The 72,089-nt window shown below is 35.8% G+C and overlaps 1 protein-coding gene and 1 pseudogene across 1 annotated transcript; both read left to right on the forward strand.

Moving 5' to 3' along the window:
* Window positions 1-16,005: 16,005 nt before the first annotated feature.
* LOC145682810 (uncharacterized) lies at window positions 16,006-17,136 on the forward strand. The gene has a single exon (XM_081754180.1). The coding sequence runs from the start codon at window positions 16,006-16,008 to the stop codon at window positions 17,134-17,136; it is 1,131 nt and encodes a 376-aa protein (XP_081610306.1).
* Window positions 17,137-27,413: 10,277 nt separating this feature from the next.
* LOC145683333 (cytochrome c oxidase subunit 1 pseudogene) lies at window positions 27,414-28,250 on the forward strand (annotated as a pseudogene).
* Window positions 28,251-72,089: the final 43,839 nt, after the last annotated feature.

Raw genomic sequence — 72,089 nt, forward strand, 5'->3', positions numbered from 1 at the left:
CTTGATTAAGATAAAAATGACTCAAACTGTGATATGTTGAAGATATTGTGATTCTGAGGGAAGGTCTTTATGAGCATAGCCACTAATCAATGACCGTTTGGGAACTACCTGGTCACCTGCTTGAAAATAACCGAAAATGTTGATATTCTGGATTTCTGTAAAGATGTCTGAAAATAACATATGTTGTAGACATTGTGATTCTAAGAAAAGGTCTTATGGGAACAGGCAATAACAACTGGCTGTTTGGACACTACGAGGAAACTTTTTTGGAAGGAAGCGAAAATGATGATGATCTTGATTGAGGTAAAAATCACTCAAACTGTGATATGTTGCAGATATTGCGATTCCGATTAAAAGTCTTGAACGGCAGAACACCTAATCACTGACCGTTTGGTCACTACCTGGCCATTTGCTTGAAAGAAACCGAAAATATTGATGGCCTGGATTTTGGTAAAAATGGCCGAAAACATTATATATAGTTCATCTTGTGAATCTGAGAGGTCGTTATGGGCCCAAGCACTAAACACTGGCCGTCTGACCACTACCTGGTCTCTTGCTTGAAAGTAACCGAAAATGTTGATGGCCTGGATTTCGACAAAAATGACTGAAAATTTTATATGTTGTAGATTTTGTGATTTGGAGTCAAGGACCTTATGGTCACAACCACTAATCACTGACCGCTTTTCCACTGCCTGATCACTTGCTTGAAAGTAACCGAAAATGTAGAAATTTTGGTAGAAATCACTGAAGTTCTGATATGTTGTAGATTTTGTGATTCTGACAAAATGTCCTAATGGTAACAAGAAATAATTACTGACCGTTTGGGTACTACGGTGCCACTTTTTCAAAGTAAGATGCTGATGTTCTGCATTTCTATAAAATTGACTAAAACCATGAGATGTTGTAGATCTGGTGATTCGGAGAAAAGGTGTTTAGGGCACAACCACTACTCACCGACCATTTGGCCACTTTCTGGCCACTTTCGTGAAAGTAACCTTAAATATTGATGACCAGGATTTCGGCAAAAATGACTGAAAATGTGATATGTTTTAGATCTTGTGATTTTGTTTTAGAACTTGTGTTTTAGATGTGTGACTAATCGCTTACCGTTTGGCCACTACGATGCCATTTTTTAAGGAACCCAGAATGGTCATATTCTGGATTTAGGTAAAATCAATGAAACTGTGATATTGTCTAGAATAATTGATTCTGATAAAATACCTTAATGCGCATAGCCAATAATTACTGTCCGTCTGGCCACTACAGGGCCATTTTTAAATCAACAGAAGATGTTGGTCTTTTGGATTTCGGTAAAAGTGACTGAGACTCTGAGGTGTTTTAGATCTTACGATTTCAAGAAAAGTCTTAATATGCTTAACCACATTTCGCTGACGGTTCGGCCAAAACGAGGCCATTTAATTGAAAGTAACCGAAAAAGTTTGGTGGTCGGATGTCGGTAAAAATGACAGAAATTGTGATATGTTGAAGATAATATGATTCTGAGAAAAGGTCGTAATAGGCCCTACCTCTAATCATGTTCATTTGGACACTATGAAACCACATTTTTGAAATTAACCGTAGATGGTGATGTTCTTGATTTCGGTTAAAGTGACTGAAACTGTGATATGTTGTAGATATTGTTATTTTGAGACAAAGACTTTATGGTCACACACACAATCATTGACTGTTTCGCCACTATCTGGCCACTTGCTTGAAAGTAACTGTAAATATAGTTGGCCGGAATTTCGGTATAAATGGCTGAAACTGTGATATGTTGTAAAAATTGTGTTTCTAAAAAAATGTCCTAATGGACAGAACTGACTGTTTGGCCACTGCAGAGGCACATTTTTGAAAGTAACGAAAGACGGTCCCTGTAAAGACGATGTTCTGCATTTAGGTAAAAAAAGGACCTAAACCGTGATATGTTGTAGATTTTGTGATCCCGAGAAAAGTCCGTTATGGGTACAAACACTAATCACTGACCGTTTGGCTACTATCTGGCCACTTTCTTGAAATCAACTGAAAACGTTGATTTATGAATTTCGGTAAAAATGTCTAAAAATATGATATGTTGTAGACATTGTGATTCTTTGAAAAGGTCTTAATGGAGACAGGCAATAATCGTTGGCCGTTATAACACTAGGAGGCCACTTTTTTGAAAGTAAGCGGTAAATGATGATGTTTTTGATTGAGGTAAAAGTGATTCATACTATGATATGTTGTAGATATTGTGATTCTGAAGAAAAATCTTCATAGCACAACCCGTAACCCCTGATCGTTTGGCAACAACGATTCCACTTCTTTGAAAATAACCGTAGCTGTTGATGTTCTTGATCTTTGTAATAATGACTCAAACTGTGATATGTTGTAGACATAGTGGTTCAAAAAAAGGTATGAATTGGCACAGCCATTAATCACTGGCATTTTGCAAACTACAAGGTCACTTTTTTGAAAGTGATCGAAAATGGTGATGTTCTTGATTTAGGCAAAAATGACTCATACTCTGATATGTTGTAGATATTGTCATTCCGTGGAAAAGTCATAATAGGCACAAACCTTAATCACTGACCGTTTGGCCGCAACGAGGTCACTTCCTGAAAGTAACCGTAGATGGTTATGTTCTGGATTTCGGTCAAAATGACTGAAACTGTGATATGTTGTAGATCGTGCGATTCTGAGAAAAGGTATAGGTATCGCTCAGATCCTATATATTGTTCATGGTAATAGATTACTATTCTAGAAATATAAAGCACAAATCTTAAAAAATATAAATGATATTCAATCAAAAAGAAGAGTTATAATAATTTTATTTCTATTAAAAAAAATAACTTCTCATTCAATAACTACACTATATCTATTGATTAAAAAACTCAAACCTATTATAAATAAAAAAAACACTCATTCTATTTAAAAAAGCAAATCTAGTTATACAAATTGAAAAAGGTCAAACCATGGCCTAAGGGCAATTAAACCTTCTTTAGTTCCACAAACTAAAATTTTATTCTAAACTACTCAAGCAACTACAATCATAAGAATCTCGGCCCTGCAAAAAAGAGTAATAAATTTAAAGGTAATCAATGTAATATCAATAATAAATATTCTCGCACACTTCCCTCTCAACAAGAATATAAATTAGAGTAAGGTATTCCATGTTGAGTATACGAATACAAATATAATCTATACGCAGCTCTAAAAAGAGATAGTAAAGCTAAGCCTAATATACTCAATCAAGATCAACCAACAATTCTATTCAATAGACTAATTTCTCCTAATAAATTTAATGTCGGCGGCGCAGGTATATTAGCAATTCTTAATAAAAACCATCACAGTCCTAAACTCGGTATAAAAGATAATATTCCTCGATTAATTAACAGTCTTCGACTTCCTAAACGTTCATAAGAAATATTTGCAAGGCAAAATAATCCCAAAGAGCAGAGACCATGAGCAATTATTAATGTAAGAGCACCTCTAAATCCTCATAATCCCATCGTTAGTAGGCCCATCAACACTAAGCCCATGTGAGCAACAGAGGAATAAGCGATTAAAGACTTTACATCAACTTGTCGTAAACATACTAATCTAACCGATTAAATGCCCACAACTCTAATTCCAAATCAAATTAAATTTATATTTACAGCTACGTTTTCTATAAAGTATATAATACGTAATAGTCCATACCCTCCTAGCTTCAATAAAACTCCAGCCAAAATGTGCCTTAGGTAATCAAAGATGAACCAGAAATATAGGCATTTTAATTAAAAAAGCAACAACTAAAGCAAAATATCATACATAATATGTAATTCCTAAATCTATTACACTTCTCATATTAATCATCAATAAGCTGCCCTTAATATATTCCAAATAAAAAATACCAATCAAAAGCGGAAGTGAAGCAAACAAGGTATAAAACAACAAGTATATCCCTGCCTGCACTCGTTCGGGCTGATAGCCTCAACCCAAAATTATAAATAATGTAGGAATTAAAGAACCCTCAAAAAAAATAAAACATAAACAATCTAGAAGAAGAAAATCTCAAGTAAAGTAAAATAAGTAATAATAAAACTAAACTAATAAAACTCGCTCTATAAAATGAACTTCTCAACACACCTTCTCTAGCCATAATTATAAGAATAACAATTCAAATACTTAATAAAATCAATGAATATCTCAAACTATCACTCCACAAATAATAGCCCACTTCCCAAGGAACCAGTCCTATACTATTTCTCATTATAAATAAAAAACAAACTCTAATAAGACAAAACTGAACAACTCACCATAATTTAAAATTAAAGCCTAAAGGCATGAAAAACAACATCAACATTAAATACTTTAACATCGTAATACAACTAAAGAGTTTAAATACTCACCCCTATGAGTTCGAACAATAGACACTAAAATCGACAACCCTAAACTACCCTCACAAACGCTAAAAGTCAGAAATAATAAACAAAAATAATTTTCAACATACAAACTACCTAAAGAATAAGATAGAAGTAAAAAACTTAGCAACACAATGAATTCAAGTCTTAATAAAACCACTAATAAATGCTTACGCTGAATAACAAAACAAGCTATTCCTAGAATAATTAGAAAACAAGAAAACAAAACAAATAATATTTTCATAAGCTTTTATAGTTTAATTAAAACGTTGGTCTTGTAAACCATTAATGAATAAGATTCTAAAAGCATCAAGAGAAAGTATAAACTTATCTTTAGTCCCCAAAACTAATATTTTTAATAAACTACCTCTTGAAATTAAAATAACCTGAATATTACTTATAATTTTAGTAGTTATAAGATTCATCCTAATTCAAATGTCTCACCCTTTATCAATAGGACTAATGCTCATTGTCAACACCATTACTACCTGCTTAACTATTTCAACTATAAGAGAATCTCCTTGATTTTCTTATATTCTCTTCTTAGTTTTTCTAGGCGGCATATTAGTTTTATTCATTTATGTTACAAGACTAGCATCAAATGAAATATTTACTCTAACGCCTAGCCTTTTCTTATTAATTTTCCTAGTTCCACTCCTCTTAATTCTTATAATAATTATTGATCCCCTTATACTTCCAAATATAACTTCACTACCAGACCTACATCTCTATACAACTAATTATCATGAAATCCCCGGTATAAAATTTTATATAACATCAATCTTAATAAATACTATTATATTAGCAACATATTTATTTATTACATTAATTGCAGTAGTAAGGATCACTTCATTATATCAAGGCCCTCTCCGGCCCTCTAAGTCATATGTCAACACCAATTTGCTTACATCACCCCCTTTTTAAAATTGCTAATAACGCATTAGTAGATCTCCCAGCTCCTATTAACATCTCATATTGATGAAACTTTGGCTCTCTTCTCGGCTTATGTTTAATTATTCAAATTGCTATGGGCCTATTTCTGGCAATACACTATGTATCAAGTATTGAATTAGCCTTCAACAGAGTAATTCACATCTGTCGAGATGTAAATTTTGGGTGGCTTTTACGTACTTTGCACGCTAATGGGGCATCTTTTTTTTCATTTGTCTTTACTTACACGTCGGTCGAGGAATATATTATGGTTCTTATCTCTATCTCCACACTTGAAGAGTAGGAGTAGCTATTCTACTACTAGTGATAGCGACTGCTTTTGTGGGTTACGTCCTACCCTGAGGTCAAATATCTTTCTGAGGCGCAACAGTTATTACAAACCTACTATCAGCTATTCCCTACCTAGGAACAATATTAGTACAATGAATTTGGGGTGGGTTTGCCGTAGATAATGCTACTTTAAACCGATTCTTTGCCTTTCATTTCCTCTTACCTTTCATTGTAGCTGCCATGTCAATAGTACACTTCCTATTCCTCCACTAAACAGGATCTAACAACCCCCTAGGTCTTAACAGAAATCAAGATAAAATTCCCTTTCACCCCTATTTCTCAACTAAGGACACTATCGGATTTCTAACAATAATAACAGCCCTAATATTACTTACCCTTTGAAATCCTTATATACTAGGAGACCCTGAAAATTTCACCCCAGCAAACCCGTTAGTTACACCAGTACATATTCAACCAGAATGATACTTCCTATTTGCCTATGGCATTCTTCGTTCCATTTCTAATAAACTTGGGGGAGTTGTTGCCTTAGTAATGTCAATCCTCATTTTAATAATTATACCATTTTTTCATACTAGAAAAATACGAGGTTTACAATTCTACCCTATTAATCAAATGATATTCTGAATTATAGTTAGCACAGTAATCCTTTTAACTTGGATCGGAGCTCGACCGGTCAAAGACCCCTATATTCTAACAGGCCAAATTCTCACAGTTATCTACTTCGCTTACTTCTTATTTGTGCCATATATCTCCTCCCTATGAGATCTCCTTTTAAATAAAACTTAGTTCTTTGGCTGAGAATCAGCATATGTTTTGAAAACATACAACAGAGCGAAGCTCTAAGAACTTATTCTCAATTTAATACACTTAAATTAAAAGAGAAATAAAAATAAGCTTTATGCCCCCTAAAAATAAAAGATAATTAATAGATAAGGGCAAAAAACTCTTTCAAGCAAGATATATTAATTTATCATACCGAAATCGTGGTAATGTTCCTCGTACTCAAATAAACCAAAAGAAATAAATACTACCTTACAAAAAAACAAAACAGAAAAAAATATCATGCCCTAAAAACAAAATACTGAATAAAGCTCTCATAAACAAAATACTTGCATATTCAGCCATAAAAATAAGAGCAAACCCCCCTGCTCTATACTCAATATTAAATCCAGAAACAAGCTCTGATTCACCTTCTGCGAAATCAAAAGGAGTCCGATTAGTTTCAGCTAAACAAGAAGCAAATCAAACTAATGCTAAAGGAAACGTGATTAATAAAAACCACAGCTCTTCCTGATAATAACCAAAATTCAACAATCTATATCTCTCAGCTAAAAATACAAAAGACAATAAAATCAAAGCCAAGCTAACTTCATAAGAAATTGTTTGTGCCACTACTTGAAGACCTCCTAACAAAGAATATGAAGAATTAGAAGATCAGCCAGCAATTATTACAGTATATACACCCATACTTGTACAACATAAAAAAATAATAAACCTAAAGAAAAAGTCAGTAAAACACTTAAATAAGGAATTCTTAATCATACTAACAAAGATAAAAATAAACTAATAACATGAGCTAAATAATAAGGATAATAATTATATATAGTAGGAAAAACTTGGTCCTTAGTAAATAACTTAATTGCATCTGCAAAAGGCTGAGGTAAACCACAAACGCCTACCTTATTCGGCCCCCGACGAATCTGAATATAACCTAAAACCTTCCGTTCTAATAAAGTTAAAAATGCAACCCCAATTAAAACACAAATAATCAAAATCAAATAAGAAACCACACCTATAATATAGTCATAATACATTATTACCTGGACTTAATCATCCATTATTAGATCCTAAATCTAATGCACTTATCTGCCAAAGTAATTGCTCATTTATTTTTATTCCCTAATAATAAATATTACTAGTACTTGGTCCTTTCGTACTAAAGTATTATTGGCAATAAAGGATAGAAACCGATCTGGCTCACGCCGATCTGAACTCAGATCATGTAAGATTTCAAAGGTCGAACAGACCTATACACTAAGCTTCTGCACCTAGATAAAATCTTAATCCAACATCGAGGTCGCAATCTCTCTTGTCGATATGAACTCTCAAAAAAATTACGCTGTTATCCCTGAGGTAACTGAGTCTAACAATCATCAATAAAGGATCATAAAAATATCTATAAGTAATTATACAAAAAAGAGTTTATTTTATCTTCTCGTCGCCCCAACGAAACAATTAAATAATAAATTTATTCATTACCAACTACAAAAATTACTACTTAAATATAAAGATCTACAGGGTGTTATCGTCCTCTTAAATCATTTAAGCCTTTTCACTCCAAAGTAAAATTCAACGTTACGAATAAAGACAGTCTCCCACTCGTCCAACCTTTCATACAAGCCCACAATTAAAGGACTAATGATTATGCTACCTTCGCACGGTCAAGATACCGCGGCCGTTTAAAAACTCACTGGGCAGGTCAGACCTTCTATTTTAACAAAAGGACATGTTTTTGATAAACAGGCGGAGGAAATCTTTGCCGAATTCCTTTAATCATTCTTACCAGTATACTAATAACACCATTATAAATTACCTCAACTAATTTAAAGCAAAAGTACAGTAATAAATTAAATGCAATAAAATATGATAAACAACTCAAATAAGTTATAACAAAATAACAAATGGTGGCTACTTCTAAGCCCACATCTTTAATTTAATATAAAACCACATTATAAATAATAAAAGCAAAGAGCAAATCCCCCTTACTATTACTCGCGACAGAATACAAAAACCAAATCCATAACAAGCCTAGTCGCGGCTGAATTAAATTCAATTCCTGCACAACTAGATATAATGGAAACCGAAAGGCATTTCACCACTAAAATAAAATTCATAAATAATATACTACCTATAATATCATAATATTTTAGCTCTTTCCATTTCGGGAAATAATTATATAATAATATTATTTAGTGTCCCCTGATACAAAAGGTACAACATTTCATGTTTTCTTCCCCTCAAACAAAATTTCACTTATTTAAACATTCCCTTACGGTACTAATTAACTATTAACTAACTAAACTAACTCTATGGCCAATGGAACCCGGAGGTTCAGTACCGCGTTCACAAAAGCTCTCCAATGACTTCTACCCTTAGCTAATTGCATCCAGTTTCTACTTTGTATTCCTATCTCTGCAAGATCCATCTTGATATTATCCTCCCATCTGCGCCTAGGTCTTCCTAATGGTCGTTTTCCTATGGGTCTACCAGACAAGACTTTGAAAGCGTTTCTATTTTCTTCCATTCTAGCTACATGACCTGCCCACCTAAGCCTCCTAGATTTGACGACCCTAACAATGTTGGGTAAACCGTATAAACTATGTAGTTCCTCGTTATGAAGCTTCCGCCATTCCCCATTCTCGTTCCTCTTGGGTCCGAATATTCTTCTCAGGATCCTGTTCTCAAATACTTGCAGTCTATGTTCTTCCCTCAGAGTAAGCGACCATGTTTCGCAACCATACAGAACAACAGGCATGATTATCGTTTTAAATATTTTAAGCTTCAAATTCCTCGACAGAATTCGCGACGACAAGATATTTTGAACCGAATAGTAACACGAATTCCCTGCTTTTAGTCGACATTTAATTTCTTCGTGAATATGATTTTCGTCTGTTAATATTGATCCTAAATATTTGAAAGTATCCACTTTATCAAAAGTATTATTTAATATTTTAAAGCCTCCACAATTTGCAGTATTACGGTCCCGACGCACTTCCATGTATTTAGTTTTCTCTGCATTTACTTCTAAACCCATGTCCCTGCAAGCGTTTAATAAGATCTCTGCATTTATTTCTACTGTTCTCCTATCATCCCCTATTAAATTTACATCATCAGCATATGCCATAACCTGGTGAATACCGTTCAACTCTAGGCCCTGCTTGCTATCTTTGATTTTCCTTATGGCGTATTAAAGCACAAAGTTAAATAATAATGGCGACAACGCATCTCCTTGTTTCAGGCCATTTTCAACGTGGAAGCTCGTGGACAAAAATTTTCCTACCCGGACTTTACTTTGGGATTCACTTAAACATATCTTAATTAATCTAATTAGCTTTCTCGGTATTCCAAGTTCTGTAAGAACGTTGTATAATGATTCTCTCCTAACCGAGTCGTAAGCCTTTCTAAAATCAATAAATAGTTGATGTACCGGGGTATTGTATTCCCACTTCTTTTCGAGTATTTGGCGAATGGTAAATATTTGGTCGATAGTTGATCGATTTCGTCTAAATCCGCACTGATAATCTCCAATAATTTCATCTGCGTATGGGGTCAATCTTGCTAACAGAATATTTGAAAGGATTTTATAGGATGTTGACAGAAGAGAAATGCCTCGATAATTATTACAGTCAGTTTTGTCGCCTTTCTTGTGAATTGGAACAATGATTGACTCTTTCCACTCTTGTGGCAATTCTTCCTTGTTCCAGATAAGGAGAATGAGTTTGTGTATCTTGTTCCACAGTTTTTCGCCTCCAGCTAAAATTAACTCAGCCGGAATTTCATCTACACCTGGAGATTGGTGTTTCTTTAATTTCTTAATAGCGGCTTCCACTTCTATTCGATTGGGTTCAGGAATATACGGTTCTGCGGTGTGTATTTCCTTTTCTCCACGCACATTAGTTTTTGGCTGCGTGTTCAGCAAATCGTCAAAGAAATCTTTCCATCTATTTAAGAGGCTATCCGTATCAGTGAGAACTGTTCCGTCAGATTTCTTTAAAATATAAGCACGAGGTTGATAGCCTTTCTTAAATTCGCTGATCCCCTTATACATGTCCCGAATATTTTTATTTTTATTATTATCTTCAAGTTCCTTAATTTTAGCTTTCAAAAATTCCGTTTCTTTGTTCTAAAAGTTTTGGAAGTTTCCCGCCTGATATCTGCGAAATTTTGTGTAGTTATTTCATTCGGAATTTGTAGCCACCGTAATTTTGCCTGTTTTCTCTTCTCTGCTAGTTTAATGCATTCTTGGTCGAACCATGGTTTGTTCCTACGTATTTCCGCGTGTCCCAATTTTTCTATTGCTGAACTTTTAATGCTATCTCTAATTGCAATCCAAGTATCCTCAACACTAGTGCACTCCGAGTCTTCTAAAACCGAGAATCTATTCGAAACTTCAATCTGGTACTCCTCTCTTACCTGGCTCTCTTCTAATTTCTTTAAATTAAATCTCTCCGTTTTCGGACATTGAGTATTACCTTTATTCAACGATAATCTCTCTTGTATTATCGCTGCTACCAGGTAGTGATCAGTGTCACAATCAGCCCCTCTAAACGACCGGACGTCAATTATGCTAGATTGTCTTCTTCTATCTACTAAAACGTGATCAATTTGATTATGTGTTTTTTCGTCTGATGATGTCCAAGTGTATTTATGAACGTCGCGATGTGGGAATTTTGTACTCTTCACGATTAGGTTTTTGGATGTTGCAAAGTTCACGAGTCTAACACCGTTGTCATTACTTTCCTTATGCAAACTTTCGTTCCCTATAATCGGTTTGAAAATATCCTCTCGTCCTAACATCAACTAATTAATTCTATACCCCATACAATAACATCAATTAAAGTTGATTCACCTAGTCTCATTATAAAAATTACATACAAATAAGTCAATTCTTCAATCAAAATAATCTGAATCGCAGAGAAACCTCCTCGATGTAAACGAATAGCTCAACTAACAAGCTCTATTTTGTATTAATTCAACCTAGGCACACCTTCCGGTACACCCACTATGTTACGACTTATGTCACCTAAACAAGTGAGAGTGACGGGCGATGTGTACATATCCTAGAGCCCTACTCATAATAGCAATATAACTAATATTGCATTCAAATCCACCTTTATTTAGATGATTTGATAATAAAAACCGTATAAACATTTCATTGTAATCCATCTCCTCTTACTGATAAGCTGCACCTTGACCTGAAGTCCCCCTTAATAAAGATAATGAAGGTTTCTAACCTCTCCCTAATACCTTCAACTACGGCGGTATACAAACTGCCAACAACAGTAAGTAAAATATATCGTGGATTGTCGATTACGGGACAGATTCCTGTGAACAGTCTAAAATACCGTCAAATCCTTTGAGTTTCAAGAATATAACTACTATTACCCAGGTATTACATTTTATATTAAAAATAACAGGGTATCTAATCCTAGTTTAACAAATAATTTCATAGCCTCAAACATAGAACTCACTATTTTAAATAATAATTTCACCTAAAAATAAAAAGACAAAATCCTATAATTTAAATTTATAACTACACCTTAACCGTTACTGCTTCTTCCCTTCAACCCCCTCTTCACACCGCGGCAGCTGGCACGAATTTTGCCGGGCCTTAATAAACCTTAACTGCTTCAAACACTAATTAATAAACAAAAACAAGTACTGCGACCAATGTATACATCATTCACCTTTCAAATAAATAATACTTAGTTCTTACCCAGAAGGTTACATGTACAACTAGATAAACAAGAGAAGAAAAGCCAGGATAATACTTTATCATTAATTTATAACGCTATTATAAATAATCATTAATTATATATTTAATCTAATTGATAAGAATTAAATAAAACCTATTTTTCCCCTTGTCTAGGATACAATTTTGTTTTTTCTCCCCTCAAACAAAATTGTATCCTATACAAGTATATTTATTTTCTCCTCACACATATGCTGTAAAAACTAGCATAATCTGGATACGTTAGTCTTATTAATATACCTTTAGCCGGTATCACAGTTTAATTAAGAGGATTTAATAGATTTTTAAGTTTTAATTATTATTAATATATAACATTTCTAAATTTAATCATTATAATACAATATTCATCTATTTAAATTCTCATATACCACTATAAATAATTATAAAATAATAAGATGCCTGATTGAAGGATTATCGTGATAGGATAAATCAAGTATTTCAATATACTCTTATTACACCTAAAAGAATTAAACTTTCACCTTTGACATCAAAAATCAACGTGCGCCGTACACTAAAGTGTAGAAAGATAAGCTAGTGGGCTCATACCCCGCATATGAAGATTACTCTTCTTTTTCTAATGCTCACTAACCCTAAAACTCTTTTATTCTCAACAACACTTGTGTTAGGAACTCTTATTTCCCTAACTTCCTCATCATGATTTGGTACTTGAATTGGCCTTGAAATTAATCTCCTATCATTCATCCCCCTGATTTCAAAGACCAATAATCAACGTCACACCGAATCTGCTTTAAAATACTTTTTAGTACAAGCTATTGCAAGATCCTTACTTCTAATAGCAATTATTTTACTTTACATGGGACTGCAAACTACATATTATTTAATCACTATTTCCTTACTTTTTAAAATAGGGGCAGCCCCTCTTCACTTCTGAATACCCGAAGTAATAGAGGCCATACTGTAAAGGAATCAATGTGTCTTTGCTTGGATTCTCAAAGACTGTTATTAATAACGCATTGAGTTATGCAGACAATGATGTTGGTGACAGGTTTCTATTAATTTTTATGTGTGTTTTGTGGAGTTTCTGTGTAGAGTGCTTGCGTCCTGAACTGTCAACAGTCAACTGGTTGTTGTTTTGCTACATCAGCAGTTTATGAATGTTATGTATTTATTCTAATAAAGTTACGAGAGACACCTTCCTGACTCCTCCCAACACCTACAACCACACCTCCTATGACGTCTGGGACTCGCTTTCGATGTCAACGAGAATAGTCGCCGAGCCTGGGGGCCCTCCTTAAATAGCCCCGGTTACTTCCGTCTGGGAGAGGAGCGAGACAGATTGGAAGCCGGGAGTAACGGTTCGGAGTGGAAGCTAATTTCGGACTCCTTCTACGAACTGGCGGATGCCCGCGATATCCCGCCAGTAGTCCAGGACCTGATCCATAGCAAGATACCAGGAGACCAGAGAGGGACCAACGCACGCCCAGACGTCATGAAGGTACACATTCCCTAACCGATAATCCTAACCCTAACCCCGTCTCTCTTCTTTCATATAACTTCTTCGTTATTAACTCTAATATCCCAATGATCTTTTACTTCAAAGGACAGCCGTCCGAATCCAGTGCCTGTGAACTGAGCTAAATTCCCCACTTTTGTTCCTCCGACGGCTTGTGTGTAGGTGGAGTTTCCTTTCATTTTTCCTCCCCCCACACCCTTGATATGGTGGAGATGTGGCTTTCTACTTTTTTTTTACCCCTGCTAGTATCCTACTTGGTGGAGAATTGTTTTTGCCCTGTTAGTTCTATCTTTGCATGCTTTTAGGTCAGTCTTTTAGTAGTGCATGTTTTTCTTGTTTTCTTTTCTGGCCAATAGCTGTTGCTGGAGCAGGCATTTCACTGCCGAGTCTAGACTGGTTTTCTTGCTGGAGTGTAGCACACGCACCCCGATCGAGACCAGTTATTGGGCGTATCTTCGCAACAGACGGATGGTTTCACCAGAGTGGAGGCCAATAAGCTCTCTTGTCTATTGGGTCTTTCGCATTTCACTACTTTTGCAGTGAGGCATTTTGGCCGAGTCTGTGCGGAGTTTATTGCGGAGGTATGGACGTACCCCGAGCAGAACCTTGCTAAGGGCGTAGCACTGTACGAGGAGGGTTTCACCCTATTGTGAATGCTCTTTTGGTGTGCGTCTTACTTTCGAGCAAAAAGTACTACTTTAGCGTCGAGGCCTTTTGGTCGAGTCAGCACACGGAGGTCATTGCGTTCAGATGGAACTTCTGACCGATCTGACTTCCTCGTTTAGGGGCGTAGTGGCGCTAGAGTCTGAGAGGTTCTCCTCAATTGGAAAATAGCTCACCTATGTTTCCTCTTATTTTTTGCATGACACTTGGGTCCTGGCGAGATGTTTTTTTCCTAACTCTTTCTGAAGTATAGTGCGTTTCTTATTTTTTGTGTCTATTAGCGTATTCTCGGTGTTATTTTATCATTTTTAAGTTAATTATTGAGTTATAGTATTAATGTGATGTGTAGTTGTGTGCCCAAATTCTTAGAGATTTTTGTCTATGTTGCGTTACTTACATGAGGAGTTAGGTGTGCCTACAGAGGAAATTTTAGACCATAGCAATACTGTATATTTTGAGCCTGCCGCGTGTTCTTCCCCAAAGTCCGCTAAGGTTACGCGACAATATTTGTATAACTTACGTCGGCAGTTACGTTTATCCGATACCTTCTCCGAGATTTCTGGGTCCTCTTCCATTTCTTTAAGTCCTAAAGTATCAGATATGGCATCTCCAGCGAATAATGCAGGAGGCGAAGGTCCCGTTCAATATATGAATTCCATTATTAGACCTGAGCCGTTTTATGCTCGTTTCGGGGAGGATGTGGACAGATTTTTGAGGAAATACGAAACTGTGGCCGAAGTCAACGGCTGGACAGGAGCCCGTAAGAAGTTAATTTTAGGATCATTACTGAGAGGAGGTGCTGAAAATTGGTATTCAGCAATTGAGTCAAAACCCGAATTCGCGCAGTGGAATTATGACCAGTTTAAAGAACGAATCCGTCAAACCTTTAAAGATCATGCGCTTCCCCACTTTACTGTTGCGCAGATGAGGGCTCGAGAGCAAGGTACGGATGAGAGCGTGATGGATTACGTTTACTGAAAACAGGATCTCATTCTTAGATCAGATCCTACAGCCTCAGAAAAAGCACAAATACAGTACATTATCGAAGGTCTTCAACCTGAATATTTTCGTGCTGTTATTAAAAAATAATATGAAAATCTCGCTGCACTCGTCGATGAGTTAATATTAGAGGAAAAAGCACGATTGCTGACAAAGAGGAAGGAATTAGATCAGTTCATTAAAAAGAACTCAGTGCTTTTGCAGTCTGCCTTGGTCAGCAATAAGCCAACAGACAGCCTTCCTTATGTAACAGCTGCTGACGCAGCATATAGACAGGAAACAGCTGTTAGAACTGCTGACTCGCCACGAGAGCAAACGCAGCAGAGTAATGACGTCAATGGCCATTTGCTTGAATTACAGCAACAATTATCTAAGTTAACGTTGCAAATATCCGCTTTTTCTGATGGTAGTAAAAACAAAAACAATGACAAAGGCTCACGCAATAGAAGAAATAACAGCAGACGTAACTTTCCACGTAATAATAGGCAACAAAACAATAATAATGGTGCCAATAGTTTTCATGTGCCCCAAACCGATCCTAACCGGTCCGAATCAAATACAGGGTCGTCCCAAAACAACGACTCCTCAAAAAAGGGACCTATTATCTGTTTTCGATGCAAAGGCCCTAATCATATCGCTAGATATTGCAGGGCGACTTTAAACTAACTGCTAGGGTAGCAAATTGGACCACTGCTACCCATTCTCTCCGAATTATGGTCCCTCTTTTCACCCAGAATGAGTTGCCTCATATCAGTGTTATTATGGGAGGAGTCCAGACTGAATTTATGCTCGACACTGGCAGCCAGGTCAGTTGCGTCGGTTCCAATTTAGTACCAGAAGGTGCTAGGAGATATCGCATCAATACTCGTTTACGAGGTGTTACTGGCAAGTTTATACAGGTTTCTGAGTTGGCGATTCTCCAGTTTGATATTAATGGAAGACGTTTTTCTCATGTGTTTCGAGTTATTCCACACTTTGACTATGGTCCTTTGCTTGGAGCTGACTTTTTGAATATTCATAGAGCCTTAATTGATTATGAGAGAAATACCTTTACTCTTTCTTATCTTGGTCGTTTACCTTCTCGTTCATTGCCGAGGCGAAATTTAGAGTTGCATTTATCCAAAGTCCTTACAAGTAAAGTTGCTAGCTGTTCCACTCCTGTTTTTCGAGTTTTTGAAAATACTGTGTTGCCACCGCGGTCACATACTTTGGTCCGTCTCCGAAATTCGCTTGATATTACCGGAAAAAAGTTGTTGTTGTCCCCGTCTCAGCGAATTGAAGAGTTATTGGGAATTTTTATCCCACGAGTTTTGGTAAATGGTGAGACACCAGTCGTTTATGTGACCAACCCCACCACCACCCCAGTGAAGTTACGCATGGGAACAGTTCTTGGTCTGGCAGAGGACTTTGAGGAGGTGCCTACTGATTCGGATGAAGTTGTGGCAAACACCACGGGGGAATACACCCCACCACCAGAGCAGTTAGCCGCATCACAGAAGGTGTGTAATCCCACCCGAGTGGACGTCAATCAAGATCTCGCTCCGGAGGACAAGGAAAAATTTTACGATCTTATCCGCTCCTTCGCGGATGTCTTCTCTTGGTCGGACACAGACGTGGGCGTCGCTAGAGGCTTTGAACATGAAATTAAGCTATCTGATGAGACCCCAGTGAACAAGGCTCCGTATTCAGTACCTTACCACCTTCGAGACGTCGTCAAAAAACAGTTGGATCTTCTCCTACGTCAGAATGTAATTTGGCAGAGACTTCCCCATGGAATCACCCTATTAGTTTGGTCAGAAAACGCTCTGGAGACTTCAGATTCGTTTCGCACGTCAGATTTTTAAACCTCCAATCGATGCCCTGCAATTATCCGACGCCACCGATGGAGGACATCTTAGGACGCATGGCGGGAAAGCTTTTTTACACGAGTTCCGACATTAAAGCCGGATTCTTCCAAATTAAGCTTACTAAGAAGAGTAGGGAGTGCACAGGATTCTCAATTCCAGGCTTCGGATCCTATGTATACAACTGCCTACCGATGGGGCACATTTCCAGTGCCGCAGCGTTGAATAGGTTGGTGAAATTAACGCTTGCTGGAATTCCTTCTGCAAACATCATGTATTACGTGGACGACTTTTATGTAGTTTCCAATAGTGTGGCTGAAATGCTCGACTTATGCAAGATACTGTTTGAACGACTTCGTTCCAGAGGTTTAAAGTTGTCCCCCGAGAAGATCAAAATCGCTCACCACTCTTTGGTCGTACTTGGCCACAAGCTTGGGAGTTTTGGGATGTCCGTTTCCGATAAGATGTTGGACACCATTGGAGATTACAAGAGGCCACGGACGAAGAAACAAGTCAAGAGTTTTCTTGGAGTTTGCTCCTTTTTGCGGCGTTATGTCAAGGATTTTGCGATTATCGCGGATCCTCTTAGACGTTGATGAAAAAGGATGTTGATTTTACCTGGGGTAAATCCCAGCAGGATTCCTTTGAAGCGCTGAAGACCGCCATCTTGGAAGCTCCCACCTTATTGGCCTATAAACCCGAACGTGACTTGCACATATACACGGATGCTTCGATCCGAGGTTTGGCTGCCGTCGCAAAACAACCCGTATCCGACGATCCCGAATCTGAACTGGTGCCTATTGCATTCGCATCCCGTGCAGTGGGGCCTGCTGAAAAGAATCTTTCTGTTTACCATCTTGAACTCCTAGCTCTGCTATATGCCTTGCGTTCTTTCCGTTATTTTGTTTTGGGAAGACATTTTTTCTTCACACGGACTCCAATGCCATAACATATTTAAAGAATAGCAAGAACTTAACTGGAAAACTAGCTCGTTGGCTCACGGAAATTGAAGCTTACCATTTTACTATATCTCACGTCGCCGCTGCCAGCAATGTAGAGGCTGATGCTTTCAGCCGTTTTGTTAACCATAAGCGTGATATTACCGATGAGGACGCAAGTGCGGCGGATCCCCGGATATTTTACATTGAAGATAACGACGTTATTGATCTCAGAAAAGCTCAACGAGAAGATCAATACTTCAGCAAGATCATCGCCTACTTGGAGGATGCTTCTGACAAGGATCCTACTTTCGAGCGAAGAGCATCACACTTTACCATGAGGAACTCTATCCTATACAAAGTCAACTCCACGCCTCTTGGGAAAGTTCATTTAGTCGCTGTGCCATTGTCCTTGAGAGACCGAGTTTTTGAGAAGTGCCATGCTGAAAAACTCGCAGCAAACCACGCTGGATTCTCCAAAACGTATAATTTGCGATTAAAATCTGTATACTTTTTGGACATGAAGAAATTTGTCTATCAGAGGTGCAAGGAATGTATTGTTTGTCAAGTGCTGAAGAAGAGGAATGGCAAGCCTCTAGGAAATCTACAGACCCATCCCAGCGTTCCACCCTTCTATAGGATATATATAGATTTTTCCGGGAAATACCCGAGCAACAACATCCTTAAACACAGTTATTTGGTTGTTTGTGTCGACGAGGGAACTCGATTCTGTATAGCTGCTTCTTTGCCCGATACATCAGATGCTTCTGCGTCTCAATTTTTGTACGAGCAAGTTATTTTGAAATATGGTCTTTTTTCTGAATTGGCATGCGACCGTGGCTCAGCGTTTACGAGTCAAGTCTTCAAGGAACTGTGCAATATCTTTGATATCCAGTTACACTTTGCCGATGTGGCAGGACACTACTCTTTAGGTCAGGTGGAAGTCGCCATAAGACATATTGAACAGCAACTGAAACTTGCATTGGACAAAGATAACCAGTCCAACTGGATTGAACTTCTACCCCAGATTGTTTTTTCCTATAACGTCACATGTAATTTGAGTATGCAGATTTCTCCATTTGAGTGCCTCCATGGTTTTTCTCCTAAACTGTTACATTCTGCCATGTTGGACACACAGTGTCAATTTTCAGATAACCAAGATCGTTTAGAACGTTTAAGATATATACGGGAAAGAGCCCATGATAACTTGTATAAAAGATTTCTGATTTCCGCTAAATCGTACAACAAAAAGAAGAAACAGCAAACTTTTAAGAAAGGCGATCTGGTTTGGATTTTTGATTCAACCTTTAAGAAAGGTAAATGTAAAGCTTTCTCAGGGAAATACTTTTGTCCAGGTATAATTCAAGGAAGCAAACATGACAACAGTTATTATGTAAAGTTTCGGACAGGACATGGGCAAATTAAGATTGATTCTTTCGCTGTTGACCGTTTAAAAAAGTATTACCCACCAGGAAAAGATGCTGAAAAGGATGTTCAGAAGCTAGATGCCCCTTCCCCTACTGTCTTAGGTGAAGGTGCCAAGGATCCCGAGTTACCAGCTGTTAATGGAGATTTTGCCCAGTTCTTAGTTGAAGAACCAAATTTGGACAGAGATGATGCTGTTCCTGATTGTATGTTTATCAGGGATATAGTTTCTATGGTGGACCTACCGACTTGGTACGACATGGCTTCCCCCTACCTCAACCTTAAAAGATTAAATGTACCCAAAGTTTTCAGCCAACCACGAGATCAACAAGAAAGTAACCCTATATTTTGGAAGTATTACTTCGCTCTCCGGAGACTGTATAGTGAACAGTACGAACACGTCATTGGAGCCACGTGGAGGTGTTGACCGAGCGATCCACCAGGCTGGTGGACCAGACTTACTTCAGGACTGCGAGAAGATTAGTCATCTAAAAGTTGGAGATGTTTGTGTCACCGATGCCTATAACCTCCCTGCCTCCTACGTCATACACGTTAGCGCTCCACCAGACAAGAACCCAAGGAAACTACAAGCATGCTATGAAAAATCCTTAAGTTTCGCATTGAAGAGTGGCTTTAGATCCATAGCCTTTCCGAACATTGCCACCGGGATTTTCTTTTTTCCCAAGGAAGAAGCATGCCGTATTGCATTGGATTGCATACAGAAGTTCTTGGAAGAGAATTTGGATTTGGTGGACATGGTTGTGTTCTGTCAATTTGACAAAGAAAATCAACGAACGTACGAGCGATTGATGCATGTATACTTTCCACAATAGGCCTGAAAGAGAACACATATTTTAATTATATTGGATTAGTTTGTTACTGGCCTACCAGGGAACTACAATCTAGATTAGTACGTGTATGTTATGGACGGACTATGTATAGTCGTCCTGCTGTATGTGTCAGAAGCAAAAAAAAAACATGCAAGTTACCACCACCATTCGTGCAACCGAAGAAATCTCGCTAGAATTCTTTTTTTTTCTCTCTCTCCCTTGTCTTTTGTAATTTACTCAATGACAATAATTTGAGATGACGTACCTGGAAATAGAGAAGTTTTGACTTATAGTAAAGGTTGATAATTGGGTTAACAATAATAGTAACAAGTATAATCTATTCAATACAGTGGTTCTGAAATGAGTTTTTTTTCCTCTCATTTCAGATGTATTGGGTATTAGTTTTCTTTCCTCTGCAAGTTATCTGTATTTCTTCTGAGTGGGATATAGACCACCGCAAGCAAGCTACCTTGGAAAAATTAGGAATCGCCATTTCACATGCAGGATACGCTGTGCACACAACGGACACTGTCTATACTACTTTACGTATACATTTGGACCTTCATCTTTCAAATTTAAACATTACCTCGTGTGAGAACAAAGTAAATCCTTTTAATGATGTAGTTACCATGGAACGAGATTTTTATGCTAAGTTACAAGCTGTTATACCATGTGCATTTCAGTATTCGAATAGTTCTTTACACTCTATGCATCAACACCGTCCTACTCGTTCCATAGTTTCATGGCTTTTAGGAATATCCTCTTTTGGATTTTCTTCCTACAATTTTGTTGAGACCCAACGAATAAAGCAATCCCTTAATATTTTACAAGACCACGATGATTATTTGAAATCCGAACTTTAGAACATTAAGAAAGCATTTAACAATGAAGTGAAAATAGTACGTGGCGTGGTTCTGGCCGTTAAGCACGCCGTACTCCAAATTCAAAACGAGACTTCGAACCTTCTTTGTGATGTGATTACCCATGAAAGACGATTGTGGATTATGCAAAATTATTATGAATCCCGACGTAAGGTTGCCGAGATGTTAAAGGATATTCTACAAAATCAACTAACCTATCGTATTTTAAATTCAGATACTTTCTCTAGTTAAGAGCCACGCTATTCTAAAGGATACTCTTTTCCCACACGATATTGGTCTATTCTATACGGTATCTTCAGTTTTTCTTATAAACTTCAATTTTGATTCCTGGAACATTGATCTCGTTAAAAACACCTGTAGTTACTCCTGATAAAATCTCCCAGCGTTTTATGATTTACAACTTAGGTATTTTAATGACAAACAAGATTGTCAGGTATTCGTTGCCTAAAGAGGCCTACTTGTCAGATAATCATTTTGTAGAAATTGACAATCAACAGTGTGTTTGGAAGAAATTTCTATACTTTTGCGAAACCTCAGGTTTAAGCGCCAATAATCGATCAAAATGTCTTACGGACATATATTTTAATCAGAATTTAACCTTTTGCAACCTAGAAATTGTTCCTTCTGATGCAAAATTTGTTCATTTATATACGCCAGCTGGCTTACTTTTTTCTTCGTTAGTACCAGGTCATATAACTTCTAGAACTTCCCATAATATTTTACATACTACTCCTATTAAATATGGAATTAACCTGACTCAATTTTTAGTATATGACAATTTTGAAACAGTGCTTATTCAAAATATGGTTCTACCCACTCGGAAAACGATAAATATGGAACATGAATATATGAACATTGATTTAAATTTTTCTCTCCCTCATCTAAATCTTTCTGTGTCTATCAAAACCCTTACTGAGTTAGATATGGAATTACAGAAATTGAAAATTAACCATACTGAGTTTGTTGTTAAGCGATTTAATAACTTACATACTACTTATTTTATTGTGATCCCAATATTAGTCGTAATTTTGAGTATGGCAACGTTCATTCAATGTTTCTTAATATGTAATTTGAGACGTCAAGTCAGTTCTGCACAACCCAGGGAATCTTAAGTTTTTTTCCTCTTTTTTTGTATAAGCTGAATCGTTATATGCATTATTTTGTGTCTATGTTAGTTTGGATCTATGACTCATGGTTGTTGGAATCGGAATTTGCTTCTGTTGTTTGGTTCCTGTCTTATCATAGTATTCCCGGGATGATTTTGTTTTACAGGACCAAACAGTGTTGTTTGTGTCGTGACAGATTGATTTGTCAGGTTATTGACGTTTTAATTTATCTGTCCTTGTTGTCTGAAGTCAAATTCCACCTTATGTTAAATGAGTCAAGTTATTGTTTTTTTTTCAACACAAAAAGGGAAGAAGGGAGTTTTGTAAAGTTTTTTTTCCGTGATGTGTCCATTTTTCGGACAAGAGAAGTATTTGAGTTTTGTTGAGTAATTCTCCTTTGTGTTGGAGTGTTGCAATACCCTTTTTCTACGATACCTTATTTGAGTGGGCACGTTTTGCCCAGCTATTTTTGGATAATAGCAGTCTTGAAAGATGCATATTTTACCCTAGAATTTCTGCTTTTGATTTAGCCCTGAAGATTTAGGAGATTCTAGATTTAGCCACTAAGCGATACAAAATATCAGTTTTCATGCTTATTTAGACACTTGTTTTTTTTAGATACTTCTGGCTTTTTGCTCCTGTTTTTTAACAGTGAGAGCGGAAGAAACCTTCTCACTCCGTGACACCGTTTGGGTTGTTGTCCACGTGCTCGAGATATCTCTAATATCTATTGGAATTCTCTTACTTTCTAAACTATACAAGCGGCATTCTAATGCCCGATTCCGTCGAAATACTGGTGATAAGCAATGTGTACCCTTATCTACAGTGACATCTATTTCGGAATCTCGCCCCATGATCAACGACACACGAGACTCTACAAAAACTCATTTCTTACGTAATTATTTCACTTATTTGTAGTTTTGCCGCTAGTTGCCTACCAAGTATTTTTGATAGAATGGTTACGTTTCATCAATTTAAGTAAACTTCTACTGGGATCACAATTATTTTGATTCTGAGTATACCTACCCCCTCAACAATGAAACCTAGCGTACGTACATTTCAAACATGCAATTGGTTTATTACATTAATTTTTCTTTCTTCGGTCCCCCTTTTGTGCCCCCCCCCCCATGTTACTGGAATAATCATAATATTTTATTTTTTTTTAGCCGAGTGCTAGGCGGCATAACCTGGCCCCGTTCCTGTTTTTGAGAAGATTAGCTGAAACAGGAAATGGTTTCAGCCTTATGATTATTCTGGTCCCACCCTCATACACCCTCCCTCCCTCCAAGATTGCCTTGTGTTGATTCTGTGTTGTATGGTATTATTTGGTCGTTGGGCACCAATTACAAGTCATATTAATGCTTAATTTTGGTTTCTTTTTTAATTTTGTCTTGTTCTTCCCCTGCTTCTCTTCCCCCGTACGTTTACTTTTTGTTTTTCTACTGGACTAAGATTAGCCTTGCACTTACGTTCCAGCTACTTAAATTTTCTATTTTCTTACCGCAACTACATTTTTGTAACCCTTTTCTTACTTTTCCTCCCACATTCTCATTCTACTCAGTCTCAGTTCTCTCCAGTCAATTCTATGCTATTTTAACTTTATACCTAAAACCTGTTTCTTTCTCCCTCCCATGCCTTCATTAAGCAGCGAATGAAGAAGAGGTTACCATCCATCGTAGACCTTCAAGAGGCCACCGTCTCCCCCCCAGGAATGCTACATCGAGTACATATGGATTGATTGTGGATCACTGTTTTACTTTTCCAGCAAGATGCAGCGTTTTTTTTTAAATAAAAGCTTCGGATGGACCGTTACGAGGATAGCGTCTTCTGACGCCATATTGGATTTTCATCTGAAACTCATCTGTGTGCCTGTGTTTTCTACCCGTAATCTTCTATTATTTACCTTTTTTCCTCCCTTTTACCTTTGGAGATTATAACTCTATTTTCTATATCACACAATTCTGCCGTGAAACCCTGTCACACTTCAGTAGTTACATGACCCCTCCCTTCCCTCCTTAATTCACATTGTTTTTTTTCTCCCTCCCCGTTCTAACTAACCCATAGCTTATTTTCTCAACCCTTTTCATAACTACTTTACCTTATTTATTCTACCTAGAGTTCCTCTTCGATACTCATCAGTTGAACTTTTTTTTTTCTTGAATACGAACTAATACAAATAATTATAATACCCGTCTTCGTTCCGTTACACTGCATCATTCGACGATCTGTGCTTCGTATCTGTTCAGACTACAGCGCCGTCCTAGTGGAAGCTTTTTGAACTACGGCCAGCCAGGCCATCTTCATTCTTGGAAGTGCTATCGTCAAAGACTACTGACCGATATATTTTCAAGGGCTCCGAGTCAGCAAATTTTTCTTAAGGTCTTACGTAGTTATAAACAATGCCACGTGCTTTTGTGTTTACGTCGACATGTGCTTCAATGAACGCTTTTCTATACGTCGAGTGAACGTTTATTGTGTTTACAAATATATATGGATATGTGTGCTTTTGTCTTTCATTTCTTTTAACGCAAAATACAAAGAAAGAAAAGTGCAGTAATATGAAGAAGACTGGAACTTCTAATCTAAAATATCGAATTATTAACATTTTTTTTGTTTTCTGTTGTTGTTCTCATTTTATTTTGGTGTTTTTTTCGGTGATAAGTATATATACACATGGTTATCAATTTAGTGGTGCATATTATTCAATAAACGATGATATAAAATAAACTTGTTTTTTTTATATATCTTCAGTTCCAGACGGGGGAGTGTAAAGGAATCAATGTGTCTTTGCTTGGATTCTCAAAGACTGTTATTAATAACGCATTGAGTTATGCAGACAATGATGTTGGTGACAGGTTTCTATTAATTTTTATGTGTGTTTTGTGGAGTTTCTGTGTAGAGTGCTTGCGTCCTGAACTGTCAACAGTCAACTGGTTGTTGTTTTGCTACATCAGCAGTTTATGAATGTTATGTATTTATTCTAATAAAGTTACGAGAGACACCTTCCTGACTCCTCCCAACACCTACAACCACCCCTCCTATGACGTCTGGGACTCGCTTTCGATGTCAACGAGAATAGTCGCCGAGCCTGGGGGCCCTCCTTAAATAGCCCCGGTTACTTCCGTCTGGGGGAGGAGCGAGACAGATTGGAAGCCGGGAGTAACGGTTCGGAGTGGAAGCTAATTTCGGACTCCTTCTACGAACTGGCGGATGCCCGCGATATCCCGCCAGTAGTCCAGGACCTGATCCATAGGAAGATACCAGGAGACCAGAGAGGGACCAACGCACGCCCAGACGTCATGAAGGTACACATTCCCTAACCGATAATCCTAACCCTAACCCCGTCTCTCTTCTTTCATAGAATTTCTTCCTTATTAACTCTAATATCCCATGATCTTTTACTTCAAAGGACAGCCGTCCGAATCCAGTGCCTGTGAACTGAGCTAAATTCCCCACTTTTGTTCCTCCGACGGCTTGTGTGTAGGTGGAGTTTCCTTTCATTTTTCCTCCCCCCACACACCCTTGATAATACTCTGAACAGACTGCATTATTTTAATAACATGGCAAAAATTAGCACCCCTTGGCCTACTCTCCTACAGTTTAAAGCCCACACATCTAATTTATCTAACCTTAATTCTATCTTTAGTGGTAGGTTCAATCGGAGGTTTAAATCAAACATCACTACGTAAAATCATAACATTTTCATCTATTAATCACGCTGGCTGAATACTTATAGCCCTTCTATTAAGTGACATAGCATGATCCCTCTACTTCCTATTTTACGCCTTGCTTTCAATAATAGCAGTCACTCTCTTTGCAATAAACAAAATATTTCACATTAATCAAACTTTTTCTAATAAAATTATTGTAACAACAAAATTAGCTATTTTTACCAGCCTTTTATCTTTAGGGGGCCTTCCACCATTCTTGGGATTTTCACCTAAATGAATCATCATTTTAAAAACTGCTGAACAAATATCATTTATTATTCTCACCTTAATAGTAATAACAGCACTAATTACCCTTTTCTATTATATGCGAATTGCCTATGCTGCCTTCATTATCAATCATCATAACCAAACATGAACATCCTTAATGAAAAAAAGCCAAGAAACATCAATTAGATCAATATTCATTATTATTTCATTAAGAGGCATAATCATTATACCTTTAACTGTCAACATCCTTTAAGCAAAGACTTTAAGTTAAAAAAAAACTAATAGCCTTCAAAGCTATAAATAAAAGGCATTCTTTTAAGTCTTAGTATATTAACTACTACTCCGGAATTGCAGTCCGATATCATAAATATTGACTATAAAACCTAATAGGAGGTTTATTAGCCATAAATAGATTTACAATCTATCACCTAATACTTCGGCCACCCTATTAATTTCACTTGCAACGATGATTATTTTCTACAAATCATAAAGACATTGGTACAATATACTTGATCTTTGGGGCTTGAGCAGGGATAGTAGGAACATCACTAAGTCTTCTTATTCGAGCAGAACTTGGTCGACCAGGTAGTTTAATTGGTGATGACCAAATGTATAACGTAACTGTTACTGATCATGCTTTCATTATGATTTTCTTTATAGTTATGCCAATTATAATTGGGGGCTTTGGTAATTGATTAGTCCCTTTAATACTAGGAGCACCCGACATAGCATTCCCCCGCCTAAAAAACATAAGATTCTGATTATTGCCGCCCTCACTAGCTCTACTATTAACGGGAAGAATTGTAGAAAGTGGTGTAGAACTGGATGAACTGTGTATCCCCCTCTCTCTAGAGCCATTGCTCACGCCGGAGCCTCTTTTGACCTTTCTATTTTCTCCCTTCATCTAGCTGGTGTATCCTCAATTCTCGGGGCCGTAAATTTTATTACAACCGTAATTAATATACGAACTCCCGGAATAACTTTAGAACGAATGCCATTGTTTGTTTGACCCGTAGTAATCACTGCTGTATTACTTCTCCTATCTCTTCCAGTATTGGCTGGAGCTATTACAATACTTCTAACTGACCGAAATCTTAATACCTCCTTCTTTGAACCTTCAGGAGGGGGAGACCCAATTTTATATCAACATCTATTCTGATTCTTTGGTCATCCTGAAGTTTATATTTTAATTCTTCCGGGGTTTGGCATAATTTCACATATTGTAACCCAAGAGAGTGGCAAAAAGGAAACTTTTTGTGTTTTAGGAATAATTTATGCAATACTAGCAATTAGATTCCTAGGATTTATTGTCTGGGCTCATCATATATTCACTGTTGGTATAGACGTTGATACTCGCGCTTACTTTACCGCAGCCACTATAATCATCGCCGTTCCTACAGGAATTAAGGTATTGAGATGAATTGCCACACTTCATGGAGCACAAATAACTTATTCCCCTTCAATCTTATGAACTTTGGGTTTCATTTTCCTGTTTACTGTTGGAGGTCTCACAGGGGTCGTATTAGCAAACTCATCCTTAGATATTGTTCTCCATGACACTTATTATGTGGTAGCACATTTCCATTATGTACTACCTATGGGTGCTGTATTTGCTATCATAGCAGGACTTATTCATTGATTCCCCTTATTTAGAGGAACAACGATAAATCCTACATGGCTAAAAATTCAATTCTTAGTAATATTTATAGGAGTAAACATCACATTCTTTCCTCAACATTTCTTAGGATTAAGAGGAATACCTCGTCGCTATTCAGATTATCCTGATGCTTACACAACATGGAATATAGTATCAAGTATTGGCTCATTCCTTTCCTTCGTTGCCGTCCTAGTACTCGTAATTATTATATGAGAAGCCTTTGCAAGAGCTCGGCCAGTAGTCTTTTCAGATCAACAAACAACATCTTTAGAATGATTCCAGAACTTACCGCCTGCAGAACATAGTTATGCAGAACTTCCCTTACTAACAAACTTCTAAGGTGGCAGATAAGTGCATTGGGCCTAAGCCCCAAACATAAGAATAACCATCTTCTTTAGAAATGGCCATTTGAAATCAACTAGGTCTCCAAGACGCAGCATCTCCAGTAATAGAACAAATAGTATTTTTTCATGATCATACAATACTCATTGTAACTATAATTACAGTTCTTGTAGGCTATTTACTAGCCTCCCTTCTACCAAACACGTACATTAATCGCAACTTATTAGAAGGACAAACCCTAGAGACTATTTGAACAATTCTACCTGCTATTACGCTAATCTTTATTGCCCTCCCATCCTTACGACTGCTATATCTACTAGACCAAATTCATCAACCAGCAATCACTCTTAAAACAATTGGGCATCAATGATACTGAAGCTATGAATATTCTGACTTCTCTCTAACAGAATTTGATACTTATATAATTCCTATCAATGAGATAACCCCTAATTCATTTCGTCTATTAGATGTAGATAACCGTATTGTATTACCCATTAATATTGACATTCTTATCCTAATTACCGCTGCTGATGTTCTTCATTCATGAGCTTTGCCCGCCTTCGGTATTAAAGCAGATGCTACCCCAGGACGTTTAAATCAAGTAGCAGCTAATATTACACGCACAGGCTTATTCTTCGGCCAATGCTCAGAAATTTGTGGTGCAAATCACAGTTTCATACCAATCGTTGTTGAAGCATGCCCTCATTCAGTATTTATTAACTGAATAACAAAAATAATACAAGAACTCTCATTGGATGGCTGAAAGTAAGCAATGGTCTCTTAAACCAAAAGATAGTAAAGTAACAATTACTTCCAATGGAAAAATTAGTTAAATTATAACGTAAGCATATCAAGCTTAAATTACTACTCAATAGTATTTTTCTATTCCACAAATATCTCCCCTAAAATGACTAATATTATTTATTATATTTTCTCTATGTTACCTTCTATTTGCATCTATTATATACTTTAACTCAAATACACCTCATCCTTCCTTAGATAGCACCAACATTAAGAAAACAACTATAAATTGAAAATGATAACAAACCTATTTTCAACTTTTGATCCCTCTACTTCAATTATAAACATATCATTTAACTGACTTAGAACAGTAATTGGGCTTCTAATTATCCCAATCCCATTTTGATTCTTACCAGGACGACCAAACATTTTATGAAATAAAATTACCCTAACTCTTCATAACGAATTCTTGGCCCACTAGCCATCAAGGAAGAACCTTTCTATTCATTTCCTTATTATCCTTCATCTTTTTTAATAATTTTATAGGTCTATTCCCTTATGTATTTACTAGCTCCAGACACTTAACCTTTACATTAACCCTCGCTCACCCTCTTTGAATAAGCTTCATAATCTACGGCTGAGTCAACCACACTCAACATATATTCGCCCATCTCGTTCCTTCTGGAACTCCAGCTCCTCTCATGCCATTCATAGTGTGCATTGAAATAATTAGTAATATCATTCGACCCAGAACCCTAGCTGTTCGGCTAATAGCAAATATAATTGCGGGTCATCTCCTCTTAACCTTATTAGGTAACACAGGGCCTTCCCTATCTCTTTCCATACTTTCATTACTAATAATTGGACAAATTACCCTTCTAATATTAGAATCCGCTGTTGCAGTAATTCAATCATACGTATTTGCAGTACTAGTCACATTATATTCAAGAGAAGTTACTTATGTCAGTACCACAAAATCATCCCTATCACCTAGTTGATCAAAGCCCCTGACCACTTACTGGAGCTCTAGGGGCCTTAATTACAACCACTGGTCTCACTAAGTGATTCCACCAATATGACCCCTCTCTATTCTTCCTAGGCATACTTATTACATTACTAACTATAATTCAATGATGACGAGACGTAACTCGAGAAGGAACATATCAAGGATTACACACTATACAAGTTACATTAGGTCTTCGATGAGGTATAATTTTATTTATTATTTCTGAAGTATTCTTTTTTGTTTCATTTTTATGAGCCTTCTTCCATAGTAGACTAGCACCGACAGTAGTAATTGGATCCTTCTGGGCACTAGCAGGCATTGTCCCATTTAACCCAATACATATTCCCTTACTCAATACCGCAATTCTACTAGCCTCAGGAGTTACTGTAACATGAGCTCATCACAGATTAATAGAAGGTAATCACACTCAAACCACACAAGGTGTACTACTCACAATCCTCCTAGGCCTATACTTTACTGCCTTACAAGCATATGAATATTATGAAGCCCCATTCACCATTTCAGATGCTGTCTATGGCTCAACATTCTTTATAGCAACAGGCTTCCACGGTCTTCACGTTATTATTGGTTCTACATTCCTAGCTACTTGTTTACTACGTCATCTTTTATCACATTTTTCTCCTACACACCACTTTGGATTTGAGGCTGCTGCCTGATATTGACACTTTGTAGATGTAGTATGATTATTCCTTTACATTTCTATTTATTGATGAGGAGGTTAGCCTATTTAATATATATAGTATATTTGACTTCCAATCAAAAGGATCATTTAAATGAAATAGGCAATTAATACAGTTTTAACAACTGGTCTATTAACTATTATTATTTGCTTAATCGTCATAGCTATTTCAACTCTTCTTTCCAAAAAAGTTATTAATGACCGAGAAAAAAGTTCCCCCTTTGAATGTGGATTCGATCCTAAGTCATCGGCCCGAATTCCATTCTCTTTACGATTCTTCCTCATTGCCGTAATTTTTCTCATCTTTGATGTAGAAATTGCCCTTCTACTTCCGATAACAATTACTATCAACAACACTAATATATTATCCTGATCTCTCGTCAGACTAACATTCTTAGTAATTCTACTAATAGGCCTTTATCATGAATGAAATCAAGGATCCCTAACATAAGCTGACTAACGAAACGGGATAATAGTTAAATAGAATATTTGGTTTGCATCCAAAAGGTGTTGCTGTCAGCTTATCTCATAAGTAAGAAGCAAACAATTGCACTCAGTTTCGACCTGAACCTTTGGTCCTCCTGACCCTTACTTGTTAGTTGAAGCCAAAAAGAGGCATTTCACTGTTAATGATACTATTGGGATTCTACCCCAACTAAGGAGAGGTGAATAATCAAGAAGAAGCTGATAACTTTTATCTTTAGCGGATTAGACCGTTAACATCTCTTAACATAAAATGACTATAGCCCCCTTAGTATAAATATTACATTACCTTTTCAGGGTAAAAAAGAGGGTGCTCTTCTCAGAGAGTACTCTTAGGGAATATAATTTATTCTTATTATCTTCAATACTATGCTTTCAATATAAGCTACCTAAATATACAAATATAAAAAACAAAGGAAAATTGTAAAGATTAAAAAAATTAATAAATACATTTTAAATAAATTGTCTTGTGATTGTTGGATTAATATTGAACCATCCTTAAAACTACTATACATGCCCTGAGCACCAAGATATTCTCTTCACCCTTGATCAATATTATTATAATAGGAACCTCCTACATATAAAGGTAATTTAATAATATAATTAGTTGATAAATAAGGTAAAAATCATATGCTTCCTATCATTGTAGAGCTAAAATAAAATTTTATACACACTAAAGATTGCCCAATAGAATAACTCGATAATAAAATACCAACTTACAAGCCTACCACACTAACAAGTAGGGCACTATCCATTGATCGTTTGGCCACTACCTGGCCTGGTCACTTGCTTGAAAGTTACCGAAAATGTTGATGGCATGGATTTCGATGAAAATTATTAAATATGTTATGTTGTAGATATTGTGATTCTGAGAAAATGTCTTATTGGGCAAAGGCACTAATCACTGACCGTTTGGCCCCTATGAGGCCAGTTTTTTGAAAGTAAGCGAAAATGGTGATTTTCTGGATTTAGGTAAAAACTACCCAAACTCTGATATGTTGTAGATATATAGAGTCTGTGAGAATTCTTAATAGGCACATCCGCTAATCACTGACCGTCTGGCCACAACGAGGCCATTTCCTTGAAAGTAACCGTAAATGGTGATGCTCTGGAGTTTGGAAAAAAATGACTGAAAGTGTGATATGTGATTTTGGGACAATGATTTTATGGTCACAACCACTACAGGCTGACATTTTGCCTACTACATGGCCACTTGCTTGAAAATATACGTAAATGAAGATGGCCGGGATTTCGATAAAAATGACAAACTGTGATATGTTTTAGATAGTTTGATTCTGAAAAAATCTCCTAAGGGACACAACCAATAATTACTGACCGTTTAGCTACTAAAGGGACACCTTTTTTCAAATCAACGGAAGATGGTGATGTTCTGCATTTCGGTAAAATGACAAGATGTTATATGATGTAGATAAAGTGATTCTGAGAAAAGGACTTCATGGTCACAGCAACAAATCGCTGTAAATTTGGCCATTACGAGTCCAATTTCTTGACCGTAACCTTAAAGATTGAAGGCCTGGATTTTGGTAAAAGTGACTCATACTGTTATATGTTATAGATATTCTGATTATGAGCAAAATATTACCAGGCACAACCACTAATCGCTTAAGGTTTGGTCACTACGATGCCATTTTTTTAAGTAACCGAAAATGGTCATCTTCTGGATTTAGGTAAAATGGATGAAACTGTGATATGTTGTAGATATTGTGATTCTGATAAAAGGTGTTAGTGGGCACATCTACTAATCACTGACCCTTTCGCCACTAGGACGACACTTTGTTTAAATAATCGAAGGTTGTGATGATCTGGATTTGGGTAAAAATGTCTAAGACTTTGATATGTTGTAGATATTGTGATTCTGAGAAAATGGTTTAATGAGCACAGGCACTAGGTCACTGACTATTTGGCCAATATGAGGCCAGTTTATTTGAAAGTAAGCGAAAATGGTGATTTTCTGGATTTAGGCAAAAACGACTCCAACTCTGATATGTTGTAGATATATAGAGACTGTGGAAATTCTTAATAGGCACAACTCCTAACCACTGACCGTTTGGCCAGAACGAGGCCACTTCCTTGAAAGTAACCGTAGATGGTGATGTTCTGGATTTTGAAAAAAAAATGACTGAAACTGTGATATGTTGTAAATATTGTGATTCTGAGAAAGTGTTCTAATAGTAACAACCAATAATTACTGATCGTCTGGCTATCCTAGGGCCACCTTTTTGAAAATAACGGAAAATGCTGGTGTTCTGCATTTCTGTAGATATGACTAAATTTGTGATATGTTGAAAATCTTGTTGTTCTAAGGAAAAGTCTTTGTGGGCCCATCCACTAATCATGGACAGTTTGGCCACGACCAACCTACATCCATGAATGTAACCGTAGATGTTGATGTTCTGGAATTCGGTATTAAAGGCTGAAACTGTGATATGTTGTAGGTATTGTGATTCTAGAAAAGGTGTTAATTCGCACAGCCAATAATCACTGGCAATTTGTACACTACGAGGACACTTTCCTGAAAGTAAGCGAAAATTGTCATGTTCTAGATTTAGGTAAAATGACTCGAACCGTGATATATTGTAGCTACTGAGTTAATATGAATAGGCCTTAATAGGTGAAACATTTAATCACTGACCGTTTGGCCACAACGAGGCCACTTGAAAGTAACCGTAGATGTTCTGTTGTTTGGAAAAAAATGACTGAAACTGTGATATGTGGTAGATCTTGTGTTTTTGGGACAAGGACTTTATGGTCACAACCACTCATCGCTGACCGTTTGGAAACCTTCTCTCCACTTGCTTGAAAATAACAGAAAAAATAGATGGACGGGATTTCAGTAGAGTGATTGAATCTGTGATATGTTGTAAATTTTGTGATACTGAGGAATTGTCCTAATAGTAACAAACAATAAATACTGATTTTCTGCCTATTCCAGGTCCCTCTTTTTGAAAATAACGGAAAATGCTGGTGTTCTGCATTTCTGTAAAAGTACTTAAATCTGTGATATGTTGTAAATCTTGTTATTCTAAGGAAAGGTCTTTATGGGCACAGTCACTAATGACTGAACGTTTGGCCAATATCTGGCCATTTTCTTGTATCTAACCGAAAATGCTGATGGCCTGGATATCGGTTAAAAATTACAGAAATTGTGATATGTTTTAGATATTGTGATCCTGAGGGGAGGTCTTTATGAGCATAACCACTAATCACTGACCGTTTGGCCATTACCTGATCATTTGTTTGAAATTAACCGAAATTGTTTATGGCCTGGATTTCGGCAAAATTACAGAAGTTCTGATATGTTGTAGATATTGTGTTCTGACAAAATTCGTAATGGTCACAGCAAATAATTACTGCCCGTATGGTTACTACAGGGCCACCTTCTTCAAAGTAACGAAAGATGGTCATGTTCTGCGTTTCTGTAAAATTGGCTAAAACCATGACATCTTGTAGATCTGGAGATTCGGAGAAAATTTCAACCACTAATCACTGGCCATTTTTCCACTTTCGTGAACGTAATCTTAAAAATTGATGGCCTGGATTTCCGTAAAAATTACCGAAGCCATGGTATGTTGTAGATCGTGTGTTTCCGAGGAAGGGTCTTTTTGGTCACAACCACTAATCACTAACTGCATGGCCAAAATGTGGCTGCTTCCCTGAAAGTAACCGTAGATGGTGGTGTTCTGGATTTCGGTAAAAAATGACTGAAAATATGATATTTTGTATATCTTGTGATTTTGGGACACTGATTTTATGGTCACAACCACTAAAGGCTGACAGTTTGGCCACTACATGGCCACTTGCTTAAAAGTATACGTAAATGTAGATGGCCGGGATTTCGAAAAACTGACAAACTGTTGATATGTTGTAGATATTGTGATTCTGAGAAAACCTCCTTAGCGTCACAACCAATAATTACCGACTTTTTGGCTACTACAGGGCAACCTTTTTTCAAACTAACGGAAGATTGTGATATTTTGCATTTCGGTAAAATGACAAACTGTGATATGATGTAGATAAAGTGATTCTGAAAAATTGTCTTCATGGTCACAGCAACTAATCGCTGTCAATTTTGCCATTACGAGTCCACTTTGTTGAAGGTAACCTTAAACATTGATGGCCTGGATTTCGGTAAAAGTGAGTGAAACTGTGATATGTTGGAGACATTGTGATGGTGAGAGAAAATATTAGCAGGCGCAACAACTAATCGCTTACCGTTTGCCAACTACGATGCCACATTTTTTTAAGTAACCGAAAATGGTCATCTTCCGGATTTAGTAAAAATGAATGAAAATGAGACATGTTGTAGATATTGTGATCTTGAGAAAATGTCTTAATGGACACAGCCAATAATTACTGACCATCTGGCCATTACAGGGCCATTTTTTTATATTAACAGAATGTTTTGGCCTTTTGGATTTCGGTAAAAATCACTGAAACTGTGATATGTTGAAAATATTATTTTTCTGTGAAAAGGACTTTATGGTCACTTCCACTAATCACTCACTGTTTTGCCACTACCTGGCCACTCGTTTGAAAGTAACCGTAAAAGTTTCAGATATTCTGATTCTGATTAAAGATCTTAACAGGCGCAACCACTAATCGCTAACCTTTTGGCCACTTCGAGGACACATTTTTTAAAGTAACCGAAAATGGTCATCTTCTGGATTTAAGTAAAAATAACTGAAACTGTGATATGTTGTACATGTTGAGACTCTAAGAATATTTCTTAATATGCTTAGCCAATTATTCCTGACCATTTTGTTACTTCCTGGCCACTTGCATGAAAGTAACCGAAAATATTGATGGCCTGGATTTCAATAAAAAGGACTTAAACTGTGACATGTTGTAGATTTTTGATTCCAAGAGGAGGTCTTTATGGCATAACCACTAATCACTTACCGTTTGATCACTATATGGGCACTTGGTTGAAAGTAACCGAAAATGTTGATGACCTGGATTGAGGTAAAAATGACTGAAAATGTGGTATGTTATAGATCATTTGATTTTGGAACAAGGTCACAGCCACTAACCACCGACGGTTTGACTACTGATTGGCCACTTGCTTGAAAGTAACAGAAAATGTATATGGCAGTAATTTCGGTCGAAATGTCAGAAACTGTTATATGTTGTACATAATGTGACTGTAAGAAAATGTCCTAATGGTCACAACAAATAAATACTGAACGTTTGGCTACACCAGCGGCAGCTTTTTCAAAGTAACGAGGATGGCTATATTCTGCATTTCTGTAAAAATGACTGAAACCATGATATGTTGTAGATCTTGTGATTCAAAGAAGAGGCCTTTATGGGCATAATCACTAATCACTCACCGTTTTGCCACTATCTGGCCACTTGCTTGAAAGTAACCGAAATTGTTTATGGTCTTGATGCCCGTAAAAAATGCCTCAAACTGTGATATTTTGTAGACATTCTGATTCTGATGAAAGATCCAAAAATTTCATAACCACTTATCGCTGCCTGTTTGGCCACTACGAGGCCACATTTCCAAAGTAACCAAAGATTGTCATCTTCTAGATTTAGGTAAAAATGACTGAAAATGTGATATCTTGTAGATCGTGTTATTCCGAGAAAAGGTCTTTATCGCGCAACCACTAATCACAAAGCGTTTGGCCACTATCTAGCTCGTTTCTTGAAAGTAAACAAAACTTTCGATGGTCTTGATGTCGGTAAAAATGACAGAAACTCTGATATGTTGGAGATATTGTGTTTCTGAGAAGAGGTCTTAATAGCCCCAAACACGATTAACTGGCCGTTTGGACAATATGAGGCCACTTTTTGATAGAAAGCGAAAATGGTGATGTACGAGATTTCTGTAAAAATGTCGAACTGTGATATGTTCTAGAAATTGTGATTCTGAGACAAGGCCTTAATGGACACAGCCGTTATCCACTGACCGTTTGGACACTACATGGCCACTTGTTTCAAAGTAATCGAAAATGTTGATAGCCTGGATTTAGGTAAAATTACTTAAAGTGTGATATGTTGTAGATAATGTGATTCTGAGGAAATGTCCTAATAGTCACAAGAAACAAATACTGAACGTTTGGCTACAACAGGGCCACTTTTTCAAAAAAAAGGGGCTGTTCTGCATTTCTCTAAAAATGCCTGAAACCGTGATATGTTGTAGATCTTGTGATTCCGAGAAAGCTCTTTATGGGCATAACCACTAATCACTGACCGTTTGGCCAATTTCTTGAATATAACCGAAAATGTTTTGCAAATTTCTTGAATATAACCGAAAATGTTGATGGCCTGGATGTCGGTAGAAATGACAGAAACTGTGAACTCTTGTAGATATTGTGATTCTCACAAAAGGTCTTAATAGGTACAACCACTAATCACTGAATAATTGGCCACAACGACGGCGCTTCCTTGAAAGAAACGGGATGGAAATGTTCAGGATTTCTGTAAAACTGACTGATACTGTCATATGTTGTAAATGTTGTGATTCAGAGAAAAGGTCCTTATAGTCATAATCACTAATCACTCATCATTTGGTCGCTATCTGCCTACTTTTTTGAAAGTAATCGAAAATGTTGATGGCCTGGCTTTCGGTAAAAATGACAAACTCTGATGTGTTGTAGATATAACTATAACTGAAGTTAACTTTAACTATAAAGTCTTCAATAAACTTCTTGAACAATTTTTATATATAGACTTGTCTAAATAATTATATATTAAATCTCTTAAAAAAAACTTTCTGATAAACTTGAATATGTCCTATTTTTTGCCCTGTCATCTTATCTGCAAATTCTTTTATGATATCTCTAATATGCCAGTGTATACTCTGGTTTCCCAATTAATTACATTATTATACCGTAATTGTTCAAATACTACGATTTATGAAGTGAAGGGTCACCACTTATAATTAGAAACTAGGATTGCACCCTCGATACAGCTGTTAGCCGGCAACAGTATCTATACGTACTGTTAATTTGACTATAAATTTCTTTGAAATATAAATATCAACAATGATTACTGCATACTCCCAAATATATGACTTATACCTTTAGAAACAGCTAAAAGTTTGACGAAACCTATGTCATGTTAAACCTGTGTTTACTTCTTGTTTATGCAGCAAGTAAGTTTACTGCATACATCTAAACTGTAATTTTATGACTCTAATCTTAGACATACGGGACCAGGTTATTACAAATGATTCAGCTATTTTCATATATTAACTATTGCGTTAGTTTAGGACATATTACTACAAAGCTTGGAACACGTATTGAAAAAAATCTGAAAATGGTTGTTTTCTGTTGCACGTTTGCTTCTGATTTCTGCCAGGAGAGATCAGCAGTGACCATGTTTTAAAATAGCTAGATGGACAGTGAGTGTAGGCTTATGTTTTGCTCGAGTTTCACTCACATCAACCGTCTGCCCTAAGAGTGCAACAATTCCGAAAGAAACTTTTCAAAAATTCATGAAATACCAAGTCCATTCCCCGATGGTACGCGCACTTTTAGGATAACTCTGTACGGTTATATTACATTTTTAACTTAAAGTGACTAAAGAAAAAATGGAAAACTGATAAATGCATGTTATCATATTCAGCTGTGCCTGTCATGGCGCTCTCCGTATCTGACACTCTGTACTTTCGTGTGGATTTAATAAAAGATAAAATTTGTATGCATCTTCTACCAAGAAACGTAACACAATTGAGTGCTATTATCTGTAGTGCTTTTAAAAGGATTGAGAGTCTCGTCTTGAAAAAATAATTTGTGCTGCATTCTTGTGTCAGAAATCAGAATAAAACCTGGTACACAACAAAGGTTTGTGATTTTACAATTATTTCCCAAATACTTCCGTATTTGTTCAGTGTATTGTGTGATTTTTTCAGTATGTACTTACAAATTTTCCGACTGAAATAAAATTGAATTAGTCAATCGTTTCGAGTAGATTTTCCAGTTTTACGTGGAGACTGTTAAATAGTGAAACAAAATATATAAATCAAATGTGCTTTTTAAAATTACCATAATTACAATGAAGTAACATAATTACAACACAAAACTTTAATTTAGTATTTATATAAGTTGTTCGTATCTTGTGTTATTTATATTCATGTGAAAGGTCTCAAATTGCAATTAATGTTTTGAATATATTGAAACGTTACTTGTTTAAATAACTTACGAAAATATTTTGAATAGCTGGTTTATGTAATATTGAATATTACTGCTCGCGAATGTCAGATTTGAAGAATATTATAAACCGAAATACAATAAGAAAGTATACGATGGATAGATCACATGATTTAAATATATACTTTCATCGCAATCACTGACAATCACAACCACCTAAATGTGTGATAAAATTTTATATTATAATGTTATTCCAGACATCAAAAATACCTACGTTTCAAATCGTATATTTTCCATTTCTATAGGAATATGCGAAGGTAAGTGTATTAAATTATTGTTGTAATTTTATATAGTGATAATAATATTTAGAAAAAAGACATGTCATAGTTTATGTGTTTTATGTTTACAATTGGAACTTTGTTTATTTAGTAGTTAATCGTAATTTCAGTTGTAATAATAATCAAAACTTAAAATACTAAATTTACGATGCATTGATATAAAATGCTTTATCATTGATGATATAAAATGATTTATCATACAATGCATTGATGCAAAATTAGTTCACAACTAATCCATAGTCACATTCCAAAATCTGTTTTCATTTCCTTGTAGGTTTGGTCTATTAGTATAATTAGATGTCAGTTAATACCAATAAAGTGGCATTCTGCTTTGTGAGCAACTATTCATGTGTATTATACCTCAACAAAAATTTAGAAAATGAGCCTCGTGTTGTAGGTGCCATAAAAAGGGAAGCATTGCTGCAGTTTTGGTATATCATTGGAAGCTGCGAAATAGAGGGAAATCGAACGTTTCCTTTTACTTAGCACTTTGTTTATAATTTTATTAACTGGAATAAAATACATTAACATAGTTTTAAGAAATCTAATACGTACTGTATATATCTATATCTATATCTATATCTATCTATCTGTCTATAGATAGATAGATATACATATATACAGTACGTATTAAATTTATATATATATATATATATATATATATATATATATATATATATATATATATATATATATAGGGTTTGTCCGGAAAGTAATAGGACTGAGTCGATTTAAAAAAAATATTGAGCCAATCGTTACAATTCTTTAAAAACTTTCAAAATAGGCTCCTCCTGCGTCGATGCAACGCTGCCAGCGCGATTTCCAAGCATTGAAGGCGTCACGGAAGTCATTCTCCGGAATAGCCTTGAGAGCCGCGTTGCAAGCTGCTTGGATCCCTTCTGTCGTCTCAAAATGCTTGCCTTTCATCAGGCGTTTCAGGCGAGGAAACAAAGGAAGTCCGGGGGGCCACATCTGGGTTGTAGGGCGGCTGCGGAAGCGTTGGGATGCCGGCCTTGGTCAGGTAGCTGTTCACAAGAAAGGCGGTGTGAGCCGGGACGTTGTCGTGGTGCAGCTTCCAGTCGGCTCCGATGTCTGGCCGGACCCGATTGTCCCTTCGTTTTTGTCTCTTGAGCACTTCCACGTAAAACTTCGAGTTGACGGTTTGTCCAGGAGGAACAAATTCATGGTGGACGATGCCTTTGATGTCAAAAAATACAATGAGCATTGTTTTCACTTTGGATTTGATCATTCTTTCCTTTTTTGGGCGAGGAGACGCTGGCGTGTGCCACTCGGAAGATTGCCTCTTTGTCTCGGGATCATACTCAAAGATCCATGATTCGTCACGTGTGATTACATTATTCAAAAATTGGGGGTCACTTTCACACATGTTCATATTTTTTGGGCACAATTCCACTCGCCGCAATTTCTGGTAGTCAGTGAGCACTTTTGGGACAATCTTCGCGCACACCTTGCGCATGTTCAAATGCTCCGTCACAATTTCATGAACCACAGTTTTTGGTAAATTTAACATCTGGGCAATTAAACGAATACTTATTCGACGGTCTGAGTTCAAAACTTCGCGCACACGTGTCAGATTGTCGATGTTTGTCGAAGTCGAAGGTCTTCCAGCACGATCTTTATCGGCGACCTCTTCCCGGCCCACCGAAAAGGCCTTGTGCCACCGAAACACACCACTTCTTGCTAAAGCATCATTTGGGTAAGCCTGCTTGATCATATCAAACGTCTCTTTCGCAGATTTACCGAGTTTAACACAGAATTTAATCGCGTACCTCTGCTCTAACGAACGCTGCATTTTCAGCTTGCACCACTCACAGAAACACGTCGCGCGAAAAAGCCTGTCCTGACTCTCCGTGTGCTCGGAGACAACTGACCAGCCGCTCTTTCGTTAGCTAGGAACGCCCTCTACCGGATCCAGTCGGTGCGCGCACGCTCCGAAGTACAGTCATGGCGGAATAAAATCAGTCCTATTACTTCCCGGACAAACCCTGTATATATATATATATATGTGTGTGTGTGTGTGTGTGAAAAGGGAGAGAGTATCTGTGTCTGTGTGTGAGATGATTGCAAATACACGTCACTAGGCAACTCAAGTAATTACTGTATTTTTGTAAGTAGCCAATCACATGACAATTTGTAACATACTTTTTCAATATTTTAGCTGCGAATGTTTATAAAACAACTAGCATGAAATCCCACACCTAAGTTTATACATGTTTTGTTTTTATGACACCTTTTTACTATTAAATTTGTTACTATTAGATGTCTGATCATCTGTATTCAAAAGCAATCAGTAGTATGCTCCTCGGTTACCTGCAAATTTCTTCCTAGAAATAGGTTTTGCGTACACATTCCCATATATGTTTAGACAAATGTTCCATAAATGTCAGAAAAAGTCTGTGATGTTACTTTGCCTTCCATAACGTGCTTACTGTCAAAAATAATATATGCTGCATAAGGATGCATTGAGACTATGAATTATACATTTACATTACCATTGTTCATCAATTGTATATTCTGTAAGGGTGGGTATTTTCATATAACCTCTGAACACCATCCATAACCATATCGTATTCTGCAATTCATGCTGTTCGACCCATATCAATTGGCTTCTTCTCTTACATCTTCACCCCAGAGTTTTGATATTCCTAATGGAGATGTGCATACCTTACTTGAAACAATGTAGCAGCAATACTCTATCTGTACCTCTTAATTTTTACACCCAGTGATGCATCTACTCCCTGATCACTTGAGTCATGTACTATCTCCTTCATTTCTTTTAGTTGTTTAAGAAGCGCATATTCACTGCAATTAACTGGCACATTTCCAGCTCCATGATGTGCTTTACTCGCAAGGTCTTCAGGGGTTGTGTAACTTAGTTGCTAATGCTTTCGCCTTTCTTTCGAGTGGTCCTGGGTTCGTTTCCACTGGGGCACTCATTCGAAAACGTTTAAGAAGGTTTTTCCGGCCAGCAATCCTGAGTGATGATTTCCTGGGTTCTCCTAATTCATACCAGCAAAATATCGGAGTGGTACCTAACATATATGCAACAGACAGCTTCTTCCCTTTCCCACGAGAACTTGTTCGAATAGGGACATCCTCCCACAAATTTATGGGCCGCCATAGATGCCGAGAGCCCAGAAACCTAAATCCTAAATACAAGTCGCAATATCTTCTAGCAATTGCGGAGAAACAAACAAAAGTATCAATGCGTGTAATGTAGCCTTTATCTACTGATTGTTTTTCAGTAGGTTCAAATCAATCGAAACTTCTATTTCATATTCATGATTTATGTTTCCTGTACATGATATTGATAGGCTTCTGTTGTAGCAAGATATCCGCGACATTTATACGTAGCCTAAATTTTGAATCTAAATCTAAAATGATTCCTTGTAAATGTTTGGTTCTTTCATGTTGAAGTAGGACGTCATTCATTCATTCACTCATTCACATTAGCTTTTGAGGAAAATATTTCACCATAGCTTGTTCAGAAGAGGACAACTCACAAACTGTACTCCATTTGTCTTTGGAATCAAAATTGAATTCTCGCATCCATTAATACAAAGCAAAAGTTCATCAATCTTCTTCCTAGTAATAGGTTGGGACATATCAGTATGATAGGTATCTATCATCTAAAAACAGTACATCCGATATGGTGAATATTAATAGTAGCTACTCAGTAATAGATAGAAAAACTAATCATATTTCTTTGTGAGAAATAGTCATAATTTTGCAATATTTTCATAGAGCCTAAAGCTTTCAGAAATTATCGAAGATGTAAACTAGATAGTTGTGAAAACCACTAATAACTTACGCAAATTATAAGTTCTGTTCAAGTTTGCTATGTATCTTTATCCTCAAAAGATATGTCGACTTCCTCTGAACGCCTAGATATAGTTAGAACTCTTTTGGAGGGTCCAAACAATTAACATCACTTAATTCTACTTCTACCTATCTTCTCTCTTCTTTAATTCATCTTTCTGCCACCTCCCTGACTTCAACCGCGGCCTCTACACCAATCCGATTACCCGGGAGATTACTAATGTTAGTAGTCTTACAACCCTCGCACCATTATATTTAACACTTAATTGAGGCTCTCCAAGTGGTTATAAATATAGCAGAATCCAGAACGTTATCGTCTGCTTAAATGTTTTCAGCGATTTCAATAGCAGTTACTATGAAAGTAAAACGATAGAATAGGTACATAGTATGCATTTTCTTTCATAATATTATTTAGTCAATACATGAATAGAAATAATGTATTCACATAGAATTAACATTCAACCAAATATATACATATAACCAAATAACTCGTCGGAAGGTAACGCTAAATCCACTTGTTTCTGATAGAAGAAAAGTCAGTTCGGTAGAAAACTCTTAGTAAAGTTAGCGAAGCAAAACGTAACACAACCGAAACAAGAATTTATTATAACTGGTCTGTCGATTCCTGGAAAGAGAAACGCAAAATTTGTCTTCCGTTTACTCAAACGCTGAAACATTAGTTCCACGTTATCTACAAAACACATAGCAATATCATATCTAAATATCGAAATAGACAATGATAGCCTCATAATGAATTGTGTTTACAAAAAAGTGTGCCCAACCTAATTAGAATTTAAAGTAATACAGAAATAAAACGAAATTTAACATTCCTAAGTATATCTTATGCCAGTTCACACGATGTAAAATTCACGATTTAATTTGTGGTATTCGACATGCCTATTAATAATTACTTTTCTTATTAAACGGTAATTGATGAGAAGGAGCTCAGCCAGTGCGGTCACGTTAGTTCAGTGTTAAACCGCGAGATTACAAAACGAAAGGTCGTTAGTTCGAAACTTTTTCGGTCAATTATTTTGATAGATAATACTATTTTTTATGAATGTCGGAATGAATAATTATTTATATTCATAAAGTTATTTCAAGAGAAAATAAGTGTTATGTTTAAAATATTTCGTCTGAACAATCTGAGGTGTTGGAGGTGTTGACAGATCGTCGGAATATTTTATAGGAAATTAAAATACAAGTACAAATACAAATTAAATACAAATTAAGTTTAAGAAGAAGGTAAATACTAATTAAGGGGAAAAATGGTAATGACAACACATAAGTATGTGTTGTGTGTTTGTCTCCACCCACTTATACTATTGAAATTACTCTTCGTTATGCTTTTTACATCATTGGATTTTATTCCTAATATAGAATTATAAACGTTAAATATGATACTTTGAGTTTGAAGTTTAATTCACCTCTATAATTTTGCATTAAAATAAAGACACTTTCTTCATCCAAATTTAGTTTCCAACGTTTCTTACTTGGTGCCCTATTCGTAATATTTGCGTACTTCATACCCATTTACCCTCCTTTTACATTCGAGCTATCAGAATATTTGGCTAATTTCTGACACCTCGAATAAGCTTTGTATTTTCAAATATTTAATAATAATAATAATAATAATAATAATAATAATAATAATAATAATAATAATTATTATTATTATTATTATTATTATTATTATTATTATTATTATATCCTATTCTCTTGAGTTTAAATTTGTTTGCAGAAAGATTTCTATATAACGTTATAAGGCAGTATTATTTCTATTAGTAGTAGTAGTAGTAGTAGTAGTAGTACTAGTAATAGCAGTAGTAGTAGTAGTATTTATTACTAATTTTGGTTTTTCCGAAACCACAATTGCTACTTAATAATTATTTTGCATTTGTACAATATTTCATTTAAGAGGTTTTTGTTATATCATTGACAATATTTCTCAGTTAAGTAACGATCAGAAACTGTAATTTAGTAAATATTCCTTGCTCCGTGCGAATTAATTATGATTTGTTTGAATGTTACTTTTATTCTTTTAGCATTCACATAATGAGCTTCAACAGTGTCTCTATTATGTTTCTGAATAACAAATATCACACAAACTGTCTATATCGGATTTTTTGGAACCAGTCACAAGGTACAGTTCGTTTCATTAATTTTTAAGGCAGCTGTTCTGGCCTCAGAAGTTAATTTTCTGATATGATTCTTGAATTGAATTTGAAGTTTCTCATTAGCGTCAGTTTGTTTGTAGGTGTGAAACATAATTACAGCTTTGAGTTCAAAGAGAATATTCTATAATGAATATGTCATTAGGTATGGATTTACGTTCTTTCAGAAAAAAGTTGAATTCAAGCATCATATGAACCTTATCTTGTAAAGCCAAATTTCATACAATTTGTGACACTCTTATAATGCATAGTATTGATGAGACTCCTACATCATCAAGGTAACCAAAGTTGAACTTGGTAAAGAAAGTTACACAAAGTTGACAATATATAGCCTCACACAATATTGTAAAACATAGACGACCTTCAATTTAGAAGATCAGGTACTTGGAAAAGTAAAAAAAATCCTCATTGTTTGCCCTCCAATGAGGAGCACTTAATTGGAATATGTTGCAGTGGAGCTCCAAGAGTGTTAGGTTCATGATCTGGATTCATAAATCTGACCTTAGACAGGTATCGTACAACTATTGGTTTGCAGTGCTCAAATCAGAATCACTACTTAGCTGTAAAAGTTTACCAGAAGACCTCATGCAGACATTATCACTGACTTTGAAATTTGTATAATTTTGTATAAACCAACTGCTCTGAGTACTCGCCTCTTGGAGGATTTGTGTGACGACCTCAATGCTGAAAATAAAACTTTACTTTTCCATACCAAGTTCTTGGTTGTCGAAAGGTACTATGTTAAGCAGACATTACGAGCGCAAATCGAAGGTAGAAATATTTCTCCTAAGTGTTGGAAAAATGAACTTTATATTTCCTTTGTATTTTCTGTTTCATGTCATTTTTATATTTTTTTAAAATATTAAATAATCTTAATCTCAAACTCTACAGTTGAAACACAACCTCACTTATTTTTGTCGAACTTATCACTGAATATCAAATAACCTTGTGAGAGAAAGCTATGTCAAAAATCGCGTTCATGTTTTCTACTACCCTTACTTCATATTATACTCTGACGTAGCATCTTGTAATCATGATTGGTGATTTTGTAAAATAAATTAATTTGCAAAATTATTAAGTTTTCACTAAACTAGAAGCCTTGAAAAGAAATAGGAAAGTGGAAATGGCGTTGCACTGCTTTGAAGTTTGCTAAAATTACAGTGTAAATGTTAATTATAAGTTAAATTTTTTCATATCAGATTTTAAATTTCTAATAGATTGCGTCCGAACTGCTCGCTTTTATTGTCTTTCCAAGTAGAGAACCCAAAGTTGGAATAAACAGGTTTAGTGTGTTACTACAATACACAGTAAAGTTCAAGATTTATTATATAATTAGAGTAAATCATTAATTTACTTCTCGAGTACAAGAACGCAATCATCCTGGAATTTGGGACATGTACGAAATAAATATCCCATAATCAAATATATGAAACATGAAACCTAACACATGTTAACACTTAAAACATAACTTAATACAATCACTAAATGAGTAATTGAAGTAAATTCAAATATTTTAATCGGTATTTTTTTGTTTAAATGTAGTCAAACGTTTGCTACAACAAGCCTCCGGATTAGAGGAATATCCCTAGTTTAATAAAATATGTTCAACGGATAAGACTATCATTCTCATTGAACATTAGGAACTCAATTTAATGTTTCTTCAGAATACATTTTGTGAGTTCATGTTAACTCACAGTTAGAGCACGGGATCGCCATCGGTAGTTGTTGAGTTCATGTCCTGCGCAGAAATCACATGAGTAGAATTACAAAAAAATCTGATACAGAGTATGGCTACTCCTAGAAATATTTTCACAAAATTTTACTTAGAGTTGAAATTGGCTATTTTCAGAGATAAGTTGGGAAAACTAATATTTTTTTCCAAGACTTATCTGAATTTATTACACGTTTCACTCTTCTGGGACAACACTAAATTTTGTCTATGACATTGCTGAATATTTTCACGTTCCATTCTTCTGTGGATAGAATCTATTAAATGTGTGACAGATCTATCTGCCTTGCCACGGAAACAAGGTCTCGTAAATAGTCTGTAGTTTTTGGTGACCCTGCCTCATGGCAACTGTAAACTAGAACACGCTTCACCTCTCACCTCATATTTTCCATGTGATTGAAGTCTGCTCTACGAGCGGATAAAAAATAAAGCAAACTCAGGCTGTCCAGCGAAATTTCCCTAAGCCACACGGGCACTATAAGTGTGGACCTGATGTTGCCGGAACCGAATTACAGCATTAGGCTGAAGTAATCATACCCAAGGCGCCATGATTAAGTGCTGAGATGTTCAGTTGTTGAATTAAATTCTGTAAAGTTGTTCTGCACCGTGACTGGAAAACTAAAAACCAAAATGAAATAAATACATGTCCATTGTGATCGGAAGCGACCACATATTCAGGGTCATATCGGAAGCCTCAATGTTGATACACAAAATGGCGTCTCTCATTCGATGTTGTGATTTCGGATTTATTTCACAAAATTGCGACTGACCAGTTACTAGTCACATTTACACCTGCAAACGCGAGCCAATATATTTTGTGTTCGTCTGAGAGGTTTTTCTTCACAGCAAAAACACAGCCAAGTAACACAGCCTGGCGAATCGTTCGTTGCAAAATTTTCGACCTACCAAGTTTTCCTTAGGGTTGATACGTTCTTAATGCTCCTAACTGGGATTGGTGTACTAAACTCACATTTTTGACTTCGGCAGACACATTAGGATGTAACGGAGATCGTAAATTAATCAGTTTAACCTGATATGTCATGTTGCCGAATCCATTGCCTATCTGTAGAGACCGTAATATCACTTTACCTACCCGCTTCAATTGCAGTATAGGTTTCGATCTCCTACACACTAATTACTGCTTAATTTCCGTTCATGGTGAACAATGTTATGAGCTGTGAGCACGAAGCAATGATTGACAACTTGCAATGGCATACGATTCGTTACTTGTAGGAGACGGTCGTTGTGGATAACGAATTGGGCATGGATTCTGGGAAGGAATCTGAAAATTTCACAGGAAAAATAACAGTAATAACCCTTAAGTAGTCTCATGTGGAATTTTGTTCCGCACTTTTAAATTATTTTTGTTTTCCTTACTTTCGACCGTATGCTTTGGAACTTTTTAAAGTTTCATGATTAAACAACAATACATACTTGAATTGTTGCCCAAGCCACTACTGAATATTTTGTTATTTATTTTTGAGCGATGGATTTTGTGGAGCGAAGTTCCGCGCGCAACTAAATACGTTACCCTTTTTTCTCCTACAAATTTTACGCTTTCTTCCAGTTTATTGTTTTTAGCCGACAACAATTAAGCGATTCGGTTACTACAAAACATATCACAAGCAAGCGCCACCACCACTGTTTTTAAAAATTTATTTTACAAAAAAATATTTTCAGGTGCAGTTCATTTGTAAGCAAGTGAACTTATAAGCGGTTCATACGTGCATTGTGCGCTCTGAAAATAAATACATAGAGAAGAGAGTCAGTCTTTTCTTTCAAAATGGATCATCTTGAACGTGATGTGGGCAGAATTAGAAACATGTTGCTGGAAGTTCTGGCTGAAGACGACAATTTAGTTTTCCGGATATGGAAGATGGCGATGAAGAAAGCGACCATATCTCTGCCAGTGAAGAATGAGCAGATGAAGGTGAAGTGTTGGCACAAGCAGATCATGTGGAATCATTCTCAAATACTACTGCACGGGGACCATATCTTCTAGGAAAGGACAATGTCACTAAATGGTACGCACATGCTCCACGGCAAGATATACGAAGAAGAAGTCGGAATATTTTGACCCATTTACCAGGAGTCAAAGGACATGCTAAAGAAGCGAGAACAGCGAGCGAATGTTGGAATTTGTTATTTACCACGTCTATGCTGGAGACAATAGTTTAATTTACAAACCAGTGGATTGAAACACATAGGAACGCTTATAGCAGAGAAAGAAATGCTCAAAATACTAATATAACAGAAGTAGAGGCCTTGCTGGGCCTTCTATATCTTGCAGGAGTATTGAAGTCATCTCATACTAATCTCTATGCATCTGAACGATCTCTATGCAGAGGATGGGACTCGAATTGAATTCTTCCCGGCAACAATGTCTCTTAGAAGACTGAAATTTCTCCTACAAGCTCTTCGTTTTGATAGCAAAGTTGACATATACTAGAGAAGAAAGTTTGACAAGTTTGTGCCTCTTCGAGATATTTTTCAAGAATTCAACTTGGATTGCAAAAATTGCTATTCTGTTGGGGAATATACGAAAAATTGACGAAATGCTTGAGCTCTTTCAAGGACGATGCAGTTTCCGTGTTTATATGAAGTCAGAACCAGCTAAGTATGGAATCAAGAATTTTCTTTGTGCGATGAAAGAATATATGTTGGTCAGCAACCCGATGGGCCATTTCAGACTTACAATAGACCCCATCAGATAGTACTTAGGCTAGGAGACCCTATAACCGGTACAGGAAGAAATGTCACTATTGACAACTGGTTTACTTCCATACCACTGGCTGAACAACTACAAAAACGTGGACTGACTCTAGTTGCCACTCTGCGGGAGAATAAAAGAAAAATCCCTGCAATATTTACTGAAGGCAAGCGAGGTGAGGAAAGCAGTAGCTTGTTTGGTTATGGTGAAAATATGACTCTCCTTTCGTATGTACCGAAGAAAAATCGAGTAGTTACTCTTATCTCTTCAATGCACTTCTCTGATGACTCTTCCGGAGAAGTCAAAAAGCCAGAAATGTTAACCTTTTACAATGTAACAAAGAGAGATGTAGATACGCTAGACCAAATCAAAGCAACATATTCTGTATCTAGAAGAACTCATAGATGGCCACTAGCTGTCTTCTTTGCTTTGATGAATATCGCCGGTACAAACAGCTTCATAATTTTGCAGTCCAACACGCAGAGTAACATGAACAGGAAAGATTTTCTGAAAGTCTTAGCTAAAGATCTTTGCTTGGACAACATGAAGGCAAGAGTAAGTTTGCAATATCTCCCCAGAGAATTAAAACCAAATATCCGAAAGTATGCAGGAATACCAGAAGATCCATCTACTGTGTCTGATTCAGTTCCAATTTCAGGGCGTTGTGCTTTGTGCACGAGGAAAGAAAACAGGAATACCAAATATTGTTGTATCAAAAAGTCGTGGTCGGTGTGCATAAGCAAACTGTCACATATTGCAAAGAATGTGTTGATCAAGATAGACTGGAGGAACTCGAAGACGAGGGTATGTAAGTAGTATGGATATGTAAATCGAGAGGCAAAAGCATAATTTATATGAACGTTTCAAAATACATAAAAACTATATTTCTCGTCAGGTCTAACTATACGTGTTATTATTCTTGTTATTTGAGAAAAACGCAGAATAGTTTCTTCATTGTTTAGGTATTTATGTCTAACGTATTTTTATATTAGTTTAGGTCTTCAATAGCATAAAATAAATTAAGACGCTTATTAAAACAAATATTTTGACCTAAATTTATATAAGAATTAAAAAAAAATATTACAGAGTTTTACTAGGTAGTTATTATGCGGAACAAAATTCCACACGCGACTAATTAAGTAACTTTTTTCGCGCGACTAGTTAAGGGTTAATAATGATGGTTTCCATAAATTAATATTAATTCACAAGATGAGTGTTTAAAGATAATGAATCGTTATGGTGCTTTTATACGTATACGAAATTTATATTCGTGATTTAAATCTGGAAGAAAGTATCAACAGGCTTCCGCTCTTACTAAAAATGCAGACGGAAATCAATAAAATTCCTGACCGAAGTTTGTTTCATCATTACTGACTTAAACAAATCTAATTTTAATTAACCTGAATCAGTAATGTATAGTAAAATGGGTCACTTAGTATGGCTCAATTAAAATGTTCACCATGTGCTTATGGCCGTAAAAGTAGCTTCACGTAAAAACATTTGCTTACTAAAACAGTACTACAATGTCACCAGATGCAATCGTGGTCGGGTTATATGTTTCTCCTAGTAATCAACTAAATAATATTAAACCTCTTAATACATTCTAAATCTATGACGATAGTATCTTAGACTATTTGTGTAGAGCTTAGTATTACAGTGGTAGAATACAAGGTTGGTGCTATGTATATCTTTTAGATCCCTGCTCATGCCTTTTTGCATTTCTGGTAGACGAAAACCGTAAGCTTTTTTTTACGGTATACCCATATTCGCCAACTCTCTTGATTCCACCAATGCATTTTTTTTTATTATTCGCCCGGTCTCTGCCAAGTTGCCCAAATAACTAACAAATTTAGTATAAATTCTACGATTCCGGTCTGAAGGAAATTGCTCTACATTTTTAAAATTACATTGTTCTGCACCACTGAAAATGTGTAACATACAATCACAGACTAGAAGAAAATTACAATTACAATAATTTGAAACTTTAATGGAACATACTTACATATATATATATATATATATATATATATATATATATATATATATATATATATATATAGATCTGCTTATGATTATGACATCAAATATGATCCGAAGCTTTCTGGCATCCAGTGGAAAGCTTGGAGTATATTAATATTTGTTTGCATATATTGTTATTGTAGACTGTTCCCATAATGACCATCGACTTCGATTTTATAAAATTTGAGAGAGAAATTTAACTTTTTTATTTGGTGGTCAATTTGAAGACATTTTATTACACAGTCATTAAGAAACCCATATATATCACCTTACAAATCAATCATTATGGAGGAATTGCATGTGCATGTTGCAGCAGTGGTACCAATCTTTGAAAGTTTCATTTACAACTATTCTTTTTTTTAATTGATGTTCTGAGTAATTCGCGTTCTGTGTCAAGGTGCAATAAGATTCTCTCTCTCTCTCTCTGTTTACAGCTACCGGCATAGGCATATGGGAACTACCAGATATACTTTCGTGTGTACATAAGTTAGTGTGTGTGTGCGGCGGGGTATGAAGTATTTATTACGATCACTTAGTGGAACTTGCCGTAACATTCCGCACGATAACTTTTGAATGAATGCGATTTTTTTAATTCTGTTTTTTGAAATAGATAAACAGGGTAATTATCTCGAGGGAGTTCGTTAACGGAGATGATTTAGTCAACAGAAAGTAGTGCAAATGAGCCATTTCCGGTTTCAACGTTGATCATCGTAGAGCACATACTGTAATAGATAGCGAGAAACGGTTTTCGGCAATCGATTAAACGTTTCAAGGACAACTCCCGTATTCATTCCTAACCCTATAGTAAAACCGGGAATGGTATAAATGAGACGCTTCCGGTTTTTTGTTGATCACTATAGAGCAAAAACGGTAGAAAGATTTTCGGCAGAAGCAATTTTCGGCAATAGATAAAGCGTGTCAAGGGTAACTTTCATCTTCATCATTAACATCCTAGTAAAACCGGAAGCAGTAGAAATTAACTATAATTTCCGACTTCAAATTAATCTACATACGGAGATAGGGAGAAGCTGTCAGTTTAGCGTTGTGGGAATAAGTATCGTCTCCTCTCTTAAACTTCTAAATAAACCGGGAGTGGCAAAACCCAACTACTTCCGGTTTTAGTATTAATCACAATAGATTAGAAACCGTAATAAATAGCGAAAAACGGTTTTCAGTAATCAATTAAGTGTTTTAAGAGTTTTCTAATTCGACTTTAATCTTTCTACTCAAACCGGAAGTGACAGAAGTCAATCACTTCCAGTTTAAGCATTGAGTGTTATAGAATATATAGCGAGAAGGGAATAGAATGGAAAATTTATTAAGTGCCCAAAAGTGTGTTCCATCTCGACAGTAATCATTCTACTCAACTAGGAAGTGAAAAAAAAATATACTACAACTTCTGGTTTCGAAATCAATTGAGAAAATATTACGTAAATCTTTACTGTTTTTACTATTAGGATTACATAGTGAAGCTTGTAAAATCGTAATGTTTGTACATACGTCCTTCCTTTACTCCGTACGGTGACATTTGGACGGAGGCGAATTTTTTAATTGTTTTTGCAATAGAAAGATACAATGATTATCTCGAGGGAGTTCTTTAATAAAGAAGATTCACCAAACGGAAGTGGGAGAAATAAGTCATTTCCGGTTTTAATGTTGATCATTATAGAACAAAACGCTAATAGATAGGGAAAAGCGGTTCTTGGCAACCGATTACACGTTTCATAGCCAACTCTCATCTTCATTCTTAATAGCCTAATAAAACCGGAATAGGTACGAATGAGCCATCGAGATTGGACAATCGAAAAAGCGTTTCAAGATCTACGTCTTCACTCTTAACACTCTAGTAAAACATGAACTGGTACAAATGAACCATTTCCGGTTTCAACGTTGATCACTATAGAGAGAAAAGGGTAATATATAGTAAGAAGTAGTTTTCGGCAATCGATAAATTGTTTCAAGAATAACTTTCTTCTTCATAATTAACACCTTAGTGAAAAAGATGTGGCAGAAATTACCTATAACTTCCGGTTTCAATTTAATTTATATAGAGCAAAAACTATAAGTTATAGAAACTAGGAACGGGTATCATCTCTATTAAACTTCTAATCGAAACGGAAGTAGCAAAACCCAACTACTTCCGGTTTTATTGTTGATTGCTATAGATTAGAAACTAACTAGCGTTAAGCTGATTTCTGTAATCAATTACTTGTCCCAAGCATATGTTCTGTCTTGACTCTAATCTTTCTAGTAAAACTTTAAGTGGTAGTAATCAATCGCTTCCGGTTATAAGATTGAGCGTTATAGAATGGATAGCGAGAAGGCTTTTTTTGGTAATTCATTAAGTGCTCCAAGAGTATATTCCATTTCGGCAGTGATCCCTGTACTCAAATCTTAAGTGAAATAAATATACTAGGGCTTCTGGTTCCCAAACCACAACACAAAATATAACATGATCCTCTTTAAGATTTTATTATTATTAGGATCACGTAGTGGAACTTGCAATATCGTAATGTTAGTACGTACGTACATCCATACGTCCGTTACTTCGAAAATAACATGGAAGAAATGTTTTTTTTTTTTCAGGTTTTAACGTTGATCAATAAAAAACAAAAACGATAATGGATAGCGAAAAGCGGTTCTGGGCAATCGATTATACGTTTCAAGGGAATCTCTATTCTTATTCTTAACATTCTAGTAGAACTGGAAATGGTAGAAAAAGGGCATTTCCGGTTTTAACATTCATTACTATAGAGCAAAAACGATAATAGATAACGAGAAGATGTTTTGGCAATTAATTAAACTTTTCAAGGATAACCTTCTTCACATAGCTATAACAAGCTAGTAAATTCTGAAAGTAACCGATTTGAGAAATTCCTGTTTCAACGTTGATCACTATAGAGCGAAAACGATAATAGATTGTAAGAAGCAGTTTTCGGCAATCGATAAAGCGTTCCACGAGTAACTTTCATCTTCGTACTTAACAACCTAGTAAAAAGGAATTGTAGATATCACCTATCACTTCTGGTTTCAATTTAATTTACATAGAGCATAGAGCATAAGAAGAAGCTGTTTTATAGAATCAGTTTAACGTTGTGGGAACAGGTAAGTTATTATCTCTCCTAAACTCCAAACCGGAAGTAGCAAAATATAACTACTTCCGGTTTTAGTGTTGATCGCAATAGATTAGAAAAGATAACAGATAAGGAGAAGCGGTTTTCTATAAGCATTTAGTGTCCCAAGAATATGTTCTATCTCGACTCTAACCTTTATACTAAAAGCAGAAGTAGCATATATTAATCACTTCCGTTTATAAATTGAGTGTTATAGATTGGAGAGCTAGAAAGGATTTTATGTAATTCATTAAGTACCGCAAGAGTGTATTCCATCTCGACGGTAATCTCTGTATTAATACCAGAACTGGAAGAAATACGAGACAAATTCCGGTATCCATATTAATTGAGAACATATTACATAAAAACCTCTTTACGGTTTTTACTAGAGTTTATTTTTAAATTAAATACTAGCCGGATGTTTACTAAATGTTGTGAGCTACTAGTCATTTCCCTAAGGAACAAGTACTGGGATATTCTGTTGTCAAACTCGGCCAAGAACAGGATGGACGCGGGTTGCATTTCATACCTTATTTCTCGATAACTACTTAATTAGCCAGTAGCGTTTTCTTGATATCTATTGGCCGAATCGGAACAAAATGCGGGGGTAGGCAGCCCTTAACCCAATTAAGATCTCTACATTTGCTGGTTGAGTTTAGCCAAGTTTTGGGCTTGATTTGCGTGTGGTAATTTATTTCTCGGTAATCTCTTGTCAGATCCAATCTAAAGGATTTGCCATTACAGAAACACGGTCGAAACTATTTATCGATTTTGCTTTATAATGTTCAACGTAAACCCGGAAATTGTTTATTTCTACCACCTTCGGTTGGTAACGAAAGGAGATGAAAAATATTCTTGGAATGCTTAATCGATTGCCGAAAACCGTTTTTGTTTTATAGTGGTCAACGTTAAAACTTGGAAAAGGTTGATTTCTACCACTTTCGGTTTATGGATCACTTCAATTAAATAGCTCCTCCGAAATAATTACTCTACCCATAGTTTACAAAAAAATAAATAAATAAATAAAAATTTGCTTTCTTTCAAGACCTATCGTGCGCAGTAACTTAGTCGCAGCAGCTATCGTGCTCTATTATTATTATTATTATTATTATTATTATTATTATTATTATTATTATTATTATTATTATTATTATTATTATTATTAAGTATTCAACCTGTTGGCAGGTACTGGGACTAATGGGAGATGTGAGTGTGATTGTGTGTTTTCTTAGGTTCTGGTCTGGAAATTCTTCTTTCACCTTGCTCGGTCTTCAGCTTTTTCTTTTTATTCCCAATATTTGGTACCATTTTTCAAATCATCGACCAACTGCATTCTTCTTCTTACTATTCATTTCTTACCTTTCATCTCTTACTTTCAAGTTTTCTCTTCCTCAGTGGGTTGAGAAAAGCTAATACGTTTTAATCTGGTTCCTTATAATTATTACCAGAGTGCGGTTTCCTCTATCTATTTTTGAATACTATTTTTAAGAAATATTATTATTATTATTATTATTATTATTATTATTATTATTATTATTATTATTATTATTATTATTATTATTATTAATAATAATAATAATAATAATATTATTATTATTATTATCGCGTCTTAGTTCTGTTATTCTTTTAACTGTTTGAGGAAAGGTTCACTTTTTCTACAGTCTCACTTTATCTATAAAGCTACTTCGGTATTATACTTAATGTTTAGTTAACTGAAGAAAAAGCGGATCTAGTTGTGTGAATCTTCCATTTCATGTTAGCCTTCGGTGATCATTTAGTACTGTTCAGCGAGGTAATTTAACAGAAGTACAATGTTCTTATAGAGTATTCGTTGTAGTGCTATAACGTAGGAAATGATACAAGACGCTGTGTATTCTAAATTAAATTTTGGGATCCTCTAGGGCTATTGCTCCAACCTTTTTAACAAGCGCCCACATTCTTAAACCCTACATACTTCACGCCTACATCATTTACGGTGTCTTTGACCGTTTCTGTAATTTTAGTTGCAGCATTGTATTCTCAAATCATCAATAATAGCAACAAAAATAATAACAATAATAATAACCTATACTGTATATTAGACAATATAAGTGAGTTACTCATTATGGACCAAGCCATAATGCTAGAATTAGAAAGAATACTCTTTTTGACGAAAGCAAGTGATAAAGAAGGATTTTTGGAAATATGTATCCTTAGGGGCGTAAATAGGATAGTGTATCTTGCTAATCTCTGAGGTAAGGAAGATGAAACTAGGCATATAAACTAACCATTAAAAATAACTGAACATGTTTCTCACAGTTTCTGAAAATTCCGCACCTAAACAAGAAAGGAGTCATTCGTATAACATTAATTTTTCAACTGTATTTTATTTCATTTATTTTTAGAAAATGATAAACGTCATCATCATAGGCATTCTGCCTTTATTCTCAGGTCATTTGCCGGAGCTGAAAAGCTTCCATGCTCCACGGTCATCCGGTAACCTTTTCGTCTTCGCGTATGAACTTTCTGTTTTAATATCATAAATTAATTGTAGTCTCCTTTGCCCCCTCCCTCTCTTTACCGCCACCATACCCTCTAGGATGTCCATCATGATACAATCACCTCTCTGACAATGTCCCAACCAATTTATCTTCCTCTTCCTAATAATATCTAAAGGTGTTCTTTTCTCACCCATCATTTCTAACACTCTCTCATTCGTTTTCCGCTCGACCCTACTAATTCTTTCCATTCTTCTCCACACCCACATTTCGAAGGCTTCCAGCCGATTTTCATCACATTTACGTAATGTCCACGTTTCCACCCCATACAGTACAACACTCCACACGAAGAATTTTATGAGTCTTTTTCTCAACTCTTTATTCAAGGTCCCACAAAACAGACTTTTCTTCCTCCTAAAGGCTTCTTTCGCCATTCCTATCCTTGCTTTTATTTCAAGTTCGCACTTCATGTTATTACTAAGAATACTACCCAGATATCGAAAACTATTTACTTGTTCTATTTTCTCCCCTCCTACTTTTATATTTGACACAGACCCCTTCGTTCCAATTACCATGGCTTTTGTCTTTCTAACATTTATTTTCATCCCATATTCTTCAAAGCTCTTTCTCATTTTTTCTAACATGTTATTGACTTTCTTTTCCGATTCTGTAACAAGCGCAATATCGTTTGCAAATCTTATGCATTTAATCATTCTACCTCCTACCGAAATGCCATCATCATCATGTAAACTCTTATTCACTATCTCTTCTAGATAGACATTAAATAATGTTGGCGAGAGGCAGCATCCTTGTCGAACTCCCTTTTCAATTGCACTCTCTTAAGTCAGTTCTTTCCCTATCCTAACACCTACTTGTTGGTTCATGTATAAGTTTGTTATTAGTCTTCATTCACGCGGTCAAAAGCCTTTTCTAGATCAATAAATATAACATACACCTCTTTCCCTTTTTCTATAAATCATTAACCGTTCGCCCTTAATAATATAATTGCATCTCTTGTGCCCTTGCCTCTTCTAAACCCGAAATGCTCCTCCTCAACTTGTTTATTTGTTCTTTCATATAACCTTCTGTTCAGTATTCGGAGCAGAATTTTAGCTGCATGAGATATGAGACTAATAGTTCTATAATCCTCACATCTCTTTGGGTTCGATTTCTTAGACATTGGTATCATGATCGTTTTCAGAAAGTCTTTTGGCCATTCTCCTGTTTCATATATTTCATTGCATAATCGGAACAATTCTTTCTTTCTCTTGTCTCCTATATTTTTAATGAATTCGATTGGTATGTTATCTATTCCGGTTGCCTTTCCATTTCTAATCTTGGATATAGCCTTTTCAAACTCATCCCTAAGAATACTAAATCCTTTCTTATCCTCGCTTACTTCATTTTCTACTTCAACATTTAGGCTACACGGTCTATCCCTACTCTCATATAAGTCTTCAACGTATTCCTTCCACCTTTCTATGACCTAATTTCTCTCGCTGACTACCTTCTCATTCTTATTTTCTACTGCCATAATAATACCCTCTTGATAAATATAAGAATTCTTTATACTGGAGACGTGAAATTTCAAATTTAAACTGACTTAGAAACGAACCAATACATGTTTAGGTTTTCCAAAAATTCTCTCCTAAGATGAGAATGGAGGATAGTGTGTACCTATTAAAATTTCTGCATTTGCTTACGTGTGAGGTGTGAAATTTGGCTTTGGTTTCTTAATTATAAATAATTGAACGTATGTTTCCGGAAATTCCCCTCTTAAAGCTGGAGAAAAGACACGATTTCTATAATATTAAAATTTACCACTATTTATTCAGAAAATGTCATGAAATGTGAAATTAACTCTGAACTAAAAAGCATGGAATACGTATTTCAGAGTTTTCGAAATTCTCATTTTAAGCTGAAGGAGGGAGGATTTAATTTGCTTATTTCTCGACGTTCAAATCGGCGTTCGCTCTCTCATCATCATAGAATGTTCGAGAATTACTGAACATATTTAGAACTACTCTAGAGCATGGTTTCATCATATCACTTTCACTGAAATGCGTATCCTAAGGGGAGGGGTCAAGGTCTAAAATATTTTCTAAAAATAATGTTTTTTCCAAATCTCTCATGTATGAAGATGAAATTTAAATAAAAACAAAGTAGACACGCAACCCAGCGTTCTAGGAAATTCCACTTCCGTCTCATCTCATGAAAAATGATTGAGAATTTTAGAACATAGTTAGCACTTGGCTGAAGCCATTTTTTAACCATGTCAGTTTCATTAAAATTCGTATCCTAACAGGGTGGAGGAGTTAATATATACGGCGAAAATTAAGTATCTTCCAAGCCAAAGAGATGAAACTAGGTATATAAATTTTTACTTAACGAGGTCAACATGTGGACATGCCCCAGCGTTTTCAAAATTCTGCTTCCAAAACAGGTTACAGGGTGACAAAGTGTTTGAAACGTCTGAAATGAATTTTTAAACATATTTAGCACGTGAGACATTTCTATTTTATCAACTCACTTTGAAAAAAAGAATCGTAAAAGCAGAACAGAACTTAGATTTCTTGCAGAGAATAAATACTGCATCGTAAGAAACACATTTTTGAACATGGTCGAGCTAGAGGTTTTATTTCACTTTTGTTCAAATAAGTTACGTAACGGGGAAAGGGTGATCAAATATAACTTTCAAATATTTCCCATAAACCTATTCTACTCGTACGAAGAACGGGCTTGCATATAATAATAGTAAATAATAATAGCCATATTCTCACAAATTTATATTTATTTCCAGCAAGACTCCTGCATAGCATTGTAGTGCAGTGGAATATTATATTTTACCAGTTTTGTCAATGAAACCACTGTTCTTACAGAATAGTTATTTCGTGTTTAAATATTTAATTTAATGTTTGTTACAACATTCGTAATATTTGTAATTTTAAATTTAGTTCTGCCAGAGACTCGCACCCTTACATTAGGAGCCACTGCTCTAGGGACTACTTAAGAACTTTTAATTTACACCTACATAGGATTTGTAACGTGAGGTACAACTAAGGAAATTTTTTGAGAATTCACGAAAAGAGGAGGAATTGGGGTGAGAGTTAATTTAATAAGACACCCTTATCTCCGAAACGTATAGGACTGGGAACTTGAAATTTGGTATTTGTATTTCCAATTTAAAATAATTTAACACATGTTTCAGCCTTTCTTTTATATCTTAGTAATAAAGGGGAAGGAAACGGTAAGAATATGAATTATTACTCTTATAATAACATATCGGTATCTCAGAATCTCTGAAAGTTACAAACATGAAATTTGGCTTTAGAACTTCTCATTTAAAACAAAATCTCTTAAAGAAAGTAAACAGAACCACCCAATATTTTTCAATTAAAATTGAAACCAGAAGTTGTAGTAGATATCTACCACTTAGTGTTATTTACTAGTGATTATAGTGGAGATGGAATATATTCTAGGGGCGCTTAATCGAATACAAACCGTGCCTATCTATTGCCGTTTGTCATATACAATCTTGTTCAAGAAAACTTTGCCACTCACCTCTCTTTGAAAAGGCCTGTGGTGCTACCTACAGTTAGAATTAAATCAAATAGATGTGAATTTTGTTTGCTCGATTAAGAAGTTTATTTAGAGTCACAGCATTATAATTTCCTTTTGCGGTTGCAAGAATATCATCTTTCATAGCAGGGTGAGTGGTCAAGATTTCTTCAACAAAACTGAACAACGATGAACGTTAACACCGGAAGTGGTTGATCTCTAATAATTACGTTTGATTACAGGGTAAAGAAGAGATGGTACCTGCTTTAAGAACGCTAACTTCTTTTTTTTTTTTAAAAAAAAAGCTCTTTTCGCTGTCTCTTATAGGTCATGTTCTATGTATATTACATTGAACCTGGAAGTCATACTGGATTACCAGGGTGTCTACCGGTTACGAAAAGGATTAAAGAAAGTCACGAAATTAGAAAAATGGTCATGAAAGTCAAGAAAAAGTCACGAAATTTTGCTTTTGGGTCACGATTCATTTCATCTATGGTTTTAGACGCTATCAAATCACAATTAAAGCACGCTTCTAATACGTGCGTGAAAATCGAATAACTACCGATCAAATATTTACTATTCGCCAAATACTCGAAAAAAAGTGGGAATACAATACCCCGGTACATCAACTATTTATTGATTTTAGAAAGGCGTACGGCTCGGTTAGGAGAGAAACATTATACAGCATTCTTACAGAATTTGGAGTACTGAGAAAGCTAATTAGATAAATTAAGATATGTTTAAATGAATCCCAAAGTACAGTCCGGGTAGAGAAATTTTTGTCCACGAACTTCCACGTCAAAAATCGCCTGAAACAAGGAGATGCGTTGTCGCCATTATTATTTAACTTCGTTCTGGAATACGCTATAAGGAAAATCAAAGATAACAACCAGGGCCTACAGTTGAACGGTATTCACCAGGTTATAGCATATGCTGATGATGTAAATTTAATAGGGGATGATACGATAACAATAGAAAGAAATGCAAAGATCTTATTAAACCCGTGCAAGGACATGAGTTTAGAAATAAATGCAGGGAAAACTAAATACATGGAAGTGCGTCGGGACCGTAATACAGCAAATTATGGATGCGTTAAAATATTAAATAATACTTTTGATAAAGTGAATAGTTTGTAATATCTAGGATCAATATTGACAGAGAAAAATCATATTCACGGAGAAATTAAATGTCGACTAAAAACAGGGAATTCGTGTTACTCTTCGGTTCAAAATCTCTTGTCGTCGCGAATTCTGTCGAGGAATTTGAAACTTAAAATACACAAAACGATAATCATGCCAGTTGTTCTGTATGGCTGCGAAACATGGTCACTTACTCTGAGGGAAGAACATAGACTGAAAGTATTTGAGAACAAGATCCTGAGACGAATATTCGGGCCCAAGAGGAACGCGAATGGGGAGTGGCGGAAACTTCATAACGAGGAACTACATAATTTATACGGTTTACCCAACATTGTTAGGGTCGTTAAGTCTAGGAGGCTTAGGTGGGCGGGTCATGTATCTAGAATGGAAGAAAGTAGAGACGCTTTCAAAGTCTTGACTGGAATACCAATCGGAAAATGACCATTAGGAAGACCTAGGCGTAGATGGGAGGACAATATTAAGATGGATTTCGCAGAGATTGGAAAACAAAGTAGAAACTGGATGCAGTTAGCTAAGGATAGAAGTCAGTGGAGAGCTTTTGTGAACGCGGCATTGAACCTCCAGATTCCATAGGCCATAGAGTTAGTTAGTTAGTTAGTTAGTTTAACAAACTGTGGACGAAGAGAAGAACAACATCGTTACCAGCCTATTCTGTGTTTGCAGGCACCGGCGCCGGGCGCAATTTTGTTGAATGTTTACTGTGTCTGTAATACTGGATGCAATGCGTGCGGTTGCAAAAAACGCAAAATACCTTGCACGGAATTGTGTCAGTGTGGCGATGAGTGTGAAAATTCAGCAGATCATGTGTTAGACTATGAAGGAAGTACTTATGAAGAAGAATCAGTGTAACTATGAAACAGTTTCACACTGTTTGAAGGGGAAAAAAATTCAGAGAGTCTTTGATAAATACTACGGTCACAAACATTCGCTAGTCTACATTTAAGTCTCCACGTATTTTGCATTTTAAAATATTTTTTTATTAGAAAGTGTTGTGAATCAAGTAAATTGGCGATATTTTTATAAATAAACATATTGATGCATATCCCACGTGCGCATACTTTTTTCTCTTTGGAAACAACAAATAGTGCTTATTCCTGATGATGCATGTTACCATTTTGCGCATAACGGCTGCTGTATAACGCTGAACAAAATACTTTCTATTTCAGCGTTATCTTAGCAAAATATAATTATAATATACAATTTACTTATTTAATTATAATATACAATTTAATTTATAATATTAAAATATCCCACTGTTTATGAAATTTAGGCATAAAACTGTTCTATACTTAGGACTGGGTTCATCCAGTTAAGCAGAGAGTACAAAGTGGATGATTAATTAGGTTGTATTAATTATTTTAGCATGTTGATGTGAAGTTCCATTTTTTTTTTACATTTTATTATAAACATTTTTAATTTGCTGTAATTATAAAAACAATAAATTTGCTATAAGTTTAATAAACATAAAACAGACTAACACCCAATTGGAGAAAAGGAGTTTATTTTAGGTGTTAAGCCATCATGTGCCTCACGTGAATAACCTGCTTTTAACTTTACCTACTCGTATCAAGACTTAGGTCTCAAAAAAGTAGCATATTTGAAATATACTGCTGCTACTAGTACTACTATAGTATTAATAACAATAATAATATGTACGCAAATAATTCTGCAATATGTATGTATCTATCTGTTATTAATGCTTTCAAAATCTTGAAAGAACTTTTGGTTTATTTTTTGTTTGTGACAAGCCTGCATCCCGTAAAACATTCATGTCCCCTAGAATAACTTGCTGGATACATCTCTAAATGGCTATATTAGTATTGTGTATACGTATTGTGTTGTATATCACGTTTATAATCTAGCGTTATTTGTTGATTTTTTTCGTTTATACATGTCGATGTAGTAATTATACTGAATAAAATGTTCCTGTCAATTTTAAATTTACAGCGCTTCAAATATATTCATCGCTTTCCTATATAGACCCTATAGTGTGTATTTAATGTTTATGTCAGTTTCATTGCATTATGTTCAGTTCAATCTGGCAATCTTATAAAAGTCGGATCTCTCCTTCGTAATCACGACTTTGTATAAGGACGCAAAACTCATAAACTAATAATAATAATAATAATAATAATAATAATAATAATAATAACAATTAATAAATAAATAAAAAAGAAAAAAGAATGAAGCCTATGCATTGCTTCTAAAGTATTTCAATGGTTCGTGCCTCAATAAGCCTTCCCCAACCATGGTTGGGACGTAATTCTTTTAAAAATATTTTTTTTTAATTTCTCATTCATTTCAATTAAGTTGCTTTTCAAAGGTCCCCTATAATTTTAATGATGTACTATGGGCTAGTTATAACCCATGAAGTTCTGTGGGCATCCGTGCTAGAAACCACAGACGTAAATATTGGATAAAGCATTTCATTAGTAAGTAGTTACCACAATACTGTTACGAACGTAGTAATTTCAGGGGTAACAGCTATATTAGTAATATAAATACAAAAACTATTGTTATTAATAGTAACGAGCATGCCAACTATTTGTTACAGAAAGACTTGAATACAATAAATATATGTTTAAAAATAATGTACTTCAGCACAAGGAAAACAAAATTTATAACATATATAACTAAAACACAATATGATGTTAGTAAATGATGTGGAATTAGAAAAGAAGAAAAAAGGAAGGACAATAGGCTTTATCTTTTTAATTTTTTTTCAGAACGATATAATATGTACTTCTACAAATTACTTGTAAAACCTAACCTAGAATTTGATTCTGTAATATGGAACTGTATATCTAAAACTTTCACTAACAAATTTACAGTATTATTGGCATGGACGCGATGGTAGCGCAACAATAATTTTTTAGGTCTAGTGCCGTTTAGATCTTGTGCCACCAAATGATTTTTAGGTCTTGTGCGCGCCAAATGATTTTTAGATCTAGTGCCGTTTAGATCTTGTGCAACGAAATTAGTTTTAGATATTGTGCAGCGTTCCCAGTATTCTCCCTATCATGGTATCTACTTTTAGAAGCGTTTGTAATTTATCAATTGTGAACACCTCCTTCGCCCTTCCTCGGTATATGTAAAGATATTTGCTACAGCGTATGAACTTCAATATTTGATTCTAGTGTCACAAGAGGTTTACAGGATTATTTCACTCAGGGCTTGGGCATGTAGGATTATTGACAGTGAATACATTTTAGGACTTCTGCATTCTGATTGTTTTTTAGGACCTCTGAACTTTAATACTTGTGCTGTGACGCTCAATACAGTTTTGATCTTGTGCATTTTATAACTTCCGACATGACCACCAAACATATTCACTTGCATGACCACCAAACATGTTCACCTCTGAACTACATCGAAGTGTTTCTTATTAGAGACTTCATTATATCTATCTATCAGATATCTTCAATGAAAACAAAATTAATTTTAAAATTACATGCTCACAATATGTCAAATAAAATAATTAAATATCAATGATACAAATACCCTTCTGTCCGGGAGAACCTGGGTTCGATTTTCGTTGAGGAGTTTATGTAGATGTTACTCCACGTTAAGTTGTATGTCCACGTCTCATATAGCCTCGGTGCTGAAAGAAATGCTAAATTCCAATTCAACCAATCCAAGATAATTATTTGGTGTAGAAAATTCCTCAAGCCTAAAATAAATTCGGTAGTTGATAAATCTCTAGAATCTGGTCTCACATATAGATAACCTATAAGTATATGTTTTTTAATGAGTTTGCTCCTCACTTTGGAGTCTGATAATGCACCATTATTACTTCCACTTCTTTTTTCATATCTTCTTTTCGATTGAATCATACAGTTCGAACGACTTGAATAAAACAAATATACGAATTACGAAACACAGACACGGAACTTCTGAATATCGTCAGCCACCATCTGCTTCAAACTATACATATGGCTGGCTTGTCAAAGAAAATGTTTATATTGCATAGGAAAGTATATTTACAAGCATCGGCGCAAATCTGTCTTCAACATTGGGGGGGACGGGTAAGACCGTTCCCATATTATATATCATATCATATAGGATTTATCAGTCTGCAATTCTTGCCATTATAACTTCAATTTATGCATAAATTAAAATATATTTAATTCTCAAACTGAGATGGGCAATTGCCCACGTCCTTCCTTGGGTTGGGCATAGCCCCTCGAAACAAAATCCTAAATACGCCATTGGTTGTCTTCAACATTGGGAGGTGGGCAGTCTTGAGGCTTAGGCTTATTCTAGAGAAGGGAGATGAAACTCAATTTACAGTAGATGAATCTACTCAACTGTTGTAGAGTATATTATATATTAGGCGGTGTAGATGAAGTAGTAGTACATATCAGTATTACAAACCACTGCCGTGAACACATTCTGAAATCTGAATACATGCATATTTATAATTGGTATGTTTCTAATTAGGCATCCACAAAGATCCACGTTAAAATTGTTTTATAATATAATAATATAAATAATGACTTCCCCAAAACTATGAAGAAAGTATATCAATTATGTATGACGCAACAATACTCTTTGAGCAAAATTATGATAATCTCAATCAAGGACGCCGATATCTCTGTAACTTTGGGGGGGGGGGAATTCATAAAAATACATAAAACAATACATATAACAAGAGAAAATACATATACAAATACATATTCATAAAAATACAGGGGGTCCACGTGACCTTTTGGGGGGCCTCCGACCTCCCAGGATCGGCCCCCTTGATCTCAATAGCATTAAAGGAATCGTTACAGAAATCTAACGCATGACATTTACTCTTTAGTTAACAGATGTAACCTTAAGATTATGGAGAAAAATATTCCAGCAATTGAATTCTTTTCTTTGTTTACGAAGCATCCTCTCTCAAAACAAAAATTGGGACACGCGGAAATACGTAGCAACAAACCACGGTTCGAACGAGCAGAAAAGAGAAGAAGAGTAAAATTACGTTGGCTACAAAATCCGAATGAAATAACCACACAAAATATCGTAAACATCAGGGGGGAAACTTCCAAAACTTTTGGAACAAAGAAACGCGATTTTTTGAAAGCTAAAATTTAGGAACTTGAAGATAATAGTAAAAAAATATTCGGGAAATGTATAAAGGGATCAACGAATTTAAGAAAGGCTATCAACCTCGTGCTTATATTAAAGAAAGCTGATGGAACAGTTCTCACTGATACAGATAGCATTTTAAAAAGATGGAAAGATTTCTTTAACGATTTGCTTAACACGCAGCAAAAACTAATGTGCGTGGAGAAAGGGAGATACATACCGCAGAAACGTATATTCCCAAACCCAACCGAATAGAAGTAGAAATCGCTATAAAGAAATTAAGGAAACACAAATATCCGGATGTAAACGAAATTCCGACTGAGTTAATTTTAGCTGGAGGCGAAAAACTGTGAAACAAGATACACAAACTTATTCTCCTTATCTACAACAAGAAAGAATTGCCGCAAGAGTGGAAAGAATCAAACATTGTTCCAATCCACAACAAAAGCGACAAAACGGACTGTAATAATTATCGAGGCATCTTTCCTTTGTCAACATCCTATAAAATCCTTTCAAACATTCTATTAGCAAGATTGACCCCATACACAAATGAAATGATTGGATATTATCAGTGTGGATTTAGACGAAATCGATCAACTATCGACCAAATATTTACCATTCGTCAAATACTCGAAAAGAAGTGGGAATACAGTAGCCCGGTACATCAACTATTTATTGATTTTAGAAAGGCTTACGACTCGGTTAGGGGAGAAACATTGTACAACGTTCTTACAGAATTTGGAATACCGAAAAGGCTAATTAGATCAATTAAGGCATGTTTAAATGAATCCCAAAGTAAAGTCCGAGTAGGAAAATTTTTGGCCACGAGCTTTCACGTCGAGAATAGCCCGAAACAAGGAGATGCGTTGTCGCCATTATTATTTAATTTTGTGCTGGAATACGCTATAAGGAAAATCAAAGATAGCAACCAGGGCCTAGAATTAAACGGTATTCACCAGGTTATGCGTACGCTGAGGATGTAAATTTAATAGGAGATGACAGGAGAACAATACCAAGAAATGCCAAGATCTTATTAAACGCTTGCAGGGGCATGGGTTTAGAAGCAAATGCAAGGAAAACTAAATACATGGAAGTGCGTCGGGACCATAATACGGTAAATTATGGATGCGTTAGGAATTTGAAGCCTAAAATATATAAAACGATAATCATACCTGTTGTTCTGTATGGTTACGAAACATGGTCGGTTACTTTAAAGGAAGAACACAGACTGAAAGTATTTGAGAACAAGATCCTGAGACGAGTATTCGGACCCAAGAGGTACGGGAATGGAGAATGGCGGAACTTCATAACGAGAAACTACATAATTTATACGGTTTACCAAACATTGTTAGGGTCATCAAGCCTAGGAGGCTTAGGTGGGCAGGACATATAGCCAGGATGGAGGAAAGTAGGAACGCTTTCAAAGTGTTAGCTGTAAGACAAATCGGAAAACGACCATTAGGAAGACCTAGGCGCAGATGGGAAGACAATATTAAGATGGATCTCGCAAAAATAGGAATACAAAATAGAAACTGGATCCAGTTGGCTAAGGATAGAAGTCAGTGAAGAGCTTTCGTGAACGTGGCATTGAACCTCCGGGTTGCATAGGCTATAGAGTTAGCTTACGAAGCATGAGTAGATGCCTAGGCTGATACTACAAATAGATTAATTTCCCATTTACTGAAAAGATGGGTTCTACTGACATTGGATAGTCTGTACATTCTTCGTGTGCTAAGGCCTAGGGGAGAAAAGGAGATAAGATTTCATATCAGTTTACGTCGCGCACAGTCGGACGCCTTCATTTTCATTAAAAATGAAAAAGCCAAGAGAAACAAATTTCATCTTACTTTCCTTTGTGGCAGTCGGACACAAATCACCACACTTTTCTGCAAAAAGCACTTTTCAAATCGGATTATTGGGAGAACCTCCAGTTCCATTGTTGAAGGGGACATGTCTCCCCATTTCCCCGGAATTTGTGCCCGTACCTACAGCTGAGACAACTTTCCAGCATGAGGAGAGGGATATATCCTTCTCTAGCATTTATCGCAATTTGTGCCCAAGTAGTGGAAGTGTTATTAATACTTATTGATGAGACTACTAAACGCACTACAGCATGAAGTTCAGTTTGAAATACTACAGATTACGATTCTTTTGTAAAAATGGAAAAGCCAAGAGAAATCAATTTCATCTTGCATTCCTTTGTGGCAGTCGGACACAAATCATCAAGCTTATCCCAAAAAGCACTTTTTAAATCAGATTATTGGGGGGACTGTCCCCCCAGGTCCAACATTGGGGGACATGTCCCCCTCGTCCCCCCTGGGATTTGCGCCAGTGTTTACAAGTGAAAAACAGGTTTTGGTGTTACCAGCTGTCAAATAGACGGCACGTTTTTATTGTCATTATTTTCAAGATAATCCAGAGCACTATCAGGAGGTCTTGCAGGTGGGGAAAGAAACCAAGGAATCTGCCTGTATTGTTCGAGAAGGAACATCAATAATTCTGTTGTCAAATAGGGCCAAGTTTAAAACAGCTATCAAACAAGAGGAAAATAATTCTTAACTAGCATGCTCTAATATTACCCTAGTGAGAAAAAGTAAAAGTAAATAAAATATTTAATAAACACATGGATGAATTTCGAAATGTAAATAATAATAATAATAATTTCCGTAATACTTTCGAAAGACATCTGCTATGTTATTATATATGGATCTTCTATCGTATTCTAGGTGCTGAGCAAAGTCTGAAATAACCTTAGTCTGACCAAAGTAATAATTTGAATCAGTGTAATAGTTTCAGCTGTTATCTGTGTTTTTTTAGACATTTTCAGTTTTCTGGGAAGTTAATTTACATTTTAATAAACGTCTCTATTTTACGCGATGAGGGAACACAATTCTTTTTTTTATTTTTAATTTAACCCAGATAGGCCTACCGTCCTTTTAAAAGGACACTCTGCAATACTGACTTTAAGGCGTTCTCGTCTATGCTCTATCAATCCAATGTGCTTTCTGCACGAGAATGTTTAAAAAATCACTAGCGCGCTGTCGCTTTCTTTTGTTTTAAATATAGGTAGCGTGGTGGTCGCGTATTCTCATATGTGGTTAGAAGAATGGCAGGGAAGGACAGATGTCGTTCTGAAATAAGATTTTATAAATACTATTGAATTTATTTCATTGTTGAGGGTTTGCGCTGCTTGAATAAAGATGAAGTATAATGTCCGTAATGATTTTTATGTAATTTTTTTTAACGTTCTTGTAACCCAATTTGAATTCTCGGTGTCCTTTACAAAGGACAGTATGAACATAAGATTCAAAAAATTACGAAAATCAAGTATTGTGCTCCGTGTTGTTTTTATACAATTTTAATTTCTGCTACTATATTTACATAACATTTAACTGCATAATGTGCAATACGAAATATTTTTATTAAAATAAGTGGATTAGTATTCTCTTCAACAGTCAGGATCATATTTTGAAGTACAAGGCCAAATATCATTCAATTTTACTCCTCACAACATAATTAACTCTTTATCAGTATTATTCTATCGCAAACTAACCTAACTTTCGCTAAGAAAATTTAATTTGGATGTTGAATGATCAAATTGTGTTTTATTATGTACAAGGCAGAAAATATTACTAAACATATTTCTCACACCATGCGCAAATTTATCTATGACAACAACATTTTAGCTGTGGCTTCAAATGCCATACCAGCAACTCCCATGAATACTGATTCCAGTCTTTCTAAGAGGGAGAAGGCGAATGTTACAATCCAACAGCCTCATAACGTATATGTGTACAACACGCAATGGGTGGCGTTGATGGTTCCGATCAAATATCAGTTTGTATCGCACTACAATTCGAGAGGAAAAATGATACTTCTCATTGGTTATTTTCCTACTAGACGCTGCAACACAAAGCTCATGGCAGTTAGACAGACAGCAGGGAGGAAACTTGGTCAACTGACATTTCGGAGAAGAATTGCACTGGCACTTTTGGAATCCAACAAATCCAGAGGGAAATGTAAATTCGATTTGATCGATTGGATCGTAAGCTGGTGTCTCAGGGAAAGCAGACAAGGTGCCGCCTGTGCAACAAGAAAGTGTCAAAAAGTGTGTAAAGTGTGAAGTAACTTCACACGTTGGTAAATGTTTTGATGCGTACCACACGCCGAAATGAAAACAGAAGTGCAAGGAAAAGGATATGATTGAAAAATGTGCATTTAGATACCACTAAAGTGTGTATTATGAAGAATAATATGTAATTGTTTCTACAGTATGTAAAAGAAAGATATGTAATGAATAAATATATGAACAGCAACTGCAAATATAGGTGGGTTCATCGTTACTTTACTTGCATCCTTCCTTTCTTTGTAGATAACATTCCTAATAGTTCACAAAAGTTTAGTTTTCAAAAATATATTATTTTTATACGTGCATGTGCCTACTGTCCTTTTTAATGGACACCCACTCCCGGTGAAACTCGAAGTGGGGATCATCTTTTTTGCCTTTTTTTCGTCATAAGGCATAATATGAAGTAAAATAAAAAAGATTAAAACAATTAATAGTATTTTTTTTCAGGCATAACTGGGTTAAT

The sequence above is a fragment of the Thermobia domestica genome, chromosome 4 (assembly GCF_964235325.1).
Source record: "Thermobia domestica chromosome 4, izTheDome1.hap1.1, whole genome shotgun sequence".
NCBI lineage: Eukaryota > Metazoa > Arthropoda > Insecta > Zygentoma > Lepismatidae > Thermobia > Thermobia domestica.

Coding starts and splice junctions, on each gene's coding strand:
- LOC145682810 (XM_081754180.1), top strand. CDS start 16,006: ATGGTCCCTCTTTTCACCCAGAATGAGTTGCCTCATATCAGTGTTATT.